Source organism: Dermochelys coriacea, chromosome 2 (assembly GCF_009764565.3).
Source record: "Dermochelys coriacea isolate rDerCor1 chromosome 2, rDerCor1.pri.v4, whole genome shotgun sequence".
Lineage (NCBI taxonomy): Eukaryota > Metazoa > Chordata > Testudines > Dermochelyidae > Dermochelys > Dermochelys coriacea.
The window spans coordinates 39,052,048-39,123,901 of record NC_050069.1 but is presented as its reverse complement, the minus strand read 5'-3'; the positions used below and the strand labels follow the sequence as shown (position 1 = coordinate 39,123,901).

The following is a 71,854-nucleotide window of genomic DNA, read 5'->3' as shown; positions in this document are numbered from 1 at the left end:
TTCAGCCAGGGCACCCATGTTTAGGCTTCTGGCTTTCAGCCATCACCTCTTGTCTGGAGACCTCTGTGTGTGTGTGTGTGTGTGTGTGTGTGTGTGTGTGTGTGTGTGTGTGTGTGTGTGTGTGTGTGTGTGTGTGTGTGTGTGTGTGTGTCTTTCTCTCTCTCTCTCTCTTCTGACCAGACTTCACAGTTCCCTGCCTACACTGTGATATTCCCAGGAGGGCAGATTATCAAGACAGGCCAGGTTCTCTGCTTTGTTTTCTCCTCGGAGGCTATAAACAGCGGAATTGCCCACAGTTATGAGTTACTACACAGCTTTTTTTTTTTTTTGGAAAGTAAATTTATTCTTAAGGGGAAAGCATTACAGAGAAAACATATTAGAAACAATAAAATAACCTATGCACAGGCTGAAAAGCTTGTCAGAGATCACCCCAACTCCAGCGGGGCTCTTGCAGGAGTCAGTCCTTCAAACTCCACCTAGGAATTTTTATGTGGTTACAAGGTCATAACTTCCTCAGCTCATAACACGGACACAGACACCACAGATCATCTGTTTCTTTATATTGCTTAGGCCTTTGATCTCCAACCCTTGGAACAGGTGATCAGCGGACGATGGTTCTCTCCTCAGAGCATAGCTGCAAAAGGCGGGGTTTTTGAATAACTGAGGACAAGGAATTTGCCTTCACCTTCCCCTAGATATTTCCCCAGGAAATCCACTCCCACGCATTGATCCAAAAGATCATTCTTGGCTGCCACATTGTTCAATATAGTCTTAATACAGTGGACTCCAAAGATACTTAAACTTAATTCAAGAAGGTTTTTTTCCAGGGTATTGCAGGAAATTGCCACAAGTCAGCTACTGGAGATGTGGATACGAGCCCAGTGGGAGCTGAACTGAGACCATCCAGCTCTTTTCATACAGGCCACCAAATGGTAAACATTCACAGTCACTACCAACCTGGATTGGACGTGAACCTGCAACCTAGGAGTAAAAGGCTCTCTCCTATCACCAATCCTCCAAATCCCTCCCATTCCCCTTAATGCATTTTTGCTTTCAGTCACATAACATTCCCATAGTAAAACAAAATGTAGGGGTGTGGGGCAGAGGACCCCCACACCAGCAGAGAAGGAGTTAAGGAGAGCATATGGGCCCAGTGGCCCTGCCCTGCTATATCTCCACAATGCCGAGCTGGAGATGGAACAAGAGGAGAGAGCCTGGTTCCGTTGAGGGGGTGATTAGCCAGGAAGGAGGATGGAGCTGTGCCTCTCTGCCTGAAGGGAGCTCCGGTTGCAGAGTTGCAGAGGGATGGGCTGCCTAGCCACCGTAGCCACTGAGAAGGAGCCGTTAAAGCCCAGAAGGGAGCAATGCACGAGTAAGAGACTATTTTGGAGACAAACCTGAAAGGAAGGACGGGGAGCCCCATTGGAAAGCTGGGGGACAGCCCAGTATTCAGTTGTGTTTTCTTTGCGTTTTGGAAGTTTTGAGGGCTGAGCCCCTCTGCCTCCCTCAGAGGGGGAAAAGAGTGAAGGGACAATTATCTGGTGGACCAGAGCCACACTACAGTGGGCCTTGGAGGTGGAACGCCTTCCCCACCCCAGGCAGGGATGCCTGGGAGGACCACAAAGACACTTACTACAGATTTGGTGGGTAACAACTTAGTCCCTGTGGAAAGGAGCCAGTCAATCCTTAAAATAAAGGGGGGAAAAAAGAGGAACCCTAAAGGAAATATTCTACTCCCCATCCCCCACCCCACTGTCAGATGGGTATGGATCAACTGCTGAAGTAGATGACCAAGCAGAATGCTCCACATCAACAACATCTCTTCTAGCAAATGGCCTAACAGTGGCAGCAGTTAATCTGTGATCTAGTGGCCCAAAAGCAGTAGCTGGTATAACAGGTGGTCACAGCACTATGACCACTTGCTATAGCAGGACCATCTGGCAGCGGCCCTAACCCCAACCCCATCAGGATTACAAAGATGAAACCCGACAAGAACCCCAAGGTCTTCCTCAAAACCTTCAAGCAGGTGGCCACAGCAGCCTGGTAGCCTCTCAAACAATGGGCACTGTTGCTGGCCCTGTACTTAAGCAGGACGGTGCACACAGCTTATCATGCTTTGGACTGGGTTATTGCCCGAAATGATGGTAGGTCAAAGCAGCCATGCTTGATGCTCTAGACATCTCCAAAGAGATGTTCCAGCAATGTTTTCAGGAGGAGCAGTATCCTCTGGGAGTGCAGCCTTGCCTGGTCACCCAAAAGCTACAACATTCATGTTGGAGATGTCAGACCTGAGACAAAGACAGGAGCCCAGAGATAACTTTACTTGAACAGTTAACCCAGATACTGCCCCTTGGTGGAAAGGACTGGTCCTATGGCATCAACCCAAGACAATGGCCAATGTCACTTGCCTCATGGAGAACTATCTAGTGGCCAAGATTGCCATGACGACACTCCATGAGGGGCCCACTGGGGCCAAAGGACCAGTGCAGGAAAATGAGAAAGCTGGTCATGGGGGCTCACATCTTGTGGGGCTCCACTCTTCTCCCCCCTCACCAGCACTCAGGAGGTCCCATGAGTCACAGGAACCATCAATAGCTTGGACCAAAGGTCTGGAGCCATTGACTCAGACCCCAGTTCAAGAAACCACCAACCTACCTGGTCTTAAGAAGGTAACAACCATGAAAACCAAGTGGGGAGCACCCATGCAATGGGACCTCCCAGGGACCCAGGGAAGCTCCCAAGACAATGGCAAAGCCTGAGATTTTTGCTTTTCATGTGGCTGTCCTGGGCATGGGTTTGAGTTCCTGTTAATGGAACGCAGCTTTGAGCAAATTGGGATGGTTGAACCCAAGCTCAAAGATCACAGCCTGCTAAGTTGACCACTCCTATGAAGGTGAGCGGAGCAGAAGTGGCGGGTCTTGTGGACTCAGGATGTGCCCAAACCCTGGTGCAGAATTTGGTGGTCCCAAATCCTGCATCACCTTGGAGCATCATCCTTCTACAATGTGTACACGGGGATGTGAAACCCTATCCTCATATCCAAGTTAATTAACTGTGGGGGGAGAATATTAAGTCCCTGATGGTCAACTTGGTCCCATCCCTTGCTGTCAAGGTTCCTTCCCCATTCTGAACTCTAGGGTACAGATGTGGGGACCTGCATGAAAATTACTTTTACCAGCTTAGGTTAAAACTTCCCTCAGGTACAAACTATTTTACCTTTTGCCCTTGGACTTCCACTGCAACCACCAAACATCCGCGTTTATTTTTTGAGAAAGTTGTTTGGAAACGTCTTTTCCCCCAAAATCCTCACCAAAACCTTGCACCACCCTGCCTGGGGAAGGCTTGATAAAAATCCTCACCAATTTGCATAGGTGACCACAGACCCAAACCCTTGGATCTTAAGAACAATGAAAAAAGCATTCAATTTCTTACCAGAAGAATTTTAATATAAGAAAAGTTAAAAAGAATCACCTCTGTAAAATCAGGATGGTAAATACCTTACAGGGTAATTAGATTCAAAACATAGAGTATCCCTCTAGGCAAAACCTTAAGTTACAAAAAGACACAAAAACAGGAATCTACATTCTATTCAGCACAGCCTATTTTCTCAGCCATTTAAAGAAATCATAATCTAACGCATATCTAGCTAGATTACTTACTAAGTTCTAAGACTCCATTCCTGTTCTGTCCCCGGCAAAAGCATCACACAGACAGAACAGACCCTTTGTTTTTCCCTCCCTCCAGCTTTGAAAGTATCTTGTCTCCTCATTGGTCATTGTAGTCCTGTGCCAGTGAGGTTATCCTAGCTTCTTAACCCTTTACAAGTGAAAGGGTTTTTCCTCTGGCCAGGAGGGATTTTAAAGGTGTTTACCCTTCCCTTTATTTTTATGACACGCCCCCCAAATCACAGCTAGGGTGAAACGCTGGCTGGAATTTCCTCCTGGAGCTCTTAGGAAATATCAGAGTTAATAAGACACATGCACCTCTAAATATACTACCAAGTATATAAAGACTAACAATATTTTCCACATCTCAAGGATGATTTTTACCAGTTGATTCTGGGAAACTTTCACGGGAGAGTGCATCAGCCACTTTGTTAGAAGCTCCTGAGACGTGTTGGATGTCAAAAGCAAAATCTTGGAGAGCTAAACTCCACCGAATAAGTTTTTTGTTATTTCCCGTGGTGGTATGAAGCCACCGTAGCGCAGCATGGTCGGTTTGCAGGTGGAAAGGCTGTCCCCAAACATATGGGCGTAGCTTTTCCAGAGCGTAGACAATGGCATAACATTCTTTTTTCACTGACTGACCAGTTGCTTTCCCTCTCAGACAGTTTTTTGCTGAGAAACACTACAGGGTGGAATTCTTGATCTGGTCCTTCCTGCATTAAAACTGCTCCCACACCACGCTTGGACACATCTGTGGTTACTAGGAATGATTTGTCAAGGTCTGGGGCCCTTAGTACAGGGTCAGACATACGCGTTGCTTTAAGTTGGTTAAAGGCCTTCTGACACTCTTCGGTCCACTGAATGGCATTTGGCTGTTTCTTTTTGGTTAGATCTGTCAGTGGGGCAGCAATTTGGCTGTATTGCGGTACAAATCGTCTGTAATAACCGGCCAAGCCTAAGAAGGATTAAACCTGTTTCTTTGACTTTTGGACAGGCCACTTTTGGATGGCATCCACTTTGGCTTCTAGGTGGTTGATAGTTCCTTGACCCACCTGGTGTCCAAGGTAAGTCACTCTGTTTACGCCTATTTGACACGTCTTAGCTTAACAGTTAGTTCTGCCTCCCTTATGCGCTCGAAGACTTTTTGTAGATGTTCCAGGTGTTCTGCCCAGGAATCCGAAAATATGGCCACATTGTGAAGGTAGGCGACTGCATATTCTCGTAATCCCGCTAGGAGACCATCTACAAGTCTTTGGAAGGTGGCAAGTGCATTCCGCAGCCCGAAAGGGAGTATGTTAAATTGATACAACCTGACATGTGTGGTGAAGGCTGACCTTTCCTTGGTGGATTCATCTAGCGGTACCTGCCAGTACCCCTTGGTTAAGTCCAAGGTAGAGATGAACTGGGCCCGTCCCAGTTTCTCTAATAGTTCATCTGTGCGTGGCATTGGATAGTTGTCTGGGCAAGTTACAGCATTTAGCTTACAGTAGTCCTCGCAAAAACGTATCTCCCCATCTGGTTTGGGAACTAGAACCACTGGAGATGCCCATGCACTGCCAGAAGGGCGGATTACACCCATTTGTAACATATCCTGGATCTCCCGTTCTTTAGCAGTTTTAGCTTGAGGAGACACCCGGTAAGGTTGGACTTTAATTAGGTGAGCATTACCTGTGTCAATGGAGTGGTATGCCCATTCAGTCAGTCCTGGGGTGGCTGAGAACGTCAGCACTTAGCTAGTGCACAGCTCCTGGATCTGCTGTCGCTGCATATGCCTGAGGATCATGAAGAGGTTCACCTCTTCCACGCCACCAGCACTTTTCCCTTCATAGTAGACACCTTCAGGCCACTCAGCATCATCTTCTCCCTGGGCTGTAAACTGAAAAACTTTTAATTCTCTGGAATAAAAGGGCTTTAGAGAATTAATATGGTATACCTTAGGCTTTCGGTTGGAGGTGGGGAATGCTATGAGATAATTAACAGCTCCCAGGCGTTCCTGGACCATGAATGGCCCTTCCCACGACGCTTCCATTTTATGGGCCTGGAGCGCCTTTAAGACTATGACCTGGTCCCCTACTTTGAAGGAACGCTCTCTGGCATGTTAATCATATCATACTTTTTGAGCATCCTGTAGGTTTTCTTTAGCAAGGGCTAGAGAGGTTCGGAGGGTGTTTTGTAGGTTGGTTACAAAGTCCAGAATGTTAGTTCCTGGAGAAGGTGTAAATCCCTCCCATTGCTGCTTCACCAACTGTAACGGCCCCTTAACCTCGCAGCCGTATACAAGTTCAAATGGTGAAAACCCTAAACTAGGATGTGGTACAGCTCTGTAGGCAAAGAGCAACTGCTGCAACACTAGGTCCCAATCATTGGAGTGCTCATTTATGAATTTACGTATCATGGCCCCTCAGGTTCCGTTAAACTTCTCCACCATGCCATTTGTTTGATGGTGGTAAGGAATGGCAACCAAGTGATTTACCCCATGAGCTTCCCAAAGACTTTCCATCGTTCCTTGCCAGGAAATTAGTTCCTGCATCTGTGAGGATGTCAGAGGGCCAACCTACCCTGGCAAAAATGTCTGCTAGTGCCTGGCACACACTTTTAGCCCTGGTGTTGCTAAGAGCTACTGCTTCCAGCCATCGGGTGGCAAAATCCATGAAAGTCAGTATGTACTGCTTTCCTCTGGGTGTCTTTTTCGAAAAGGACCCAGAATATCCACAGCTACTTGCTGAAAAGGAACTTCAATAATGGGGAGTGGTTGGAGAGGGGCTTTGACCTGGTCTTGGGGTTTTTCCACTCTTTGGCATACTTCACAAGACCGGACATAGGTAGATGCATCCTTGCCCATTCCCTTCCTGTGGAATGACCCCCCGAAACGGTCTTTGGTCCTGTTCACCCCAGCATGGCCACTAGGATGATCGTGGTCTAAGCTCAAGAGCTTGGCCCGGTACGTTGTTGGAACTACCAACTGTCTCTGAAGATGCCAGTCTTCCTGGTGTCCATCAGAAAGAGTTTCCTTGTATAAAAGTCCTCTTTCTACAACAAACCTGGATCGATTAGAAGAGCTGAAAGGCGGTGGGTTGCTTCATGCCGCTGTCCAAGCTCTCTGGAGGCTTTCGTCTGCTTCCTGTTTGGTCTGGAACTATTCCCTTGATGCTGGAGACATCAGTTCCTCATTGGATTGTGGACCTATGCTTTGTCCCTCTGGAAGCGATGTAGGGGATGGGGCTGTTTCCATTGACTGTGAACTGCTCTCCACTGGTGCACTCTGTTGGGGTTCAGGCTCCGGCTGAGCCTCTTGTGTAGGGATATTGGCTGCTGCCGGTTCAGGTTCGGTGGGGCCCTCTGGTGTTGGGGCTGCAAATACTGGGTTCAGTGCTGGCAATGGGTCTGGTGCTGGTTGTTCCGCTGGTTCTGGTTCTGGGACTGGCGCTGTCTGGGTCTCTGGGACTGGATCTACTACGCTGTTGCAGACATTGGCCTGGTGTCCAGGTCCATCACCTCTGACCGGGTCCTGGTAGAAGTTTCCGGAACAGAGCTGGGCGTGACGGCTTGTTTAGCCTGGCTGTGGGTGACCATGCCCACCCTCTTGGCTGACTTCACACGATTGGCCAAGTCTTCCTCCAACAGCATGGGAATGGGATAATCATCATAGACTGCAAAAGTCCACGCTCCTGACCAGCCCTTGTACTGAACAGGAAACTTGGCAGTAGGCAAATTGAAAGAGTTGGACTTGAAGGGTTGAATTGTCACTTGGATCTCTGCGTTGATTAAATTGGGGTCCACTAAGGAAGCATGGATAGCCGACACTTGTGCTCCAGTGTCAGTGACCTTCTTCCTGCTCACGCTCACAGTTTCCCTCTGCTCCAAGAGTATCTGGGAGGTATCTGGGCCTGAGGACCTCTGGGGTGATTCCAGTGCAATGAACTGTAATCTGTTGGGGTTCTTGTGGCAGTTGGCCTTTACATGCCCCGGCTCGTTACATTTAAAACATCGTTCAGCTGACAGGTCACTGGGGCGAGGTGGGTTGCTGGAGAACGGTGTGGCGGGACGATAAGGTAGCTGGAGGGTTCCTTGGGGTAGGTGGGGCCTTGGGCAGCCCCTGGTAGTAGGGTGTGGTCTGAGGTTGTCCCTTCTGGTATCCGCTCCAACTGCGACCAGTTTTTTTCTTCTCTGCCACCTCCACCCATTTAGCTCCAATCTCCCCCGCCTCAATTACAGTTTTGGGCTTCCCATCAAGGATGTATCTTTCTATTTCCTCAGGAACACCCTCTAAGAACTGTTCCATTTGCATTAGGAAGGGCAAATCTGCTGGAGATTTAAACACTTGCTCCTGATATCCAGGCATCCCAATGTTTCACAATGTGGTAGGCATGTCGGGTAAATGACACGTCTGGTTTCCACCTTAGGGGTATGAACCGCCAACGGGAATGCTCGGCGGTTAGCCCCATTCTGTCTCTCGCCTTGGTTTTAAACAGTTCATACTGATTCATGCGTTCCTTAGGCATTTCAGCTGCCATCTCAGCTAAAGGTCCACTGAGCTGCGGCCTCAGCTCTACCATGTATTGGTCTGTAGAGATGCTGTACCCAAGGCAGGCCCTTTCGAAGTTTTCTAAGAAGGCCTCGGTATTATTGCCTGCCTTGTAAATGGGGAACTTTCTGGGGTGGGAAGTGGTACCTGGAAAAGGATTGCTAGGGTTTATTGGTATATTCTGCTGAGCCTTTGCCTTCTCCATCTCCAGTGCATGCTTCCTCTCTTTTTCCTTCTCCTCCAGTTCTTTGGCCCTTGCCTCCATTCCCATCCGCATGAGTTCTATCTGTCTTTCATGTTCCTTTTGTTTTTCCTCAGCCTCAAATCTGGCTAACTCCAGCTTTTGTTGAACTGTGGAGTCTGTCATCCTAACCTCTCTGTTTTTAACTAACTTTACACCCGAAAGTTAGACAGAAAACCAAAACAAAAAAAAACCTTGGCTTGTATATGATACCTATATTCTCTGATAGTGATTGTCAACCTACAAAGAAATCCTTAAAAAAAACCCCTAACACCTTTGTCTCCAGGCAAATAGGCAGAAAACCCCTTTAGTTGCACTTAGGAGAAAAAAAAAAAACTTCAGGTCTGTGAAGACTGGTGAATTTCCCTGCAAGAGGTTAACTATCCTGCCTTTAGGTAGAGAAAACTCCAGCTCACAAAAGACAATTCCCTTTTGTCTCTGCTCTGGCCCCAAAGCAGAGAGAAAGACTCCAACTACTTCCAGTTGGAAACCTGCTTTCCAGCAGCCCAAAGGAAAAAAAAAATTCCCTTTTAAAATCTGTGTTTCTGGTTCAAAAAATCTCAAATTGATCTCAAAATGATTTCAAGTTCAACCCACCGCTCTGCCACCAAGTCAAGGTTCCTTCCCCATTCTGAACTCTAGGGTACAGATGTGGGACCTGCATGAAAACCTCCTAAGCTTGCTTTTACCAGCTTAGGTTAAAACTTCCCCAAGGTACAAACTATTTTACCTTTTGCCCTTGGACTTCCACTGCAACCACCGAACGCCCGCGTTTATTTTTTGAGAGAGTTGTTTGGAAACGTCTTTCCCCCCAAAATCTTGCACCCCCCTGCCTGGGGAAGGCTTGATAAAAATCCTCACCAATTTGCATAGGTGACCACAGACCCAAACCCTTGGATCTTAAGAACAATGAAAAAAGCATTCAATTTCTTACCAGAAGAATTTTAATATAAGAAAAGTTAAAAAGAATCACCTCTGTAAAATCAGGATGATAAATACCTTACAGAGTATATTAGATTCAAAACATAGAGAATCCCTCTAGGCAAAACCTTAAGTTACAAAAAGGCACAAAGACAGGAATATCCATTCTATTCAGCACATCCTATTTTCTCAGCCATTTAAAGAAATTATAATTTAACGCATATCTAGCTAGTTTACTTACTAAGTTCTAAGACTCCATTCCTGTTCTGTCCCCGGCAAAAGCATCACACAGACAGACACAGACCCTTTGTTTCTCCCTCCCTCCAGCTTTGAAAGTATCTTGTCTCCTCATTGGTCATTGTGGTCATGTGCTAGCGAGGTTATCTTAGCTTCTTAACCCTTTACAGGTGAAAGGGTTTTTCCTCTGGCCAGGAGGGATTTTAAAGGTGTTTACCCTTCCCTTTATTTTTATGACACTTGCCTATCCCTTTATTATTGGCCATGTCAGGGAATACATTGGGAATCTATTGAAGGAGTTCTCAGGACCTTTCCCAAACAATGAGGCTGACCTGCTGGAATCCCTGCCCTCAATTTGAACTGTATCAAACAACAGCATTCAATAATCTCTAGAATCCACCTGTCTTATGTTATTAGTTCCCACTGATGGTAAAAATGGGACAGGTGGTCCCCAAACAGAGAGACAACAGAATCTAACAAGACAGGTTTGAAGCTCTGTGTCCTTAAGTCAAATATGTGATCTTGGACGAGTAGCAGCAGAAGATGATATTGAAGATTTTCCAATTATTGTGAGGTTTAAATGACTTCTTCTTTTGCTGCTGTCGTCGTTAAGAGGAATGATGTTTTTGGTAATATTATTGGTATTATTTGGTAATAATAATTCCTTCTCTAATAGGAGTATGGTGCTGATGACAAAAAAGATGGGTATTGTCTCTGGTATCGGAAAAATAGAACGGAGGATGATCTTATTGTATTAAACGTCCCTAAAGATCTAGCTGTAGAGTGACATTCTTCATTTTCTCTAGCACATTGTCTGTATACTAAATGAACCATTTCCCTCAAAGGGAAGATCCTCAGTTCTCATCCTTATCTCCTGAGGAAGACCCACTGATCTCAGCCTAGCATGTCTTCTTAATACAATAGCTGAAGCTACTGCTCTAGTTGATACATCTGAAGACTCAAATGCTGCTCTCAACTGGTATTTAGCAACATTTTGCCCTTCCACTAGAAGAGCACGTTTATGCTCCTCCAGTAGAGCATTCAGGAACACTACAATTTACCCCCCTAAACAATATTGCTACCTAGCCACGACAGCTTTGTAATTTGCTATTTGCGTACCTAAAGAATCTGAAAAAAAAATATTTTTCTCCCAAACACATCCAGTCTTCTTCTTTCTTTAACAGAAGGAGTAGAGTGAGCTTGTATACCCTTTGACCTGTGTAGTGCAACCTGTACTACTAACAGATTAGACGAGGGATGAGTGTGGAACATAGCAAGACCTTCCTGAAGGAATTGGTACAATTTGTCAGTGTTTTTGGACATAGGCTGTACAGATGAGGTGCATTCCAGATTGTTTTAGGCAGTTAAGACAATCCTTCCACTAAAGGGAGCCTGACCCTCTGTCTAGGAGCTGCCCTCAAAATATTGAAAACAGGGTGAGAAGATTCTACAACAAAAACAGAGGGAATAATCAATGTTTTTATCATGAGATCCATGAGCTCATGAGATAATACTACATTCTCTGATGGCCACAAGGCTCGTGTGAATCCCACATTCTCCACCAGTCATTCCTCCAGAGTCTCGATCCCATTCTTGTACATCTGCTAATTCTTCCTCTTCTGACAGTACATCTCTTACCACTGGAGGAGATCTATCCTGACTTCGGGACATTGTCAGATCTATATCTTTCAGATCAGGCACTTGAATGTCCTCTTGGTACCACATCAGTGAATGTCCATACCCATACATAGGGACATCTTGATGCAGAACTGGAGATGGCAAAATGAGATCATTGTACCCAAGGAGGGACTTTCTATTAAGGCCAAAAGCCCATACTCTGCTGGGAATAAGGCACGGCAGCTGCACCTGCTCAGTCTCCTGGTGGCCTAACAAACACAAATGGGTCACATCAGTCAGGCTGCCTGAGGGATTGCCCTGCCTTATTGACTGAGGAAGCTAGCAGACCTGTTCTTAATCCCAGCTGCAGTAGTAGCTCACTGGCTGCTCAATGCACATGCCCACAGATTCTCTGTCTCTCTGTGTTTGCCTTGCTTCAGCTCCAGCCTAGACCCTTCTTGGCATCCAGACTTGTCCAAGTCCTGTCCCAGCATTGCTCCTGCCTTGAAATCACCCCTGCTCCTTCCTTTCCTGACTCCATGTAATCCAGTTCTGACCACCGGTTCCAATTCCTGACTCTGATTCTTATTCTGACCTTTCCCCCTCTCCCCTCACTACACCTGACTCCTGCTCCAACCACTAGGCCAAACCACTCAGGAGCCAGTCTCTTTACAGCTGGAAATATCTTTGTCCATATGGATCCAAAGGAAATGCATGTAATTGTTGTAATGGTCTTTTTTCCAGATGAAACCTCTAATCTGTACCCATTCTGCCATCTGAGCCCATTCTTAGTTTGGATGGAAATGAAGATATTCTTCTAGGCTGAATAAAGGAGAGTGGAGAAAAACTTTTTCTGGAGATCCAGAAGGAGGTTTAGGTAACCAAAGTAATGGAGAAATCCTGACATCTTCAACTCTACTTCTCTTCACAGGGGGAAGCATCCAGTTGAACCAGTGCCAAGAAAATGTCTGATTCCTGCTCAGTCGCAATACATGGGTTAATCTCTAATGGAATCGGAGAAGCATCTGATTTATATTCTGCACTATAACTATTTTTTGCAGTGCTGTGTCAGTACTGGTTATCAGATCCTTATATTTCCCTCAAACCATTGGTTCCTGAGTTTTAATTTTTGGAATTGGCTCAGCTGGATTCAATAGGACTGGATCCAAAGAAGCAAGTCTCCTGGTTCTACCATGAGAATCTGTACTCTCGGTTGATTCCTTGAAGATCCTCTGGTCAGGTGCTTTCTCTCATGGATTGTTTTTTTTTTCCAGAGGTTGCAACTGACAAGGATGGAGCATTTGTACTCCCCAGAACATCTGAATCCTTTTCTCATGGATTGGCTCTAGAAACAGAAGCTGCCATCATGGTGAAAGAGGCTTTTGTCTTTGGATCCTTCCTGCTTCTGGATCCTTTAGTGCTGAGTACTGAGGAGGAGACTTTAGTTTTCTTCCTTACTGGTTCACTCAGTGCCGAAGCCAGCCTCTGAGATGTGTTTGAACCTTGCACTCACTCGGTTCCAGATAGTTTTGCTGACAAGGACTTACAGTAAAATCACTTGAAGCACTGTCTGCCTCTCTTGTTTTGCTCACATTGTAAAGGTTGAGCAACTTGAGCATTTTGACAGTGAGTGTCCCTCACCCAAACATCCCAGGAACCTGGAACATGTGTCAGATGCTGGGAACACAGCCAGGCATGAAATGCACCTTTTAAATCTGGGCTTTTCAGTCTTCAGTTCCACCATCTTTGCAACAAAGAACTTATAAGTAACTCGATCAAACTCTAAAACTATGAATGAACTACCAAAATATTAACTAAGATCAAACTAGCTGTGGATCTGGGAATACCCCCAGAGTGGTTCCTAATCCATTCAGCTAGTTATGGCTGGAAGGAACGGTGATGGCTGGGACACCATGCCTGTTATACCCTCACCCTGGCACATCTGATGTTCACTGAAGGAAGGGGTGAAGGAGGTGCACGAGTGCTCCAACAGCTACTAGGTAGAGTTTTTTGACACCTTGCTCAGGTCACTGCAAATTGAGTTACCGTGTACTGCTCTGCCTCAGCAAAAGTGAGCTTTGCTGCTGCTAAGTTGTGTGTCACTGTCCCGACACACCAGCTTGTCTGCCTTGCCAGCAAACTCTACAGCGCAGGTTCTCAACCTTTTTCTTTCTGAGGACCCCCCAACATGCTAGAAAAACTCCATGGCCCACCTGTGCCACAACTGTTTTTCTACATATAAAAGCCAGAGCACACGTTAGTGGGTAGGAAGCAGGGCAATTGTCCAGTGTCCCATGCCACAGGGGGATCCGCACAGCTAAGTTGCTTAGGTTTTGGCTTCAGCCCTGGATGGCGGGGCTCAGGGCCTGGGCTTCAGCCCCATGTGGTGGGGCTTCAGCTTTCTGCCCTGGGCCCCAGGAAGTTTAATTATGGCCCTTCTTGGTGGCCCCCTGAAACCTGCTCACAGCCCCACAGGGGGCCCCAGACCCCTGGTTGAGAACCAATGCTCCACAGGACTCTGCCATCCAAACCTTGTCTTGCACATAACAATCAGTGAACCCCAGTTTCTGAGTTCACCAGAGATGTCTCCCTGCAGTGTCCAGTCCCTCCCACTGGACACTTAGGCCAGGTCTACACTACAGACCTCCATCGGTATAACTACGTTGCTCAGGGATGTGAAAAATCCATATCCCTGAGTGGCGTAGTTATACTGACCTAACCGCCTGTTTAGACAGTGCTATGACAATGGGAGAGTTTCTCCCATTGACATAGCTCCCGCCTCTCTGGGAAGGTGGATTAACTACACTGATGGAAGAAGCTCTCTCATCGGGGTAGTTGCATCTTCACTAAAACACTCCAGCAGTGCAGCTGCACCACTATAGTGCTGTACGTGAAAGCAAGCCCTTGCTGAAGTTATTAAGTTTGCTGCCTCCAAAGAGGCAGAGTACACAACAGCCTGTTAGGTAGCTGAAGACTCACACTTCAATCCAATATGACAGCACTGAGATGGTTTTGTAATAAAACAAGAATACATTTATTAACATAGAACATTGGATTAAGGGATTTCAAGTAAGAAATATGAAATGTTAAAACAAAACACACTTTCTAGTGACTAACACTTAACTTCCAGCAAGAAATCCTAAGCAGGTTTCTCACCTATAGTCAGTTCTGAGAGACTTCAACTCCTTGGTTGAAGGATCCATCTATAAAGTTGCCTGCAGTGACTCAAGAGCCTGAGTACCACCCTCAGGGCAGACTGTTAAGAACCAGGGCACAAATGCCAAACTGGTTGTGAGTTCTTCACTTAGATTTCACCAACCACCAAGTGTAAACTCATCAGGCACTATAGCAGATTAAATGTGGCCTCACAGACAGTCCCCTTGTGTTCTTCGATATATCTTGCCATCTAGGTGACAATACCTTTGTGATAGTCACTTACACCAAGAATCACAGCAATATTTAGGTTACTCCCTGTCCCAAAGGACTAGTCACTTACCCGTTTGATTGCACATTAGATCTTCAACAAGGACAATGACTGGAGCTAATCCTATAATAAACTATATACAGATTTATTAGTAGGAAATGAAACAAGAGTTATTTACAAGGCTAAAGCAGGTAAACATATACACAGAAATTAGTTATAATCTTATAGAGCTTGCTTATTCTGAAATGTATGTCCTTTAGGGCTAACCCTGGCTAAGTACTGGGGATCTCTTGTTTATGCCTAGTAAACCTTGCCCCCCAGACTCCAAGCAGCACAGAGATCCAGTTCCTTCTTATTAGGGGTTTTTATTCCACTCCTCTCTTTGTGCTCTGTGCTGCAAACTCAGCTGATGGGAGGAATCCACTTGCATGACTCATATTCATGTGGGGGAGGGCAGAACAACAAAGTATTTTGCCCTCTTTAATGTCCCACAATAGTCTGACTGGTGTGGATGGACCTTTCTTTTTGGGCAGGACACACCACCTTTTGTTGAAGATCAGCACTTCACAGTAGTTAATGTCTTTCTCCTGTCCGGTGATTTACAAAGTCACAGAGGCTCACAATACAACCATTCACATATTACCTTGCAGTATGGGATACAGAAATTATAACTGAGATTAATGCATACAACAGCACACAAGCATTCAATAAAGTCTAAACACTAACCACATTCATATAATTCTAATACCTATTTTAATAATATTAACACATAGGTGAGCCAGACTGCTTCCAGCTACGGATTTGTCAGTGTTCAGTTGAGACTGGGCATGCACTGATCCCTGGTCTGCTAGCATCACACCACCCTTCTCGGATTTCAAGAGCTCTGGCCTCTTGTGTCCCTCAAGTGATAGATACCAAAATTGTTTTCTATTTCTGCATAAGTCCATTGTCTGTTTCAAGAGCCAGGGAGGTTTTCTGCAAGTGCAGCTTCCATCTCCTGGCGTGATCACTAAGTGGTCATCTCCAACCCTTGCTAGTTTGATGGCTTTGTTTACCTTCTATGTAAATATACTTCAATTGGAGACACAGTCAAGTAGGTGAAACAACATTCCTTTGTCTAGGACAGGCTAGACTTATGCACTGCTTGTCAAACACACACCTTTTAAGAAGATATTTCCATCACACATCTATAATTGTTTATACTCCACCCATAAATGCATCACACAATAAAATTAATGACCAGCATGTTACCAGTTTGTATACGATATCTTACATGACACCTTTAGATACGGATTATGACAACAGTGAGGTGGGACAATGTGTGTGTCAGGCCTGATGTGGGTTATAGCATAGTGTGCCCTCAGCCAGTTGGCAGTGAGCAGCTCCCTGGGTCACAAATTCTACCATTCAGGCATCACCAGCTGGAGCAACCCAAGAATGGACATATGCAGAGGACACTCGAAGAAGAATATCTTATCACCGCTTTGTTATAATATTTTACAGAGCACTATAAAGAAGGTCTGATAAGACTTTATTTTTAAAAATTAGACAACAAAAGAACACAAGTCTAATTTATTTCTCTCTGCAGGCCACCTTTAAAGATCCCACACCACTCTTTGTAATGAAAAAGTGGAAATTGACCAGGAAACTTGCATTCTGCCTGATTAAAATCCCCATGAAGTTTCAAATAGATATATTCTTTTTTCATTTCATTTCATAGCCCCCATCATATAGTGTTGCTTAGGCACTTTTTAGCAGCTGCTAAACCCTAGAGGTGGATGCATTTCAATGGGGGATGAACCTATTTCCACTTTGATATAGTTTGTGAAGTACTTTTGGGCCCTTCAAGATAACAGGGGCTTGGATAAATATATTATTACAGTTATCCTAATTAAAGTTTTCAGAATGGTTGTTTTAGAAGGAGGATGATGTAATCTACTGTGTGCTTTGAGGTTTCACGCTGGCTGCCTAACTTCCCTATCATTCTCAGCATGTTTGCTTAATTCCTTCTTGTTATATTCTTGGTTGTAACCCTTCCCTTGCTCACCTCTTCTGCCATATCACCGAGTACGTGCTTCAGGTATTAATTGTCAAAGAATGCATCTTCCAGTACGCATAATTCTACACACTCATTCTTTAACCCTTAAAAATAAACTTTGTTTCCACATCATACACACTTAAATCATGTTGTAATCGCTTGACCCACTGCAAAATCTTCCATTCTGTCCAGAATGCAATTCCAAGTCTGTCAAGCTAGCACAGCAAAAAATTGATCTTACACAAAATTCTTTACACAAAAATAATACTTTTCTGGTTTGAAGTTCATTGGAGGCCATAGGTGCACCAAAACCTTTCACCCAGGGTAGCTCAGGACTCAAGTGCCAGCAATGCTAGAATTATAGACTTGCCACCAGGCAGTTAGATTACCCATTGCCAATATTAGCTGCTGTAGATAATACTCCCACCCTTTTGTCCTCCTATAATGAACATGGGGACCTCTGTCTTTCTCTCAAGTGTGTGATCCTCTCACCCTCTAGTGGCTGTAACCTAGAGGACATATAGCTCTAATATGGTTTTCTGTGAATTTTTTAGTGTGCTCAAATGCATCTCTCTTAAATAAAGTCACACAAACTATAACTAGAGTTGAATCCTTAGTGCTCAAGTGCTCACATTAGTACAAATGCACTTTACATTATCTTTTAGTGCTGGTGAAATTTCACCTCCAGACACCAAGGGGTTAAATTTTCTTTTCATTCAGAAACAGAGTAGGCCAACCACAGACTGTACAACTGAATTTTAACACATTTCAACAATTACAGCAGCACTCCTGGGTCTGAAACAGAGTTTCTATAAGTATCTTCCAAGTTTTAGTTCTTCTTCCCTTAGCTCTGCTGGTTGGTATGTGTGGGTTTGTGAAGATACCTGCACTCAGTTACCTTTGGACAGTACCATAATGAAAGCAGGGGAATTAAAAGAATCATCTGTGAAATATATTGAATCCGGAGTTTTCCGTTTTCCCCCTCCTTCCTCACCAATTATATTTGCATTTTACTATTGAAGAAAAGTCTGTTTCTCCCTCATAGTGAATGTCATTTTATAAACCTGCCTCTCCCAATGTGTGAAATCTGAAGTCATACACTGAGAAGGGTCCCAGCTGTTTGAAAAGCTGACTCAGCATCAGGTACACGAAGCAGAATACACTGAGAAACAGAAAATGAAAATGGCCAATAAAGGAAAAAAAAAGTAGAGAGTACAAGGTGAGATGACTTGGGGAGAAGGAAGGAATAGTAGAATGGGAAGGAAAGAGGCAGAGAGAAGCAGCAGAAGGGCAATGGGAGAAGGATATATAGTACAGCATAACTGCAATCTGGGCCAATGATGTGTCAAACCTTTAAGTGGAAGAAGTCTCATTTATGAAAAGGGGTTGCTGGAACTTTATGGGCACTACTACTTATCTACTTAGACAAGATTCTCCAGTTCTTGTTGGCAGTGGGAGCTGGAATTAAACATGCTAAGGCTAAATGGTTTAACATTAGTAGCAAGGCAGCTTAACTACCCAGTTCCAAAAGGTTAAAGTTCAATGAGTCTCAAAAAATAGTGACAGTTGAGTTTTGCTGTGAGGTTAGGCCGGGGGGGGGCAGTTTCTCCTTTTCTCTCTCAAGGGTATCTTCAATACAACCAGAAACCATGACTCCAGTTCAGAACATGTTTAAATAGTAAAACTGACATTCAGAGAACTTAACCAAGTAGAATTTGACACTAAACTATGACCAGTATCATTTCAATGTGATAATTATTTATGTTTAGATATTGCGCCCCCCTCCCCCTCAAGGATCCCAAAGCACTTGGCAAACTTGGAACCTGATTTTGCAACTTCTTGTATGCGAACAGCTGCAGTTTCACTGAAGTTATCCAAGGCTCACCAGTCTGCCTATGACCAGGAAGTTGCAGGACTGGGGCCCTGGTGTTGGAAGGGGTGGACTAATGACTCTCAGAGGTCTGTTCCAGTTTGGATTTCTGTGATTTTATGTAACCGATGCATGGATTCTACAGCATACCTCCCAATATTTAAAGTAGCTAAAGCAGGATGGATCCTGCCCCTGTGCAGGGATGGGGGGGGAAGTCTGGGGAGGAAGTTGCAGAGTGAACCTGCCCCATACTCTTCTTGCAGAGGCAGCTCCTATGGCTCCTGTCCCGTGGGGCTGGCTAAGAGTGGCTGCCTGCTCTAGGTGTTGCAACCTGGGGTCACAGTGCTGCTCAGGATTGGCCTGTCCACCTCTGCCCAGAATGGGAAGCCAAGCCCAGCCAGACCTACGTGACAGAGTTTTTTGTGAATCAAAGCAGGACAGTCATGTGAAACTCTTGGGAGATCTGCTATACTGAGACGCCTTATAAACAAATGCTTTCAATGTACAGAAATCACTTTGCCTACCACTGAAACGTAGCCCCTTCTGGAGCAAAATGATGCAGCTTTCAGAGAGCTGTGTAGGGTTACAGGACATGAAACAGATTAGAAGGGGGAAGAATGGAGCAGGGAAACAGTGGAAAAAGAGGAAAACCAAGATGAAAACAGAACGAGGCAGGAAGAATGAATGAATGTCTCTCCCACAAAAACATCATTTCCTCCCAGGAAGCATTGTGTAGATTGTTAGGGTGTTTCAGGCAGACATGACTCCACTTAGGCAGGAAATATGCAAAAGAAAAGGTGATCATAGACACAAAAGGGGCAATAGAAGGGTAGAGGCCTTCCCTGGTATTAAAACGCTTCTAGTGGGACTAGTTTTCAAGTATTTTTTTGGCAGGGCTGTAATGGACTCCTCCCTCGGACATGGGATTCAGAGTGTAGCATATTCAACTCTGCTCTTGGAATCTCTGCATCTCCCTCCCTTTCTTCTGTGACTCACAGAGAGCAATAGGGTCTGTGCCAGACTACAGCAGCTCTCCATCACTGTTCTAACAGAGGATTTCAGTATGGGCCCTCAGTGGCTGCCAGCTCCCACTCTCTCCAGGAAAGGCTACTTTCACCCACTACGGGACTGCAATAACTGTAGGGTTCCCTGACAAGCTTGGCTGCTTCTCTTGGGAATGTAATCTGTGAAAACCACGATTTGAGGACTTCAATAGCTCAGACATAGATTAGAGATTTGTTACAGGAGCGGGTGGGTGAGATTCTGTGGCCTGCGTTGTGCAGGAGGTCAGACTAGATGATCATAATAGACTTTAAGGTCAGAAGGGACCATGATCCTAAGTTGCCAGTTTCGCTCTAGTTTTAAATTAACTATGTAGGCACCTAATATAATGAGTCAAACTTACATCGTGTCTCATCAATTGTCAGAGGGACATTAGACCATGCAGCTGCTGTGACCATTCTGCTCAGTGCAGACCTTCATAGTCAACCACAGTGTTGTCACCTACAACCTAGACTACTATAGTGCTTTCTACTTTGGGCAAACTCTGAAGACCAACAGGCTTCAACTGATGAAAAATGTAGTGGTCTAACGAGTAGGGCAGATTGCTCTGTGCACATAACACTACCAGGTGCAATTCGAAGTATTGATGACAATGTAAAATGTTGGTGGAGTCTTGCTTACCTGACATAAGACCTCTTACTTTAGATCCCATTATAGCAAAAGCATCCTTCCCAGCTGGTGTGCTTTCAGCTCCGAGGACTGAAGTTTTCAGGACTGGAGACAGGGTTTCCAGGAGATTCTTCTGATTGCTTCTAGCAGGCTGAGTTTGGGGGCCTTCAAGTACAGTGCAAGGCATATCTGGTTTAGTTTAGATTTCTGATTTTGTTTTCCAGTGATGTAGCATTATGTAATTTGTGCTCCTAAAATACTTCAATAGCACTTAGTTGCTATGGTGATTGGCACTCAGCCTATTCACTGTATGGCTCATGACTGGTGGAGCACCTACTTAAGTTTTACTCATCAAAATCTGCAGTTGTACCTGAGACTTCTTACTACTTTGCATCTGAGCAGAGGGATAGAGGGAAAGGGTAGGGCAGATGAAGGGTATTTCCTCAATCTCACCTAGTAGAAGGCAAATTTGAAGCCTTTGAGCATTTGCTCAAACACTACTGCTCTACAGTTTCTACTACTGTTCAAAATATTTTACAGTTCCAGCAACTTCCATACAAGAATCTCAAAGTATTTTGCAAAATTTATGACACATTGACTGTAGTAGGTAAAAACCTCTTTTTAGAGGGACCAGATTGAAAATTGAATTGAAATTTGAAAATCTGGTAGTTTAAAGGCATAGGGCACTCACACCTCTCACTGGTATCAGTTAAAGCTGAGTGCTGAGCACTTCTGAAAAAATCAGGCCAACTAAGGTCACAGAAAAAAAAATCTGTAAGAAAGCTGGGAAGAGAGCACAGGTCTCCTGATTTCTAATCCTTTGCCACACTAGAAGAACACCTTCCCTACTATTCAGAGGTTGTTAACCTCTGTCATGTTAACCTGAAGGAAATTTGTCACAAGGGACTAAGAATTATTGCAAACAGGGAGATGTACCCAACCAAGAGGTGTCAGCTCTCAGAAGTCATTTTCTCTCACAGTATCACATCTTACTACTTGGGAGGAGCTGAAATCCAAGGCAAAAGGAGCTATGGGGAGATGCCATTGGCTAGTTTACAGATGAGCTTCTGATAAGCAGGTACTGAGAGCTGATGCAGAAAGGGACTTAACCAGATTCTTTTCCTAGAAGAGAGCATGTGCCTGTTGCCATTGTAGGAATCTTTCTCCAGCTCCCTACAGTCAGTCCCAAACTGTTGCTGATGACTGGCCAGTCCAGCCTGTACTATCTTCATTGCAATGATTCAACTTCATTTAAGCACCTTGTTCCATGATTAACTTTATAGTTTATTTAAATTGAGCTGTCCCATCTGTAGTTTAAGCCTATTAGTTGTACGGCACTTGCCATAAAATGTAGTTCACACACCTCTCTTTGTAGACAATTCTCCCCTTCCAGTGTCTTCTCCATGCCCAAATGTTTAAGGAGCTTTCTTCACCACATCCCTCTGCTTACACAACAGAACATTCAGCTGATGGGATTCTGGATGATGTAGATGCATGGGTTCCGCTTGTAATACAAGCACCCTTGCGAATTACTGTTCTAATTAGGCAATATGCAGTGCAAATAAAAAAATTAAATACCTAAATAAGAAAAGAGCCGTAGATTGGTGTTAGAATTTACTTGCACTAACAGGCAGGAGACTTATTCCATAGAAGCAATTACATTTTTAATCAAGTGCTGTGGAGAATTCTAGCATCAAGAGTTGGGGTGGGGATCAAGACTCCAGGATGAGCAATCTGTGCTAAAGATATTTAGAAAATGGTTTCACATCTAAAAACATTGGGTACAATTTCCTATGGATAATGACCTCTTTCATAAAGCTCTTTGAGATCTATTGATGAAAAGCATTATATAAAATCAAGAATTATATTTATACTGTATTCATAGATGATAAAATGGTCTCATTCTAACTTACTTGTAACTAGAACATTAAACAAAAAACTGCAGGACCTACTTGTTTAGCATCCTACTTACATTTAACAGGAGTCGTCAACTCTCCTTTGAAAGTTTGATGCAGGGTTAGATCAAAAAAACTTCAGCTGAAACTATTTCAAAGTCTAAATTATTTCAATTCGTAGAATGGGGGAGAAAAACAACCCATGCAACTCTGATGTTAAATTCTACTGCTTTCACACAGTGAAGCAGTGTCTTCATCAAAAGTGGTTTTCTGCTCAGAAATAGAGCCACCACATACTGCAGATACCTATCCTTGGTTCATTGGTAAGAAAGTGGCTTTGAAAGTCCTCTTAATGTATTAGCCACCTTCTGCCAGACAGCTCAGTTTACACTTGGATTTCAGGATAGAATTGGGCCCTTTATTTAGTCATGGCAGGAAGCTTAACCAATTACTGCCTTTTCCTTTAGACAGGTATTTGGTTTTTATACAGTTAGTCATAATGCTAGAGAAAAGAATGGAACTGTAAGAAGTTCTCTTGGCAGTGATCTTGGGTGATTTGTCAGCTTTTCCTTTTAATAAGGGAACTTGTTCACACTTACTTTCCCCTGCAATCTATTTGCTCTCATTTGCATTCTCCCACCTTTGAATTCATCATAGATTTGTATCATTTTGTTGTGAACCCTAATTAGAAAAAGTAGATTCTTAACACGTGAGCCTACTCATAACATTTATACATTTAACATGGAGATTATCCTCCCCACCCTCTTCCATCAGTTTTGTTTGTTATACTGTTTGTTGGGTGTGGGTCTCAGATGTTCCTAGAGATTTCTCAGGCCACTCTGAATTTGCTATTCAGTTGACTAGGATGTAAGACAGCAGAGTAATTTGTAAAAGGAGGGAAAGGGGAGGCTCTGTCATTTGATAAAATCCCGTGTATTCTAGAAAGTCAGCTGGGCTGGAAAGCAAACATCCAATCTAGCAACTCAGTTCACTTCATCCTTCAAGAGCTCACTGTTTCTACCACAGGGAGGCATCCATTATTTGGTGTAAAAAATGGTACAAAAAGTGGATGTAAATAGCAAGTTAAGCTGTGCTTCCAGATACAGTACTGTCGAGTTTTCTGTGTAGCGTAGTTTTCATCCCCATTTGATTTTAGTTTTTACCCAGCTTCATTCTAAAATATTTTCATTTATTCTACAAGCCACAGAATGTTAGAAATGAAATTAATGTTGTTTCTGCCCTCAGTGGAACAGCAAATGAGGATCAAAAAGTGCTCCGCCTGTCTCAATTATGTCAAGTTCAGACTGACATCCCTGAAGGTAATGAAGGTACTTGCCAGAGGTGTGCTGTCAATGCAGCTCTTACAGGGGGCCTATGCTAGGGGAAGGAAGAGAAATTAGACTCCAGATCCTTTCCCAGAATCAAATAGTAAAGTGCTGTGAGGATTCAGAGTAATTGTCAAGACTCTCCAAGGCTCCATTTAAGAGCAAGAACACAAAAGCAAATGGAGGGATTCAATGTGATGGTCAGATTCTGGATCTGCTCCAAAGATTAGTTCTGGTCATGCCCTGGTGCACATGGAATTTTTGTGTCTTGAAGTTAGTGTCCCCACTCCCCCAGGTCTTTTCTGTATTGGTTGCACTTTTGTAATATTCTCTTCTGTGGCTTTAAAAGCCTTTATGGGCGTACCATCTGGATGCTCACAAGCCTCCTGCAGCTCCAGCCCCTTCAAGCGTGTATTACATACTTTAGCAGGACAATTCAGTTTCAGCTTTCAAGATAGTTAAGACAAGCTCTTAATCTTGCTACTTCATTGCCTGTGGAAAGTGAACCAAAATCTGGATGCAGAGAATCATTTAATCAGGGGAAAACTGACATATGAATAGTCAAGATATTTCACCATGCCTCTTGTTTTAGTGACGTTTCTCTAGAATTCCTACTGATACTCTTAAAAAAAAAAATTCAGAGCAGGAAGACAGATTTACATGAAAGCTACAGAGAAGGTAGTTGAAAAGTCCATTCATAAAACTTTTATTCCACTTACATCAACTTAATACACATGTTCTTAACAGTTATGCTTGGATTGTTCATGAAAATTTCATAAGACATTAAACAAAGCTAGCCATCATCTCAAGTTATTTCCCTGTTAACTATTTTTACAGCACATGCATGTTAGGCAAGTATCAAAAAAATCACAAAAGCAAAAAAACCTAAAAAAGTTAAATACATGGGTTTTTGTTTTACTGCTGTGCTCAATATACAGTGTAGTTATGGATATCAAGCATTTCATTTTTACTGCATCTTTACTTGTACATTTGTTCTTAGGTTGCCTAAACCATTTAAATACAAATAAAATGTGTAGCAAAAATAATGAAAGCAACAGCAGGTAACTTTACAAATAATGGAATGTGAACCGTTTCTGCCTTTCTCTAGAGAAAGTTGACTGGGTGATCAAAACTGTCTTAAGGAACACTTTTCAGCTGCAATCAAAGATGTACACTTGATTGTATATTCCATAGGATTTCACATGCTTGACATGCAATACCCATGGGACATCTGTTCCCCCACAGCCATGGTATGCTTCAGCTTTGAAGTACTCACACTAACTACACCTGTGGCTGCAACTGATTATCCCTTTTTTCCATCATGACAGACCAACACGCAAGTAGTTTTCTTTGCTCAACATAGGAAGATGTTTAACCCTGGCCACCTTGTGGGAAGCCACAGTATACCAAAAGTACTATGCCAAACATGTAAAACTTGTATAAAAATTTCACAACCCTATATTGGCCACCTCAGATGAAAACAGATAAATTCCCCAAATGTTAACTGGCTCTATTCCCCTAATATTAAACATAAAACCACATGGGAAATATAGAAATCCAAATAGAAGTAACATAAACCTGTCATAAATCGTAAACAAAACCTATTTATGGGACAGCATGAGTGACAAATGGTCTACTGTGTAAATTTTAGAATGAGGCAGACAAAAGTTGGAAGGCTGGTTAATTCTCCCCTCCTTCTCCTGCTTCAGCTTCATCTCCTTGGGTATCTGATGTCCACAACTGTTTGAGAGAAAATGCAGTAAAGTGTTTGCATTTGCAAGAATGATGAAAACCCATCCCATTCAAGATTCTTGCTAAATATTATGAGTAGACGAGGTATCAGTAATATTTCTACTTTTCTTCAAGGGGGAAGCTCTTCCTACCTTGAATGGTATTATTGCTTAAAGGCTTTGTCACTGGGAGTTTGTTGCTCCTCTGGGAGTTTAACTATCAGCTGGTAAGCAAACCCTCAGCTGGTCTTTCGGTCATTGCTATCACAATATGATTTGGAGCATCCTTCTGCTTCAAAAAGGTGGCGCTCCAATTGGATCCCTTAGCTGCCAAGGCCCTCACAAGTAGAAAGACCTTAAAGGGTTTAATTCTTCACTGCCTTGCACACATCTTAAATCAACATTCACTCTTGTGCAAAGATAGTATAAAATACTATGAATTCAGAACAGTAGACATTTACACTCTTTGCATATATGCAAGTGGTGCAAGGCAGTGGAGAATCCTGTGCAAGTTCTGAAGCCTTGTTCCTGGCCTGAATGCAGTGCAGATGCCACATGGCGAATGCTCCTTGCTTAAACTTTAAGCAGCAGGAAAATACCTAAAAATTGACCAGAAAATAAATGACAGATGTGCTGAGACATGATATCTACCAGGAAACAATTTCAGAAAACACGCAGGCCAATCTAGATTCATGCTGTGGATAGTAGTCAGTTTGAGGAACAATGAATTAAAAGGTTTCAAAGTGGTAGCTGTGTTAGTCTGTATCAGCAAAAACAATGAGGAGTCCTTGTGGCACCTTAGAGATCAACAAATTTATTTGGGCATAAGCTCTTGAGGGCTAGAACCCACTTCTAGCCCACAAAAGCTTATGCCCAAATAAATTTGTTAGTCTCCAAGGTGCCAAGAGGACTCTGTTGTTTTTAACGAATTAAAAGTTGCTGTTCTGTGGCTCACTTGCAAATCTTCTGGATAACACTGATTCTAGAGAAGTTTCAAATAAAAAAACATGACCAAAAAAGGAAACAAGCTTGTTTATATTGGTCTTAGTACTAAGTTCAAGTATATCTACCTCACAAAATATTTGTTTGCATAAATATCAAGTAAGCCTGGAAAAAAAAAATCCTCTGGAACATGAGCAAGAACGAACCATTTGGTGGATGAAGAAAAGGGAGAAAAAGACCCCCAAAACACCTCGCTGCTGAGGCAACTGACACCTCACTGAATGATATTTAGCCATTTAGAACTACCCTAGGGTCCATGCCTTATGCATATGATCAGGCTGGACCCATTACACAAAGGTGAAGAGTAGCTCTAAAAACAAAACAAAAAACCCAACCAAAAAAAAAAATTCCAAAAGGATGTAAAGATTGCACTGTCAGTCAAAGCTTTCAATACCATTTTTAGGGGATATAACTAAAAATAAGTGAAAGTTAACCTACACTGCAGCTTGTTTTTAAAAATGCTAGATTCCTTACATAAGCCAGAAAGTGTAGTTATTCAATGATGTCGTGGATTTGCCAATTATGGGATCATATGAAAGTTGTCAACTGACCATGGGAGGCAAAAGTGTGAACAAAATTTCAGTTCAGGAATATAACAACTTGCTGCTAACAAACATGATTTACCTACATGTTAGGCATAAAATAGTAGCCACCAGTTAACTGCTCATATGCTTTAGTTAGAGTCAAGCAATGAACAAAATGCTTGATTCATGATGACGTAATAAAATTCCTTACTTAACAAGCAAGTTTTAATGGTACTTACTGTCAAGTTGTCTCTCAGTAATTGCATTATTAGCGTGCTGTCTTTGTATGACTCTTCACTTAACGTATCAAGTTCAGCAATGGCTTCATCAAAAGCCTAGAGGGTTTTTTTTAAAAAAAAAAAAAAAAATAAAAATACATTTTAAAAAAATGTTATTGCCCATATAATATAGGTTACATAAAACATTTAAGCTTTTGATTCTTTTTAAAAAACTTACAGTCTTTGCAAGGGAACAGGCTTTCTCCGGGGAATTCAGAATCTCATAGTAAAACACAGAGAAGTTTAGAGCCAGACCTAATCTGATTGGATGTGTTGGTTGCATTTCCTTTTTACTGATTTCAAAAGCTTCTTGATACGCCTGTTGTGACTGCTCCACTATCCCTTCAAGAAGAACATGCACATTTAGATGCATTTACACAGCTGTGTTCAAGACCTATGTTTTTATCATGCAACGAACATGAGTAATATGTTAGGGTTTAGTTTCCTCATTAATAAGGAGATCTTAGCTTTACAAATATTTTCACAGCATAGTACTGTTTTAAAAACAGTTTTGCAGAATTAGCCAGTTATCAAAGCAACATGTCCAAATTAGCTTTGGCCCACAATAAGCACAATAAGCCTTGATGGAGATAGCTGGTCAATATGTAAAGCTGAATTTGCCACCCAAGCATTGCAGCATTTTTATATCATTTAGTAAAGAATGAAGAGGCAAGGAACAAACAATTTACCATAAGTTTCAGAATTCTAGTATCTAAACTATATGTATAAAACTACAATTTCATCTGACAGTGTCTCTTTAATGCTGCAAAGGATTCCAAATCTACTTTTTATTACAGACAGGGTTGGCAGCATTGCAGATTAATGTTGCTCCCACATTTACCATTATAAGCCCATTTGCAATTGCTTACAAAACTTTGTGAAGCTATTTCTCCTACACAAATAACTGTCAGGTACAAATATGTAACTTGGGGATCTCTTCTCTTTGTTGAGGGAAGACACAGATAGTCTCTGGGTACTGTTTTGGTGCCACTGCACTGGCCCCATACACCATTCAGTTAGGGTTCAAAGCAAAGTCAGTTCTGAACAGTTTGCAAACAAAGCAGAAGAGACGTACCATGAACTGTTAGGGTACAAGTTTAGAATTAGAAAGACAAACCTTTTTTTGGTTAGACTTGCTACAATTTTACAGTATTTAAAAAAATAGACAAAGTAGGTGTTTGAACCCTCAAGGACTAAGAGACTAAGCTATAGGGGTACTGCTTACCCTTGCTAATCTGTCTACTAGGTTGTTACAAGTTTGCATCTATGTAGATACAGCAGACAGGTAAAATTAGTTTCTAAAACAATAAGCAATCCAATTAATTGGATGGCAATACAATTCTTAGATCTGGACACTTCAATTGGAGGTTAGGTCTGCCTCAGCTCAAGACAACAATTCTCATTCCAGTACATCATGAGCCTGGGTCATTAGCCCCTTCCCTTCCAAGGTGAGTTCCAGCCTCCCTGAGGGTCAACACCTAGTTTGTCAGCTATTTTAAAAAATATTGCAGAAGTGTAGCAAGTTTAGCAAAAAAACTAAATGTTAAGCCTTGTGGAGAAAGGGTAGGGTACTGACCCCCCACCCAAAGGCAAAAATATGAATGGAGATGGCTGGGGCAAAGGGAATTCATCTCTGTACTGAAACTAGGAATATACACATACACAAGCATAATGGTTGACTGCTTCAGGAGTGTTTCATGACCAACCACACGTTTGCTACAGTGGGGATCTGCAAAGCACATTTGTAAGGGAGAATCCCTGGTGACTCTTGTTTGAGAGCTTTTGACCTACCACATTTAGGCAATAAACTGGGAATTTCTATAACCACAGAGCTAAACCACCTTTTAATTTTATTTAACATTAATCATCTCCCAGAATCAGAGAAAGAGCACTGTTCCATTTAAAGCAAGCCCATTTTTTGACAAATTTAACAAGAAGCTGACATACTGTACCTTTCTTGTCATCCCCAGCAGCAACTTCAGCCAAGTAACGGTAGTAGTCTCCTTTCATTTTCAAATAGAAAACTTTACTTTCTGCTTGAGAAGCGTTAGGAATCAAGAACTTTTCCAACAGAGACTAAAATCAAAACAAAGAGTACTATGTTTTACGCAACCATACCTTTCAATAGTATTGTAGATCCACCAAATTAATTATATTGCAGGTTTTTCAAAGAGTCAAGAAAACTTGGTTCTGATAAGCTTTAGTCAGCCTAGTTTTTATCCACTTCTTTGCTGAATATGCCATTTGCGATCTACAGGAGGAATTGTTTTAGGTACAGAATGTTCAGCAGTACAAAACACCTAAATAACTGAAATGTAGGTTAATTGCCTATGAAACTCCACTTTACGAAAGAATAAGCATTATAAACTGGGAGATTTTTTTTCAGCTACGGTAGTATCTGCATTAGCGCTTACGTAGCAACAATGTGGAGTCTATCTCCCAGGCTACAAAGCAATTTTACATTTGTTTGAAGTCACTTATTAGAGAGTACCTAAAACCTATTTGTGTAACATGCCATACATAATTCTTGACTGTTTTTCTAGCATATTCTTCCTTAATTCTGATTTAAAATGGGTTAACTGGAGGAGGAATGAGTAACAGTACCTTGAAAAGGAACAATGTATTTATACTTCACATAAGACAGTGATTACAAAAAATTCTAGTTAATGTTTGGTTTTATAACCTCTCTACCTCAATCTGAATATAATTCCATTTTGTTAGTTGTAAATTATTCTAATAATGGAGTCTTAAACTGAGGACAGTATGCCTGCATATACTGCCTAATATTTTAACAGAAAGATAGAAACAATATTACAAACATTGGTTCTCAAATGTTGTTCCAGACATCACTACTAAAAGTTTAGAGTAAATCAGATTCTGATCAGTAGTGAAATAGAAGCACTATTTAAAAACACTACAGTACTTGGCTCAATGCAACTATTCACCTTGACACTTTTGTACCTAGTAATATTAGCTGTACGTTACACTGGGACATCATCATCCTGGGACATTATTATCCTAACAATATTCTATATCTTACATAATTTAACGGTGCATGTTTATAATTATGTTAATAAAACACTGTAGCATGTTTTTAGCTGAAGTGTAGCCACATAGCCAGTTTTATTGTGGTGGAAAAGCAAAGACTAGCCATCTCTAGTACTTGTCTTTTGACTTTTCAGGACATTTCAGATTTAGCATGGTAGTCAAGTTTCCTCCCCCAACTTGGGTGCTTAAAGTTAGGCACCTACATAAATGACAGTTTTCTTTTAAGAGTGGAGGCCACTTCTTTAGGTGTTTAACACCCACATTGAAAAAGTTGGGCATAGTATTCGTCTAAAGTTAAGTGAGATTTTAGAGGCAGTTACGCATGTTATAATTTAAGGATATCTGGGGTATGTAATGTTAAAAGTTTGATAAGAGACTATTCATTAACGATAACTTTTCTGCTACTTAAGTTCTACAAAAAAACCCCTAACATTTCAACTTTATCTCACACTGTTCTTAGATTATCCTTTCAAACTCATGATAGAATTGGGGGGTGTTCAAGACTCCAGAACTATGGAGAGTTTTGCAGCATGACTACATGACTGAACTAGGAGATTAGTTGGAGCAGAAGCAACATGCATGTTTCCTTCTTGGGGAAGGACATTATCCCCATATTCAGAACACACTTGTACTGAATTCTTATACTGGCACCTGTAGTACCAGATTTGGCAAACAGCATGTGAAGTAGCAGGAAAAACCAGGTGTCTCATTGAGTAAAGTGATATGGGAGGAGTGAACCAATTAAAGGATGTAGCAATACTCTTAAAAAGGGTCGCTGTTAATTTTCATGAGTCATGAAATTTAATACGACTTGAAGACCAACTCCACCCACATTCAAGATGTGAAACTACTTTAAGCCAAATGTCTCTCCATCCCCCTACAGATGGGGGTAGCCAGGATGTTGGGTGGGTGGAAGCAAGAGTCAGACCAGAAGGAATGTCTATTGTCTATACTCTATCAAGGTTAGAGAAAGCCCACTAGTGTAGTTTTAGTACTGCATACTTCTAGCATCTTTCATAAGATTAGCGATTCTCACAGCATCTTCTCAGCTCCTGTGAAGTAGGTATCAACTCCTACAGATGCGTAACGAGACACGAGATAACTGACTGGTGGGTTCTTGCTTCTGGCATGAATGGTCGCAGCAGGGCCAATCCTTGGGCAGAGATCTGACCCAAAAGCAAGTTAGTATCACAGCGAGGGAGAACACCCTAATCTTTGTTCTAACCAGGCACCCTTCAAAATTTTAGTCTTATGACCTGCTTTTCACAAGTGTCAAGAATTTGCAGCTTTCATTAAATTCAGAGGCGATTCCAGGTATTCCAAGAACTAAAAAGAAAAAAAGCCAGTCCACTCATTCTTAATTATAGCCCTGAAAAGAATGTTTACCAGATTAGTTAGTATACACATAACCCTTTGGTACAAGTCCCCCCACCCTCAGATAAGCCATATCTACACATTCTCAGTTACAAATGTCAAGAAATTGGAATTACCCCCAAAAGTTTTCTGCAGCATGATTCCAGCTATGCAGAAGTGTAACTAGTTTCTTTTAGGAAGTCTGGTAGTTAGCAATCAGTAGCATAACAACTCCCCACTACCACAGCTCCAGGTTAAATTCTAAATCTATAAAAATACCCATTGCTTAATAATTTTGTTTGCTTACTACCAAGTGAAGGGACGTATTTGCACTGGTGGTAGAAAGGATTACTAATTAGGAAAGCCTCTTGTACAGCTGAGACGTTAGCAGTGCAGCCAGCTGCTCGGAAAATGAAGGTGTAATAATTCGCTCAACACACCTTGAACATAGGAGTTATGCATTGCTCCCCAACCCCTGGCAGTTAATGGGGAGCACGTACTGAAGCAAGGTTTATCCCTTCCTTATCAGTCTCCTTTATTAAGGAGACAACCTAACCTTTCCAATTTCTCATATGACTGGGTTTTGTTTCTGCTGCATCTTTTAGATTATACGATCCTAACTACAAGCAAAGACTATTTAGATAAGATGCTTAAAAATACTGACTATTCCATTCTCTACATATCCACTGTCTGCAGCTTTTTGGGACCAGTGCCATGTATTAAGCGATCCACAGTTATAGCTGGGCCTTTCTGGAATGGTTACTGTTCACATACAACCCAAAAAATGTATTAGTTTGAGTTATTCCTTTCACCATGCATTAACTTGAATGTCTGTTAGTGTGCTCAGCACTGTACAACCCACAAGTCTATCAATGTTTAGTTTTGTCTACCTCTGTTTGCTGTGCAGCCACTAGCTTTGTAAATTGCTCGATTGTCTTCTCTAATCAGATTAGAGATGTATTATCTATGTTTCTATATACCACGGCAAAGTACATAATACACAAATTCAAGAAATGGCAGTTATTTACTGTAACTAAGTTCTTTGAAATGTGCGACTCCTATATGTATTTTACATGTGGGGTATGCGTGCACAACATGCACTAGAGTCTGAAGATTTTAGCAAGCAGTGTCCATTGGCCCACACATGTGCAATAGATCTCCTTGTGCTCCCGAGAGAAGGTACAAGAGACAGTGCAGGTCAATAGCTCCTCAGTTCCTCCTCTTACGGCAAATCCAATCCAGATCTGAAGCATAGGAGATGGAAGGCAGATAATGGAATACAGATAGGGACCACACATCTTGAACTCCCAGTCACAGTAAGTAACCGCTATTTCTTCTTAGAGCACAGGTCCCTATGTGCACTTCACATATAAGTGACTGACAAGCAGTACTCTGACTGGAGATGGGTGTGAGGAAGTGGTCAATAAAAACGCATGCAGTACTGCAAATCCCACTGCTACATCCACAGCAGAGGCCTGGACTTGAGCATAATGCCTACCAAATGTGCGCATGGAACTCCAGATAATTACTCTGCGTATGTCCTACATTGGGACTTCCTGTAGGGATTATACCATGGCAGCATGTGTTCTTGTGGAGTGGGCCATTATATTGCCATGGAGGTGAGCAAGTTTGTAGCATTTGATAATGTAGCCAGAAACCCTCTTAGAAATCCTCCAAGATGATATAGCTTGACCACAGGACACCTCTATTATCGCAATGAGTCTTAGAGACTGCCTGATAGGCTTGGTTCTTTTCAGATAAAAGACCAGTGCTTGCCTGACATCGAGGGAACGAAGTCTCTTCTCTTCAGACGAAGGGTGGGATTTTGGAAAAAGAACAGGCAACTGAATACACTGGTTAAGGTGGAATTCAGAAATGACCTAGGGTAGAAGCCATAGGGTGAAGGCAAAGGGATATGTTGTCCTTGGGAAATACCATGAAGAGCAGTCCGCCATGAGAGCTCCCAGATCATTGACCCTCCTGGCCAAAGCGATGGCCACTAGAAACTCCAGTTTCATGGATAGGTGGGCCATGGAACATGTTGCTACAAGTTCAAATGAAGGACCAGAACTTTGATAGCAGGAGGTTATGATTCCATAGTGGTTGGTGTTGGTTTAATGACTGATGTGAAGGCCTTGATGAGGTCCTTCATGAACTGTGTTGTAGTTGGGTAAATAAAGAGAGCACCCATCTACTGGGGGGAGGAAGGCACTAATGGCTGATTAAGAAACCAGGAGTTTTTTCTAGAGACAGGAAGTAATCTAAAACTATAGGGATGCTTGGCGAGACTGGGTGAGATTGATTCTGTTACATTCAGGCAAAGAAGTGTTTCCATTTAGCCAAACAGGTATTGATTCTTTTTTTATTCTGGGTAAGTATCACCTGACAGGGGACTAACTAGAGTGCTCTATTTCCAACACCAATCCAAACACGAGGCCGTGAGGTGAAGAGTCTGGATTGTGGGGTTGACTCAAGACAAGGGCAGGGTTAGAGAGTTCTGGAAAGGTTGGAGGACAGGCTGACTTTGACAGCTCTTGAAACCAAGTGTCCTGGGCAGTAGAATGCTCGGAGAGCGACATTGGCCTCTTCCACGGGTGCTTTGGAAGAGATGTTGTGAAGTAGGGGGATGGGATGAAAGGCATATCCAAGATTACTTTTCCTTGCCAGCAGGAGTGTCACCGTTGGAGTCATGGCTTATGGCTCCTCTGGAACAAAGAGTAAGATTTCTGTTCGTTTGAGACACACAGAGGTCTCCTAGCGGAGGGTGAATATGCCTGACAAAATGCAGTCACGGATTTCCAACTCGTGGTCCGCTGAGAAGTGCCTGCTGAGGTTTTCTGCTAAGGCCTCAATGTGAACTCTTGGGAGGTATGCCACCTGGATGGTGGTGTTGTGCCTGATGCACCAGTTCCAAAGCCTGACTGTCTCCAAACAAAGCAGGATTGATCTCGCACCTTCCTGATAGTTTGACACCATTTGAACATGAAGGAAGCGAATGAGTGGGAGGAAGGTCTTGCATGCAAGGTGGACTGCTCACAACTCCAGAATATTGACTGTCCAAGCAGTGGGCTGGGAATGGGTTGTGGTCACAGTGGTAGAGGGGGATGAAAAAGTGGGACTTCTACGTCTGCTGTCACTTGCGGGGAGGTTCGGCAGGACACTGGTAGTAGAGTGCACGAGGAAGAGGAGGTGGTCTTGGGTTATAGATTTGCCTTTGCTGCCTCTTCCTGGGGACTGGTGGATGGATCCCCAGGGAGTAAAGGGTAGACCGTGAGAGTCCTTTAACGAGTGGAGGGAGTTCTCTTTGTTAAAGGGAAAGTCTTGGATGGTATTTTGCACCTCCCTGGGGAAGCCTGAGGATTGCAACCATAAATCCCTCTGTATAACAATACCACTAGATAAACCTCCGAACACTATCTGCTACATTAACTGCATCCGGAAGGGCAGTTTTTGCCACCAGTCTGCCCGCCTCTAAAAGAGGAACTGGGCTCTTTCCTAAGAGGAAAGTTTGTCCAGAAAGGCTTCCAGTCTAGAATAGTTAAGGTCATACTTGACTAACAGGGCCCTGTAACTGGCAAAGCAGAATTGCAAGTCAGCAGTGAAAACCTTTCTGCCCAGGAGGTCATCTCTTGGAACCCTTGTCTGATGGAATGGGATCCTTAGGTATTGTGACCTATTTCATTCTGTAGCAGCCTGCACCAACAGAGAGTTGGGAAATTCAGCTCCCCCTTGCCAAAATAGCGCCTCTTAGGTGTGGGAGCACAGGACACTGGGGTATGCCAGACTAATCTCCCAAGTTCCAATATGGTTTCATTAACTGGAAGGGCTACCTTACTCGGGACCTGAGGCTGCAGAATGTCCAACAGTTGGTGGTGTGGGTCTTGGACTTCCTCCGGAGATAACTTGAGATTGTCAGCCACTATTTGTAACAAGCCCTGGTACTGCTTATGGTCTACTGGTGTCGAGGGGAAGAAGAAGAAACTGCCTCATCTGGAGAAGAGGTGGAGACTCCTGTTGGAACTTGTCAGTACCTGCAGTTCCAGTTTAACACCCTCCCTCCTCCTCATACACTGATGGAACTGGTTGGGAGAAGAGCTGAAAGACTCCTGGGTGGGTCCTGGACAGCTGGTATAGGGATCCCACAGCCCACAGTAAGGCCAAAAAGATGGACCAACCATTGGGGGTAGGGGGGCATGGAATGGGAAACCACTGGTCCCTAGGGTAATTGTGTACATAAGAGTAGTGACTTATCCTGGATCAACAGTCTGCGTGTGGCTCTCTGGGGATGAAGGAGGGACCAGCCCATCAGATTCATTCTGAATCTGGGGGAGGAGAGGGGGTGGAAAAATCACTCCTATTGGAATGGTGGGGCTGTCAGTACTAGGGCAATCCTGCCTGATGGTTCGGAGATGGTTCCTAGATACCAAAGTAGTATCTTCCAGTTTAGTAATGTCCTTCAGGAGGGCTGGGACAGACAAAAGGGGAGACTGCAGATAGGGGGAGTAAGATATCCTCCAGCGCCGTGTAGATCTCTGCACTCCAGTGTGCAGGGATCTCGGTGGTCAGCATTGACGATACAGGAACATCTTTAGTCGAGGTGTGTTTTTTGGGCAGATGAGTTGGTACTGCAGATTCTGGAGCCGCACTCATTGACAGGACCACGGGATGATGGTCCTTATGCTTTGTTACCTGCTTCATCTTCCAGTCTCAGGGGTTTTTTGCAGAATCAGTTCCTTAGGGTCTGCAAGTAGGGGGTCGCCCAAGCTTGGTGGGCTCAGGGAAGAAGCAATTCTCTTATGGATGGCCTTCAATGGGGTTTGTCTTTGTGCCCATGAGAGTGTCCCTTGCTCTCATGGAAATCCCTGGAGAAAGATGTCTTTATGCTTAGAAACTGAGGGCTCCACTCTTAAGCATGTCCTCGGAGGGGTGCTGCTCATTTGGTGAGGCCGATGTACCAAATCTCCCTGGCCAAATCGGGGAGAGACCTCATGGCCTTCTCCACTAAGTTTTCTAAGGTATAGCTCATGGACTTTGAGAGTTCTCAGTGGAAACAAGCAACAAGTGCTGCACTTTGTCAAAATATGCATCAGGCAGCATTGATGTTCGTCGCTGATGGAGAGGTATACACAGCAGGAGACAGTTTTTGAAGCCCAGGATTCTGGATTGCCTCCCCACGGTCAGGGACTATACCTGGTCTGGGAAAACAAGCTATACTAAAAACTAACTATACTATGCTAAAAGAATAACTACTTAAAATCTTATTTACAGGATATTCTGAAAGAAAGACTGGAGCAGGAGAGGACACTGGATTCACAGTCAGGCCATATGATGGTAAGAAGCAACTGAGCGGGCATTGACCCACACTGCCTCTTATGCCTTACTTAGGAGCGCAAGGAGATCTATTATGCATGTGGGACCAATGGACACTGCTTGTTAAAATCTTCAGACTTGGGCACATGGTATGTGTGGGTACCTCACGTGTGGAATATACATATGGACCAGCACTTAAAGAGGAAACTTGACACATTTCTATCCCTACCCAAGGGAATTTCAGTACTACCAAAAAAAAAAAAAATCTTTAAAACAGAATAAAAAAATCAAGATACAATATAGACAGCTTCAGCACAAGCTTCACTAATCTGCCAGTGAATCTCAGTCCTGATCTATTTCTAGGCTTATGATGAAACAGTCAAGAACACTTGTTATAGTTAACAGTGGCACACTGCCACTGCATCTTTTTTGCATATTAGCTTAGGCTAGATTGGAACTAGTGATCTTAGCCAACAAGGATATTTACTGTTCCACTCTGAGAAATGACCAAAGCAAGAGATTTATTTTTCCACTGTTCCAGCTGTTGAGAAACCACCAGCTAGTTAGAAAATCAAGAAAACCATTAAAACATCTGTACATTGTAAATTTACATGGTGATTTACAAATGTAGCAGATATGTTCTTTTGGGACTAGTCATTTAAAGCAATTTGTTCCTGTGGTCCAGCAAAATGAGGTTTATCCCAGAGATGCTTACTGTTTGTATTTTTTAAAATAAATAAAACAAACAAAACTTTTTGCAATGCAAGTGCTTTTCCTTCATGTTGGCAGTGTACATACTGGAGCTATGAAGTTGTGCTCCGGACTTCAACCGAAGACTGGAACGCAACCCATGGAGATTAAAATAGCCCTTTGCTGGCATCTGGGGCCTGAACTACCTTCGTAGAAAAATGTGTTCATTCACTTCTTTTGGTGAAACTAACCTGGCAGGAACAGGTTCCTTAATCCAACAGAAGATGTTAAACTAATGTCCTACTTTGGCCAGCTGCTTCTAGTTCTGAGTGTATACACTAATGAAATTGTTGATGAAGCTTTCAGTAAAAATGAATGTTGCCACCTGGGGATGCTGAATAATTAATTTTGTACCTTTGGAAGGTTTCTGCAATACAGCGTTCTATTTAAAGTATTTCCCTTCTGACAAACAAGGGCAGGCCATTAGGAGTAGGCTCACTTGTCCTAAAGATATCAGCTGCTCATTAACAGCAATATACCTAATTTAAGAGAAAGAATACGTAAGAACTCAGGGTGGATAAAAATCAAATGATATTGATAAAATGCTTTTTGAGGAAAAAAACTATTAAGATACATCATCACTCAAAGATATCTCAACATGGAATAGGGATTTAAATTCTAATTCTATAGTATGAGACAATATATTCATGTACTATTTAAGAAAAATTTTGTAAATTAGTTCCAATAGTTTATGGATTAGGGACCCAATCTTATGGGATTTCAGGGGCTTCTCTATAGATTTAGGTTAATCTACCAAATGGGACTTGTGCTCAGTCTAGAAGATACTATCAGAAATGCAGTTCTCAAAATGTGGATTTGTGTCTCCAGAGATAAAATGCTTGTTAAGGACAAAAAATGTTTTAAAATAAATAAATACATAATTAGAGGCGAGACATAACAGACCTCAATCCTATTGTCCCTCTGCAAATTTGTGTAGAGTCAATCCCTTACCTCTCTCTAAAAGTGCACTTTCAAAAAATTCAATGACTAGAAGGGTGTTGGGGGCGGAATAGATCTGGACAAGGAGAAAAAGTTTGGAAATAAATGTGAGAAGAGAGGGACAGGCAGGAGAAACAAAAGTGAAACTGTTTAAGCGGCATATTCCAGAAGTCTTGAGGTCTGAGTGTAGCCTTCACTGATTTGAGATCTACCATACCATTCTAACACTAAAAGGGAAATATAATGGTAGCAGGTCATAAAAGAGACCCAGTTTGGGAATATTTTAATGAAGTTCCTCTACCTGTGGGAAAGACAGGCATGCATGCAAAACACAAAAAGAGTGCAACAAAGAAATGCAAGGCCTGGTTGCCCAAATGAAACAACATCATAAGAAGTATTCCTTCTCAGGAGGAAGCTGCATTGAAAATGATGAAAGGAACATGTCTGAACATGCAGGATCTTCAGGTTAGTAAAATTTTATATTTCATACTTTTCTTAAGGACTGCCTGTCTTCCTTTTGGACTATTGTTGAATTCTCATGTTTGAGCAAAAAATATAGTTGTTACTCTATGGTACTATCATTTTAGATGCAGTTGTGATAAAAAATAAGCTGAAATAGGCAGATCTTCCTTTTACAATTTCACCTTTAGAAGGGTACTGAGTGTCAGTGAATGCAATGAGAATACTAAATGTGCAGTATGGTAATAATAATTAAATAACTGCTTTGACTTTTGTTTAGGAGAATCCATCCTCAACATACAGGATTCTGAAGACTATTCACCTTCGAGATCACCATCATTTTCTATAGTTTCAGAGTTATCTGCCAATGATAGTGTTTCAGTCACATCATGTATGTCACATAGCCACAGTACATCACCTGTAGCAAAAAGAAAAAAAAAAAAAATCTCCATCATCCAGAACAACTATAGATAAGTATGTGATAAGAACAAGCAGATTACAAAAAAAAAGAGGTAATTGATGAAAAATTGCCCGGTTTGTTTACACAACAAACTCGCCTTTCTGTATGATTGAGAACCCACACTTCATTAACACAGTTCAGTCATTAAGACCAGGATACAGTCCACCCAACAGAGCAGATGTTGCAGGCAAATCGCTGGATAAAGTATATGAAAGAGAAATTGAGCAGTATGCAAAAGGTCTAGAGGGTGAAATTGTTAACCTGAGTCTTGATGGGTGGAGCAATGTCCACAATGATCCTGTAGTATGTGCTTCTGTGACAACAGAAGGGAATGTCTTCCTGACAGAAACAATTGATACATCAGGAAATGAACATACAGCAGAATACTTACAAGAAGTAGCATAAAAGCTGTAACAAACTGGAAAAAATTCAAATGTCTAGCAGCTTGGTCATAGACAATGCAGCAAATGTATCCAAGATGAGAAGAAATTTAGAGTAGAGTCCCAAGCTAATAACAGACGGTTGCAGTGCTCATTTGACAAACCTCCTAGCCAAAGACTTTAGTGTTCCAGAAATAAAGGCTAATGTTGTTGAAATTGCTTGTTACAGAAGTGTTTTGCACTTTGCAGCAGCTGCTCTGAAAAAAATGGGAGGAACCAAGCTAACTCTCCCACAAGATATGCGATGCAACTCAGTAGTGGACTGTTTTGAGCACTATATCAAGAACTGGCCTAATCTGATGACAGTTTGTGAACAAAATCATGAAAAAATAGATGGTACTGTAACAGCAAAAGTTCTCAACATTGGGCCTAAGAGAAATGTTGAACACATGCTGAGTACCCTGAAGCCTATTTCTGTAGCCTTGAACAGAATGTAGGGAAATAGCTGTTTTATTGCTGACACTACTGAAATTTGGAAGGAACTGAATGAGATCTTAAAAAGAGAAATATGCAATGACAGAGTTTTAAATTACAAGCATTAAAAAAACCAAAAACAAATGGGACAAGCACAATCTCCAGCTCATTTTGTTGCAAATATTCTCAATACTCAGTACCAGAGTCAAGCCTTAACTGCTGAAGAAGAGGAGTTGGCTATGACATGGACATCCAGCAATCATCCCCCCATAATGCCAACTATAATAAACTTCAGAGCTAAGGGTCAACCATTCAAGAAATGTTTGTTTACTGATGATGTTTTAAAGAAAGTCACAGCAGTGAACTGGTGGAAGTCACTTAAGCACTTGGATTCAGAGACTTGTGAAGTGATCATCTCACTTTTAACAGCAGTAGCTTCTTCTGCCAGTGAAGAAATAATATTTTTGTCCTTTGGACTAATCCACCTCAAATTGAGAAATCATTTGGGACCTGAAAAAGCAGGAAAGCTAGTTTTTCTTTTCCAGATTATGAACAAACAGGAAAACGAAGGTGAAGATGACCAAGGTAGCTGCAGAAGCCAATATTTTAAAGTTTGGCATGTTGACCTGGCTGACAGTTGTTTTTTTTTTTTAAATATTTCATTTAACTATTTTAGTTAAAAATTTTTAACAAAAACAAACCTGATTTTTAAAAAAACTGAATGTTTAATTAAATTAAAAATTTATATGCTTGTTTTGTTAAAATAAATGTTTGCTGTTGAAGAAAAAAATCCAGAATACATAACATTGTTGTTTTAGTTAAATAAAACAATTAAAATGTATCTGGTGATGTTCTCCTCCTAATACAGCATGGCAAGAAAATCCTACACATATTAATGATTGACCTGTTGAATGGAGATCGTTCACCTCCCAATGACTTCATAAATATCTGCTTCAATTACCTTTGGTAAATGAAATAACCAAATAATTCATTTTCAGGTAGCTGTAAAACTAATCTGAAAAGTTTTCAAAATAAATCACTTAAAAAATGCATAGGGTGTACCTTCTAAAAATGAAACCTACATCTCCAACTTGTGAAGAATATGTATTAAGATTATAACCAACAAGAATGCACTTTTATGTAAAATCCATGATTAAATCGAGTTTTCCTGACTAGTGATTTAAATCAATTTGATTTAAATTAAGTCTGCCCTGTAAGAACTTATCCATACTTTATCAAAGGTTTCCTTCCTAGAACACTAAAGCCATTGATTACTGTTAAGATATCCAATGAAAGAAAAGCCTAGAAGCACTAATATAAAACTCAGACCTTATGTTGGAAAGACATCAAACTTTAGAAGGACCAAAAATTTGACGGCCTGCATTTGTAAATGTGTTGGACTGATAAAACAATTAAGCTAGTTTAAGAACTCAAATCAGTGTCATATCAGGTTTATAGCAAAACCAATGCCATTTTTTAACATTAATACCAAACTTGTTTATTTTACAATGTTATATTCAAAATTAATTTTACTAGGGAATGAAAGGGATTAAAAGTACTGGAGGATATTTTACTGATCAAGTCTTACCACACTTGTCTTTCTCAGTCCTAACCTTCTTTTATGCAACCTATTTCTGAAATGGACCTTCCTATCCCAGGACACTGGAGTCTCATCTTCTATTAAATCCCTCTTGAAAACCCATTTCTATGAGGCTTATGACAATTCCACACTTTTCCTTTATATAAAAAAGTGCTCTATTACCACCTTCTGAGTCTTATTTGATTCTGTATTATAAACTCCTGCAGGCAGGCAATCAGATCTGTGTCTTGTACAGCATCAAACATTGGTACTTAAATCTGGCTATGTTTTGTAGAAACTGCCAAGATTATTTCAGTATTATCTAAATTGCAGTAGCACGTAAGCCCAAATCAGGATCATGGCCCTGTTATGAGAGGTACTGTAACAGGAAGAGTGCCTGACCAAAAATGCTTTTAGCCTAAGAGGGGATACAAGTAAAACTACCACACTTGATGGTGGACCCTTGTCATTATGTTAATTCCATATGCAAGATATCATCTATTACAAAGAAGTTTTGTGTTTCTTTAAGAAGGAATAGTAGGGACTGGAGTAAGAAAGGAATATAAAGAGACAGAAAAAAGAGCAAGAAACATAACAGAGGAAAAAATAAGGATGGCCGGTTGATGGGTGATTAGTGGCTCTCCATTTGCCCTTCTACAGAGCAAATCAGTGACAGTCCATCAAATCTTTTATAAGATGTAGCACATTTTGGTCATTTAAATTTACTTGTCTAGTTTTGAGAGATTACAGTGCAGAGCTGTAAGATACTTCTGTAATTTACAGTGTTATTAAAAAAAAAGTATATTTTGCACATTCTTTCCCTTCATGTAGGCTGTGTACATCAATAATTGGCCATGCATAAGATCAAGTGCAACATTGTCCAAACTGCCCGAGATCTGGACTCCTTTGAAAGCAATAGGAACTAAGCATTCTACAATAGGCAAGGGTGCCACTAACTGCCTTAGTGTAAGTTATATTTTACAGCATTATGTATGTGATGTTTCAAATGAACTGCTTAAGAGGTTTTTCTCCCTACCAATGAAGTAGGGAAAGAACATATGTTAGACAATCTAAGTTGAGTTATTTTTCAGTGCACACACAGCACAAGGAGAAAAGATCTTGATCTAGTTTGTGTTCCAAATGGAATTTTATATTAAATCTAAACTTATGAGCATGCCAACAGTGCAGGACCATAGTTGTCTCAGTGATATTCCATTTTAGGACTGTACATCTACTTTTACAGGGTCTCATCTTGATCAGATTTTATGATAAACTTAGATATTTTCTTCTGCAATATACACTGGGATTTGTAGTTATGACTGTTTTCCATCCAGCAACTATTAAACGTCAGTTGTGTCTGGAGTACGAGAGCCATCACTTACAAAATACAAGTTTTCTGGCTTCTTTCCATATATTTGTCTTTCTCCCTCTGCAGCAGGAGAAAGAGAAAAGAATTCACACACTGAGTATAATTTGATAAATGCCAATCAATGGCAGCATTAAATGATTTTATTAATCAAGCTATCTCAAAAGTTGAAACTATTGCCAATAAAAAGGAACCTTTAAGATGTCAGTTTTCTCCTAGTTTGAGGATCACATGGATACTATGTACTTAGCATTCCCTTGCTACAGGCAACTTCTAGGGAGAAGCCTCTTCAGATGCTCTTGATTACAAGAGTTCTGTCAAGAGCTTTAGGCTACCCTGTCCTTTACTAGTAGAGGACTAGTAATTATAACAAGTTAGCCAAACACCTGTTTTACCAGGACTTACTCACAGAGTTGAGTTTCAGCAATGGAAAAAAACATGAATTAATATCGTTCAGTCCAGAGTAAGCCAGATACATAAACATGCGTGGCAAGTAAAGGGATCTAGTTCTGAGGCATACCCAAGATATGCTGTTCAAATAGAAATTTATCTGAGCTTAAGCAAAACTGGTTACTAGAAGCAGTGTGGCCTGGAGGAATGGATTATTAATAAGGCAACTTTATTACAATAGTTTCATCAACAATCCGTAGAAAGCTACAAGCAACAGCAGGGGGTCAGAGGGAAACAGACAGTTATAGTATTAGGCAACTGACCAAATATTTGTCATTTTTATTCTGGTACTGTCAGTTTCCTACTTGTTACTGGCAAGTTCATTTTTAAGTTCTTGCAAAAGTTAAAGAAAAGCTTTATTCAGATGCCATCATATAGTACTAAGCACTGTATGTAGTTCTTGCTAGTCATGCTAGACATTAAAGTCAGGTGGGAATTAACGAGGGAAAAACAAATGGCTATCAGAAAGATGTGTTCTCACTTCCAAATACTGACTGTTCCATGAAACTTGTACTGACTTTTTCCACGTTCCTGCTTGCACTTATAAGGGGATCTCTCACACCTAGTCACTATGGTGATTGGTGCAACAAATACATCTAGCTAGATCAAGGCCAGAACACACAATATTGATAGTTGTCCTTTCCTTTGTCCATAAGGCTTTATTGTTAAGAATGAACCACGTATCTTGACTGTGAGGAATCCTGACACTTTGCTACACTGTTAGTGAGCCAAAGTTTCATACCTTTGCAGAAGAATTAATAGAATCAATGTTGTCATTCTGATTTATATTACACCAAATTGATCAGGGTAGCTAGCAGTCCATTTCAAACTCCAAGTTATTGATGACTGACAGAGTTTCAGTTCCGCTTTGTAATATTGAAGCTGTTAGCAGCATGACTAGAAACCTTTTGTAAGAGAATTAAAGGAAAACTATCTTGTTATTTTAGCAAGTTCCTATACCTTTGTGATGGGGAAAAGAGTTCAGATAGGTGCAGCTACAACCAGGAAGTAATTCTCACAAATTAACGGTGTGAAGTCAGAAGACTCAATGAGTTTGCACCTGCCTCCTATTTAATAATTTGGCAACTGTACACTGAAGCCTAATGGAAAGACTGATCATAGACAGTTAAATCAAGAGGCGACCTCATTTAGAGCCTTAATGGAAAACTAAAAATTGAACTATAGCTAGTAATCTCTCTGAAATATACTGGTTACCTTCAATGCATCACTTGTAAATCCAAAAGACTAACAATTTAATTCATGAATTTAGAATTTCTAACACTCTTTAGCATATAATAGTCTAAACGAATGATTCTAAAACAGAAAAACAGATATATTACAACTGCTAATGACTAAGATTTTTCAAGAGAGCCTAAGGGGACTAAGCATTCAACTCCCACTGAATTTTAATAATTGGAGCACACAACTCTTTAGATGCCTTTGAAAATGCAAATAAAGTTCTTGATTCAAAAATTTTGGCTAAACTTCTTCTGCATAATCCAAAAAGTTTTGAATACAGGACAAAAAATATGAATTGACATGGAAACTAAATATCAAGTCTACATTTAGAAAAGATGCTAAATGCCCATAAAATTACATGCAGCGATAGTACTTCCATGGAAGTACTGAATATCTTTTTTGGCAAGTTTGTTAAAACCTTTCACAGTATAGTGAATTATATTGTATCACAAGAGTTAAGCAATGCAGCTGCTGAAAAAAACAACAATCCACTGAACTCAACCAACTGATTCATTATTACACCATTAGAGCCCACCAGCAACCCACCAGTCTATGTGCCAGAAAAATTACGGCGGTGTTCCCTAAAAATTAGTAGGCTGGAAGAAGTAGAACAGTATGTTACATGCCACTTTTAAAGTAAAAATATAGTCATGTATGTCGATCTGCAAAAGCATTCAAAGGTTACTCAAACCCTAGACAAGCCAAGTGGGGGATGTTAATTTTGCTAGTACTACTCATTAACAGCTGATCCAGAAATCTGATTAAGTACAGATGGAATGTGGTAAATATGACTAGGTGATAGCATATTAACCACTTACACCTATATATCTTTATCAATGGAATATGAAATAGTTTTAGAATGGTCAATTCCCAAAACTAAAGCAACAGACATCCCTGCTGCAGCACTTTGAGAACAAGCAGTCACTTGGGTCTGTTCTGATGCTACTTATGCTCCTTTACAGACGCATAAAATTTGGGGTTTTTATTATATGCACTTCAGAGAACTGTATACCAAAAAAAATACAGGTGGATGATTAAATTCTGCCCTCTTCCTTCAGTTCTCTGCTACCCAGCTTCAGTTTACAGTGAGTACTTATAGCAAGTGTAAGTAGATGCAATTCCATGAAGAAGTGCCACTGTAAACCTTTGACCCTGAAATTAGTATGAAGCAGTTGTTTTACAGACACAGTTTGAGGAAGAAGGCCTCATTACCTCATTCAAGGAGTCCATGGACAGACCACTTGTCCCTGGATTTTTTGGCTGAGCAAAACAAGGCCCTAAACTCAACTGCATTTTTCTGTCTAACAATAACTTGGGACATCGCATCGATCAATTCCAAAATTTCAGGGAGTATTCTAGGCACCAAAAGACAACTCTCTTGATTTTGATGTAAAAAGAAACACCACAGACTCTGGATTCAGAGAATAAGCAGGCTTCCTGGTACTGCCTACACATATCAGTGGCAGCAATTTAACTTGCTGTGTGGAGAAGATATTTCCGTCAGAGGCCAGACAAAGAGAGTCTTACAGGGTGGCTTTGTGGGAGACAACTCTAGCGAGTGGACAAAAGGGAGACATACAAGGAAACATAGGTGAGAATGGTGATGAGGGAAATCAGGGACCCAGAAGAGGAAAAGAGGTAGGGGGCATGGAAACAGTGACCTGCAGTCTGCGGAAGGATTGGGAAAAGGAAAATAGAGCCCGGGAAGGGAGGTGCAGGGGGGTAATGGAGGACACAGACTCAAGCATGGAAGAGCTGCAGGGACTCCCTGAAACAGAAAAGCAGGGAAGGTGGCACATAAGGAGCTTAAGAGGGCGATGGAGGAATGCAAGGAGCCCCTGGTATGTGCAATGTGCTAGGCCTATAGAATCTATGAATATATCTATCTATAGCTGTATCTTCCTCCTATATTTTCCACTGCATGCATCCGATGAAGTGGATTTTAGCCCACAAAAGCTTATGCTTAAATAAATTTGTTAGTCTCCAAGGTGCCACAAATACTCCTGTTCTTTTTGAGAATCTATGAAGTATGCGTTCCCCCAGTACTACTTTCCATTGTAAATTTATCAGCTATTGCTCATGTTTTAAGTGAGCACCTAGCAACTGGCATAGGCCAATGCTTGTCTGAAACCCTGCGCTTCCTTTATAGCTGTTAAGTGTTTTGGAAATACCAGTACCTGTATACATACTATGAAGTCCTTTAGAAAGTATTCCTTGACCCAATTTCCCACGCTTCCATATCAGAATAATTCCAGTTTAAATGAAAGACTGGTAATACCAGGGTCACAGCAGGTCAGCAGCAGAGCTGGGAACAGAACCCAGGTCTTCCAAATCCCAACCCACTGCCCCAAATAGATTGTGTTCATGCTATTTGTTTTAATCTACCACTTTTATATGTTCCCAGCAAATTACAAACGCAGCATCATAAAGCTCCAGCACAATCGTCGCCACATTCTGGTAATGTCACAAACACAGTAGACTAAAGGGCTTCCCCCCACCACTTTCCTAATCTGTCAATTTAACGATTAGGATATCTATTATTTCCACAGTGAATTGTGGTGCAATATTTCACACCTTGCAGTGTTACCTGAATGACCCTGCAAATACCGAGGGAGAGCAGCAGCTTAAAAGTCATTTATTTAATGACCAAGTAGAGTGGGAAAGAAAAGCGAATACATTCATTTAAATGGAGCTTGTTAGGGAAGTATAGGGAGCCTGAGTAGTTTTTGCATGGAACTTTGTAAAGGCCATGAACCGTGTATAACTGGAACTTTATTACCCACACTTAAGATCCAGTTGTCTATATAAAATCAGAGTCAATAACTATGCTCTCTCATTTCCCTCTGAAGTTATTTAGTTTGCTACATGGATAGTTGTAGGCTATTCTATAGAGTCCAACTACAAAAACTTACAATTAGAGTAAGTCTCTTTTCATTTTCACTCAGATAGTAGTATCATGCAGATCCCTATGTTGAATATGCAGCTAAAATATGCTGTTGTAGTTGATTCTCTCACCTAGTAACATGGGCTAAAATGAATGTGGACTGGATTTTATCCCGTTTGCCCATCTCAAGTCATCGAATTTGGTACAGAAACTTCTTGGTACATACTAGTTTAATTAACGAGTCTATATGGGACATCTTATCCGTCAAGAAAGAAGAGTGAGTTTAGCTATAAATGTTAATTCTTTACCCAAAATTTTAAACTTGATAATTAGTGCACCTTTGAAAGCATTTTTAATACTAGTCACATGGATACATAAGATAGTAATAGTCTAACTTTTTTAATTAAACCTAGCATTTAGAAGAGCAGTTTTCTTACAAAAAAGTCACTGCCCAGGGCATTGTTTCATCTGGATGGTGGCTTAGTCCAAACAGGTTTAGTTTTGATTAAGTATAACTGGACTGGCCACACCCAGAAGAGCAAGATTTTAGCTGGCTGAAGTCAGTTAAGTATGCTGAGTAGTTATTATCTAAACAGATAATTTATATTTCTGATCACCAAATACAGCAAACAATTTAAAGTCCCTTCTGAAATCTGAAGGATACTGACAGGCTTTTTTTTTTTTTTTTTTTTGGCTTTTTTTGGCTTTTTTTCCACACACAGATACCTTAGATTAAAACATGCTGAAATAGTTTAATATTTTAGTTTCCTGATTTATTTTTTAGCAGGAACAATGAAAACCTTGTTTCAGAATCTGTTTTTCGTGCTTGAGAAAAAAAAATCTTAGCAGAATTAAGAAATATTTTATGAAGCTGTTGGCCTTAAAGCTTTATGAATCTAGTTTACAAGGCTGAATTTTGTATTAAGTCTGCTCAAGCAGTGTCCTTTTCAAAAATGCTGTTCTCTCCCACCAATATGAAACCTACTGAAATAAAATTAGGAGTTAGCAGCTTTGGTTAGTAGTCCTTAATCGGATTGAAGCACACTTCACATTGAGAAAGTTGTTTTAATAGTGTTACATCTGCGTAAGGTAGGCAGTCTCAGTTCCATAGGCACTTTAAAGTTATCCTTATATTAATGTTAAGACACATTCTGCACGAGTACTTTTAGTGTGCCAATCTCCAAGGAAGACAGACCCTAAATAGAACTAGACACTCAAGATGATGCTGAAATTGCCATATTCTCTTCTCTTCGGAGAAGTTGTATTCCATACATTTCAGTTCATTCTAAGAGATGATCATATCTCATTTCATCTAGTGACTATCCACCAGTCAAGATTTAAGGTGAGTCAGTAACCTTAATAGAAGTTTAAAATAAGGGTTCAGCTAAAGCATGCATACCATTTTAATCAACACCTGCATGTATCTTAGCTGATTTTACAACATATACATGTATAACTTGAATCCTTATATCACAAAATTTCAGTGAAGTTCTTGATTTACTGTCGCTGTTCTCACTAGCAATAGGATTTCTACCTCAGCACACATGCAAAAGGAAGACACTCACTAGCAATGAGTTCATTGTATACCAGTATGTGTGTATTATTGTAAAGTTTGAAAAATGTAGGTAACTAGATACTTCGAAGAGTGTTTTTGGCACCTTAATTATCATAATTAGAAACTTAAACATTCATCCCTCACGTTAACAAATCTTATTCTATACTGCAAGCCATAAAAGTAGGCTAACTCTAGAGACCACCTTCTTTGTTATACCTTTTATCACTAAAAGCTGTAACTTGAAGAGGGCATCAGTAGCTTTGCTACTGCCTCCTTGTGCAGACAGTTTTCTGCATGGCTGAGTCATAACTAACATTACATCATCTTACCCAGGGAGGGGCACAATTTCCATAGTGAGAATTACAACCTCATACAAGCAGCACAGTATACTGAAGATTCCAGATACAAAAGTCATCTGGTTTATGTGAAAAAAAATATTTCTTTGAAAGAAACCAGGTTCAATGCCCCTTAATTAGTTCATTCATAGATAAGTATAGTGTCAATATTTTTGCTTATATACAAACACGTCTATAATCAAGAGATCAATGGAATATAAAGTCTATGTACAATAAAGAGTTTCAACAAGTTTACAAATATGTTAGAATTGATGCCCATGAGGACTTTCATAGAAGTTTTGGAACGATGTATTTAAGGAAGAGAAGTCACTCAGTTATCTAATTTTGTTTTTCAGAAGTGGTGTATGGGGGAAGATTTTGGATGCTTTGCAAAGAATGCCTCAGTTTTTAGCAAGGGACTGAAAAATAGTAGTTTAAAGAGGGCCAAAACTATTTACCCTGCAATATTAAGCAAACATAAATTAAATACAGTTTTATTATCTCTCACCAGCACATCATTGCAGATGTCTCTTAGCTCTGTCTCAATTTTCTCTCTGTATTCTCGGGCCATCTGCTGTTTTTTCTCAGCACCTTCCGTCTTTTGTTCAATACTCGAGACGACTCTCCAAGATGACCTACGGGCTCCTACGACATTTTTGTAAGCAACAGAGAGAAGATTCCTCTCCTCATTGGACAACTCAGCTCCTTGCTCAGTCACAGACTTCATGCAGCCTGCCATGTCATCATATCTCTCAGCCTGCTCAGCCAGTTTGGCCTTTTGCACCAGCTCATTTTTATCCATGCTGATTTTTCTGAAGAGGGAAAATAGGAAGGCATTATTTAAACAATATTCATCAAGGGCAAATTAGCCTCATATGTAGAATGAGTCTTTTTTAAAATTATATAAATATTCTAGCTTGTCAGTTATGCAACTAAGGCGCTCAATGCTTGGACATTTATAAGACCAGTGACTTAAAAGTCTTCACGCCATGACATTTCTACAAATTCAAACCTTTAGCACTTCTAATCTTTCATTTCAGAGATCACATCATATTTGGAAGGTTAAGGTGCACCATTTCTGTACTTTCCCAAGTATGTAGACCATTCAAGTGCCTCTTGCCACTGCTCAGAGTTCTCTTCAGACTATTTCCAAGCAGCATCAGTATGATTAAGTTTCATTCATATGGTCAGTTTCATTTTTCTGATGATTGGAGAACAAAGTGGAAGCAGCATCAGTTGCTGACCCTTAAACAGTTCAGAGGAAGACCAGTCCAAAAAATAAATGAAAAACAGAAATTAAAAAAACCCCAAACAACTCCAGTTGTGCAACTGAACTAGTTGCACAAAACTCCCAACTCCCTCAAGAAGTTGAGGCTCTAAAATGAAGAAAAATAACTGCAGCAGCCAGAAGGAGTTTTTAAACTTTCAGATACTTACTAGCCAGAAGTTGATATCACAGGTTGGGCCCCAATCATACACCCACATACGCTTGCAGACCTCCTAGAAACGGAGGGGCTCAGCTTCTCACCTGGGCATTGCTCTTCCACCTCACTGGCTTGATGGGCACATTGCCCAATTTGAGTAAAAACCCTCATTGAGATGCAAGTGTTAGCTAGGTGCATTGTAGACCTTTTGGTCTGCATCTTAACAAGCCCTTTCAATCATACTGATCTAACTTGATTAAAATATAGTCTTTTGCATGTCAGAATGGTTAGAGTCCACCACCCCCACACTCATTTCACCAGTCTTTGATTCATAATATTTGGTAATTATTTCAAGCCCTGCAATATTCACTAGCTATAAGATTCCTTGGTATCTTAACTGATGAGGCTAAAAAGTGTGTTTTTATATTACTTATTCCAATTGCCATCCCATTGCTCCCCAACAGTTTTATTTGTCTTACTTCACATAAGACTACTGGGAATTGAATTTCTTGTATTTAAACTCAATTTAAAAAAATGCAGATTTTTTCAGAGATCAGGTCATCTCAAGGGTTTCAGTAGCTGTTTCAACCAACACTGGTCGAGAACAGTTGCTCTATTTCTCTGTAATATTTTCCAGGGTGGATTAAGGCCTTGACCACACTGCAAACACTGTTAAGAAGCCATTTTACATAATGGTTGCCGCTACAGCAATGTTGCCACCCAGCATAGATTAGACAGGGCAGATATGGTTAAAACATTCTCTGAAAGCCAGCTGATCAAACTGTGATTACTGGCCAGCTAACGCTAGCAGACTGGCACGGCAGGATCCTGGACAGCACTGCTGCACTTTAACAGAAGAGAAGCTACTTTCACGAAGCACAGCGATGGTGAGAAAATGCCAGTCAATTCCTCCGTACACTAGATCGCGTCTTGACAGCATAAAATGGTGCTGCTGGAGCTCTCCGCAGCGCAGGGCAGCCGGCACGGCTGCACCGAGCGCGGGGCGGCTACACCATGAAATCCACACGGCGTGGGCGAGGCGGGACAACCGGGCAAGACTCCTCCCGCCGCCCCTCCCGCGCTGCGGCCGCCGCATCCGCCCGGTTCCGAGACAGGCAGCGCCTCGGCTGGGCTCTTTGTCATGGGGGATCCGTGCCAGAGCCCAGCCCACTGTGCGCGCTAACCCCGCTCACCTCAGCCCAGCGGCGGGGGAGGAGGCGGCCGCGCCCCCGCCCCGACACAGAGCGACAGTGGGGAAAGCCGCAGCCCGGCGCCGTCGCCACACGGGCGAGAGAGGGGGCGAGGACCCCGCCCCGCGGCGCCAGCGCAGTCACCGCCCTATCGGAGCTGCCGCGGCCTCTCGGGAGCCCGGGCAAAGCGCCCATTACACGCCCCACGGCCGGGGTCCCCAGCGACGCCCCGGCTCCCTCCGCACCGGGATCCGGGGCGGGGCCACCGCACCAAGGCGCTCCAGGAACCCCGCTCGGCCAGGCGGAGGCAGCGCTGCCGGCGGGAGACCGCACCCAACCAGCGAGCCGCCTGCGCCCCACACGCTACGCGCCCTGCTCCCGGCAGTCGACTCCGCGGCCGGCGGGGCCCCGCGCGCTCAGGTGGGGCGGGTCGCACCGGACCCGGAGGGACTGCGCCCCCTGCCCCGCTGCCGGCCGGGCCCGAACGAGCCACCGCCCGGCAGCCCCACCTGCCAGAGGAGCAGCCCCCGCTGACCCCCTGCCCCGGGTCACACGCTACTGCCCCCGCCTCCCCCAACGGCTCCATCTTCCCCCTCTCCAAGGCAGCAACCTGGCAGGGGGCACAGGGAGGGGCGGACCCGGCCTCACCTGTGCAGCGCAGGCCACGACCGCAGCGGCGGAATAGTTACCTGGGGGCCAGCTCCCCCGCGCCCTGCCCGCGGAGCCCGGCGCGGGGAGCCGCCCTGTTGCCTGCGGAAGGACGCGGGAGGGGGGGGCGCCGCTATCCCGCCGGCTCCTTCCCCCCTTGCGGACGCCCCGCAGGGCTGACTGCGCCGTGGGCCCCGTTACCTGTGTAGGGAGGAAGCGGCGGCGCGAGCGTCTCTGGGCGGGTAGCCGGCACGGACTGTAGCTCTCTAGCCCTGCTGCTCTCTCCGCTGCAGCCTCTCTCCCAGCGCCGCACACGGGGTCTCCGCCAATCACTGCCCGTGACGTCAAACGGGGCCATGGCAACCGCGAGGGAGCGAGCGCCTTCCCCGCCGCCCCACAGGGCGGGGGCCGCCCCAACCGCCGCTGGCGTCGGCGCGCGCAGCACCGCCGGGGACACGCCTAGCCCCGCCATAGCCCCTGCCGCGGGCGCGCGCCTTTGCCTCCAACTGCAGCGTGTGAGTGAGCAAGCGCCTGCGGGCTCCGCGCCGCTCCCCTGGCGGCCGGGCTGGGAGAGGCCGCGCACCGACTCTCCCTTCCCCCACACAGACCTGCCACCCTGCCGCCTTCCGTCGGGGAGGGGCGTCCCTCCTGCTGACCTGTGCGAGGTACCTTCCGTGGGGCCTGGGGGAGGCTGCCCCCATCCCCTACCTCGGCTCGCTAGGGCGGCGTCTCTCAGTTCAAATAGCCCCACATGTGGCTGGCTGAAGCCCCGGCTCCCATGTGGCGCACGACGTTTCAAAACAGCCTGACTAACCCTGCCGCCGCTCTTTAGAGCAGCGGGTTCCAAACTTTTTTTTTCTCGGCACCCAGTTGAAGAAAATTGTTGATGCCCGTGACCCAAGGGCGCTGAGGATGAGGGGTTTGGGGAGCGGGAGGGCTGGGGCAGTGGGGTGGGGGGTGAGGGCTGCAGGGTGGGGCTGGGAATGAGCGGTTCAGGGTGCGGGAGGGTGTCCGGGCTGGGGGTGCAGGCTCTGGGGTGGGGCTGGGGGTGCAGGAAGGGGTTCCGGGTTAAGGGGCTCGGGGCTGGGGCACAGGCTTGCCGCCGGCGGCTCCTGGCGAGCGGCGCAGCCAGGGTTCAGAGGCAGGCTTCCCGCCTGGCCTGGCGCCGCGGACCGCACTGCGCCCTGGAAGCAGCCAGCAGCAGGTCCGGTTCCTAGGCGGAGGTGCACAAGCGGCTTCGCATGACTCTCGCCCGCATGCACTGCCCCCCCGTTGCTGCTTGGGATGGGGCAGCGCGTGGAGCCCCGTGGCCCCCCTGCCTAGAAGCCAGACCTGCTGCTGGCCACTTCCAGGGTGCAGGGTGGTGTTGGAACAGATAGGCACTAGCCTGGGCAGCACCGCCGATGGGACTTTTAATGTCCCCAGTGGCAGTGCTGACCAGAGCGACTCAGTGCCTGACATGCCAAAAAACGCTGCTTTAGAGCACCTAGGAGAGTTGAGCTTGAAGCAGAAAGCTGGTTTTACCCTTCACTCTAGCAAAGCCGGTGCTCTGCTGTGATCCATCGATCTGAGTTTTATGCCATTGCCCGTCACTGGAGGATCTGTGTGCCTTAAACAGAAAATCAATAGGAATTGCAGAGACCCTAGTTTCAGAGTAGCAGCTGTGTTAGTCTGTATTCGCAAAAAGAAAAGAGTACTTCTGGCACCTTAGAGACTAACAAATTTATTTGAGCGTAAGCTTTCATGAGCTACAGTTCACTTCATTGTATGCAACTGCTAGAGTCCCTAGTGGCCTTCCTGGAGTCTCTGGCACTTCTCCCTTTTTGGGGTCAGATCTCTTCTAGGGATAGGGCCAGGGGTTTCAGGAGGGATGGGGGGAGGGTTGAGAAGGGTTTTGAGAATAAAAGGTGTGTTTGAATTGTGAGCATTACTTATGATGGAAAGGCTTCCTCTGACAGAAAATTGCAACATTATCTAAAAATGGTCAGACTGCATCCACCCAATCAATTGGTCTACAGCCAGATCACCAGAGAATGCTTTGTCCTCCACTTCGCACATTTGTCATTCTGGGTTATGAGGAAAGCTTAAAAGAATTGGGCATGTTTAACCTAGAGATATGTTCAAATATCTTCAAATATGTCAAAGGTTATAATACTTCTGAGGGAATTCTGCACCAAAAGAAATTTCTGTGCATAATATTTTAAAATTCTGCACATTTTATTTGTTGTCAATAAATAAACTTGGATGCTCCAGACTGGCAGTGGGGAGCATAGGCCACTGGCTGCATGGAGGTGGGAGATCACCCTGCAGCCCCTCTCTGTCCCCCCGGAACACAGACTCAGAGGTGAGACTGCACCAAACCCTGACACAGTGCAAGGGCAGAGCCTACCCCAGAAACGCCTGGGGCCCTGCCCCTCCACACCAGGTGTGGCCTGGCAGGCTCAGCCCAGCAGGATCCAAGTGGGGGAGTGGGGGATCCAGGTTTGGGGTGAAAGGGTTCTATGTGGGGCAATCTGAGTGCAGGTGGCTCAGTGGGGGATCTGGGTATGTGGGGGATCTGGATGCACAGGGTTCATTTGGGGTTTCCAGGTAGGGACAATGGGACTCTGCAGGGGGATCCAGGTGAAGATGGTTGGGGCTCAGAGGGAGAATTTGGTGAGGGGGGGATGGGGCTCAGCAGGGGGGTCTGGGTGCTTGGGGAATGGGACTGGGTGGGGTGGGGATCCGGGTGCATGGAGCTCATCAGGGTGGGTGTTGGAGTGCAGAGGGATCACTGGGAGGGTGGTCTGGATGAAGGGGTTGTGATGGGGTTCAGTGGGGAGGGTCTGATTGCAGGAGGTGAGGCTCAGCAGTGTTGGGGTTTGGATGCGGGAAGCTCAGTGTGCCTCTTTCTCTGTCCTGTTGATCCTTGCACTCCCTAGACAACTTCTAGGCATGTCCTCTCCTTCTCTTTCTCATATGGACTGCGGAAATGGCTGTAGACTTGTAAATATAATAAAATGACAGAAGTGAGGATGTTGTCTCTAGATTGTTTAGCTCTTCAAAAGTATACTCATACCAAGGAACATCATTTGTTCATTTTTAGGTGGTGACATTTCTGCAGTAGTTTTGACTTTTTCTGATCTGACACAGCCCCTTCTTTATCACGTGCCCTAAGAACTGTAGTCAGGTTTGTCAGAGGCTATTGTACATTTTGTTCTATTCTGACCACCCCAGCTGCCTTCAGACCTTGTTTTAAATTTACATGATACTTGTTCTTGGATTTCCCACAAATTAAACTTTAAACTTTCACTTCCCCTAGGACTTACAAAACCTCATTCTTTTTCCTTTGAAAGATTTCTGGAGCACTTGTGAGACCAAATGGGAGGTAACAAAAGTAAGGTGTTCTGAATGGTGGGGCAGAACTCACCAGAATTCACTAGTGACATGTGGTGAGGAAAAATTATTGCTCAAGATAAATTTGAAGAATGTACCTTTTCCTCTTTACTGCTTCATTGAACCTCTGTAGGACTGTGCAGATGCAGAGGTCTCTCTTTTTTTTTTTTTTTTTTTTTTTGCAATATACATCATAAAGGCATATCACTTTGTAGGTTCCATTACACCATTCTTCTTTATCATATCTAGTTCTTGTTTCAATTTTAGAAGCAATGGGATTATTATCCTTGCAGCTGTGATGATCCAAGGAGATATACATTGCTCACCTTTGTTTGTGCTGCCTCCCTGATTCATTTGCTTCAACAAGATATATTCCTACCACCATCTTTTATTATTACATTTCCTGCCTGCTTCCATTGGCTTGGAAAACCTTATCTATCCTGTGTTCTACTTTATCATGCCTGTTACATTTCTGTCCAGGGAACTTGGTATTCTTAAAAGACTTCTGTTAGGGGGTGTGATGGTGTATACCTGGCCTTCATGGCCCTCTGCTTGAGGCCCCACTGTCCTACTACTCCCCACCTGAGAAAAGGAGCAGTGAAGGTGGGTCCTCCAGGTTTTCCTAGAGAGGCTGCATGGAGCAGCCAATCAGAGCCCACAGGGCTCAGATAAAAGTTGCAGCAAGGCCTTAGTAAGTCAGTTCCTGGCTGGGACTGAAGGATCTTCTCTAGCCCTGAGTGGGAGCTAGTCTACTTCTGGCTGCATTTTGCTTAGCTGGATTTGTAGAGAGTTGTATCTATATCTTAAGACCTTAACACTGAGGTACAGGTGGAGCAGAAAGGAGCAGGTAGGAAGAATCCCAGGGAAGAAGCAGCAATGAACTGAAGTGAGTGGTACATGGCTGCTGATAATAGGGACCCTGTGTTGGAACCTAGGGTAGTGGGTGGGCCTGGGTTCCCCTGCTGTTCACAGAAAATGGTGTAAACCCCATTAAGGGGGCAGGACTGAGTTGGGAGCCTAAACAAAGGGCTGCATTTAAAGGGGCCCAGAGCTAGGATTGAAGACCCTACTAAAGGGGAATAAATTATTTATCAGAGTTTATAACACCTTGGAAGGGATTCATTTGGGCTTTGTGACTTGGCTGGAGGGCTGAGCCAGTAAAGAGCTGCCAAGTGAGTTTCACCACCTACAAGGGGTGCCAGGAGCAGGGAAAGAACTGCAGTACTGCATGCAGCAGCAGGAGGTGCTCAAAAAGTGTGTATCCCCTTCTATAGGGGGCTTCCTTTTCCCCCAAGAGAATTTTTTTTCTTTGCTGCTTTTTTGTACCATGCTTCTACAGTTTTTTCTTGCTGGATGACTTGTGTTTTCACTATCTCAGGCTGTCAGGCATACTTGTCAACATCCAGGAAGGAAAAACCAATAGATCATGAATTTGTAAAATTATAGAAACTTGCATACACTTAGATTTGCATAAAAGTGCATTAAAACAGAGCAGGTGGGAGGAAGAGGGTGTGGACAGAGTGACCCCAAAATATCCTTCTCTTTCCATCACAGAAGATTAGGGTTGGAAGAGATCTGAGAAGGTCATCTAGTCCAACCCCTTGCTCAAAGCAAGATCATCCCAGCCAGGGCTTTGTAAAGCCAGGCCTTAAAAACCTCTAAGGATGAAGATTCCACCACCTTCCCTCCACAACACATAACTATTTCTTCCGTAACATTATTATCCCTCCCTCCAACTGTAACCTTTTAGAAGGTGGATGGGGAAGCAGAGCAAGGCTATTCACCTCTGGAGGTGGCAGCAAGGCAGTTTTTTTCCAACCCCTCTCTCCCTTGGGGAAGGGGTGATACAGCAGGGAGAAGGCCTTGTTCTGGGGTTGACAGCACAAGAAGCCAGTGGGAGCAGCTGCTTGCCAGCTGGCTCTTAAAACAGGGGTCCCACCACATCAACTGGGAGATAAAAGCATTGCTTTCTCCCTGTGCTAAGGGAGTAAAGAATGCATTAGTCTATGGAGCAGTTTTGATTGACTGCCTTTCTCCAGGGGGAAGGAATATGAGGAATAGCTTATAGCAGCCAAATGGAGGGAATTTCCCCATAGGCTAGGGGATTTCCCAGCAGCCCCCCAGAAAGGTCCGCAAATTTCTGGTCTATGCGAGAATCCTATAGATTCAGCAGGTCTGTCATACTTTTGTAAAGCTTTTGTTACTGTTTCACATGACCCGTCTCATAAACAAACTAGGGAAATGCAACCTAGATGGAGTTACTTTAAGGTGGGTGCAAAACTGGTTGGAAAACCATTCCCAGAGAGTAGTTATCAGTGGATCACAATCATGCTGGAAGGGCATAATGAGTGGGTTCCCACAAGGATCAGTTCTGGGTCTGGTTCTGTTCAATATCTTCATCAGTGATTTAGATTATGGCATATAGAGCACACTTATAAAGTTTGTGGATGATACCAAGCTGGGTGAGGTTGCAAGTGCTTTGGAGGATAGGATTATAATTCAAAATGATCCGGACAAACTAGAGAAATGGTCTGGAGTAAATAGGATGAAATTCAATAAGAACAAATGCAAAATACTCCACTAAGGAAGGAACAATCAATTGCACACACACAAAATGGGAAATGATTGCCTAGGAAGGAGTACTGTGGAAAGGGATCTGGGAGTCATAGTGGACCACAAGCTAAACATGCGTCAACAGTGTTACACTATTGCAAAAAAAGCAAACATCCTTCTGGGATGTATTAGCAGGGGTGTTGTAAGCAAGACATGAGAAGTAATTCTTCCACCCTACTCTGCACTGATTAGGCCTCAACTGGAGTATTGTGTCCAGTTCTGGGTGCCACATTTCAAGAAAGATGTGCACAAACTGGAGGGAGTCCAGAGAAGAGCAACAAAAATGATTAAACATTTAGAAAACATGACCTATGAGACAAGATTGAAAAAATTGGGTTTGTTTTGTCTCGAAAAGAGAAGACTGAGCGGGGACATGTTAACAATTTTCAAGTATGTAAAAGGTTGTTATAAGGAGGAGGAAGAAAAATTGTTTTTCGTAACCTCTGAGGATAGGACAAGAAGCAATGGGCTTAAATTGCAGCAAGGGCGGTTTAGGTTGGGCATTAGGAAAAACTTTCTAACTGTCAGGGTGGCTAAGCACTAGAATAAATTGGCTAGGGAAGTTGTGGCGTCTCCATCATTGGAGATTTTTAAGAGCAGGTTAGACAAACACCTGTCAGGGATGGTCTAGATCAGAGGTGGGCAAACTACGGCCCATGGGACCCTCCTGCCCTGCCCCTGAGCTCCTGGCCGGGGAGGCTAGCCCCCAGCCCCTCCCCTGCTGTTCCCCCTCCCTCACAGCCTCAGCTCACTGCGCCACCGGCACAATGCTCTGAGCGGCGGAGCTGCAAGCTCTTGCTGGGCAGCGCAGCTGTGGCCTGACCCGGTGCTCTGTGCTGCATGGTGGCATAGCTGGCTCCAGCCGGGTGGTGTGGCTGCCTGTTCTGGTGCTCTGGTCAGTGCGTCTGTAGCGCCGCCAGCCACCGGTGCTCCAAGCAGCATGGTAAGGGGACAGGGGTGTGTGGATGGGGCAGCGGTCCAGGGGGGCATCAGGGAACAGGTGGGGTTAGATGGGGCAGGAGTCTCAGGGGGGCCGTCAGGGGGTGAGAAGCTGGGGGGGAGGTCAGATGGGGGTGGGGTCCAGGCCATGCCTGGCTGTCTGGGGAGGCACAGCCTCCCCTAACCAGCCCTCCATACAATTTCGGAAACACGATGCGGCCCTCGGGCCAAAAAGTTTGCCTGCACCGGTCTAGATAATACTTAGTCCCGCCACAAGTGCAGGGGACTGGACTCTTGAGGTCTCTTCTGGTTGCATGATTCTGTGCTTATGGCACTGCCTATTGTAGAGTTAAGTCAGACATTAACTGTAATTTTCTGACAGTTCCTTGTTTAAAATCCTAATTACTAGATGGTCTTTTATATGTTCTTTATTGAAATCAAAGTCACAAGGCTGTACTTGTACATTATAGTACCCTTACAAAGGCTTGCATGCATCCTTCAATAACAGCGTGCCTGCTTGTGTATTACATTCCTTTTTGGAACTGAACATTCATACTTTTTAAGAAGGTGTCATAGTTATTCCAATCTCCTTCCTCAGCAAAGGCTAATGATTTATAAACATTTTCAGCCTCATTCCTCATGATGTAGATTAACGAGCAGACCTGTATTTCATCACTCTCTGTGGCAAGCTTGGCTGTGTTTTGGAATCTACTGACATGTTCCTTCCTCTCAGGATATTTGGTCAGCTGATCAAACTAAAAAACTTCTGGGGCATTGAATTTTTGAATTTTCTCTTCCTTCTGTTTGTAGTGGTCCAAAACCAATCAACTGCAAACACCATGTCATATGACAATGGTTATAAAAAAAAAAGTCACAGAAAAAGCTCCTTCTTTACATTTTCCTTGTTCAGTGATAAATTAGGATAAGGTGAGGAGTATTACCCCTAAAGCTATACACATTCTTGGTCTCTCTGCTTCACTGAAAAGCTTCTGCCTAGGACCCCTTGTGGGGGTCCACAGAGTAAGATTTCCAAAGGGATCCGCACGTTCATTTGAAATTTTTTAGGGGTCTGCAAACAAAAAGTTGAAAACCACTGGCCTAGAACCTTTTCCAAACCCCTTTTTCCTGCTTGGCTTCCTCCTGAAGTCTTAAGTAAACAATACACATATCCTCCTCAGAAGATGCAAAGAACCAGTACAACCTGAAGTCCTGTTTAGGTAATCCTTGTAGTCATATCTTCAGATGACTTTGGATATGGAGTGATATATTAATGCAGATCTTGGTTGCAGATGTCCACATTGGGGATGCTTCAGACATTATCTGATAGAGGAGGTCAATTTATTTGAACAGAAGAACAGCCATACTGGGTCAGACCAAAGGTCAATCTAGCCGAGTATCCTGTCTTCCGACTGGCCAATGCCAGGTGCTCCAAAGGGCATGAACAGAACAGGTAATCATCAAGTGATCCATCCCCTGTTGCCCATTCCTAGCTTCTGGCAAACATAGGCTAGGGACAACATCCCTGCCCATCCTGTCTAATTGCCATTGATGGACCTATCCTCCATGAATTTATGTAGTTCTTTTTTGAATCCTGTTACAGTCTTAGCCTTCACAACATCCTCTGACAAAGAGTTCCACAGACTGACTGTGCGTTGTGTGAAAAAATACTTCCTTTTGTTTTAAGCCTGCTGCCTATTAATTTCATTTGGTGACCCCTAGTTCTTGTGTTATGAGAAGGAGTAAATAACACTTCCTTATTTACTTTCTCCACACCAGTCACAATTTTATAGACTTCTGTCATATCCCCCCTTAATCTGCTTTTTTCCAAGATGAAAAGTCCCAGACTTATTAATCTCCCCTCATATGGCAGACACTTCATACCCCTAATCATTTTTGTTGCTCTTTTCTTAACCTTTTCAATTCTTATATATATATAGATATATATAGATAGATATATAGATGGGGCGACCACATCTGCACGCCATATTCAAGAGTGGGTGTACCATGGATTTATATAGAGGCAATATGATATTTTCTGTCTTATTATCTATCCCTTTCTTAATGATTCCCAAGATTCTGTTTGCTTTTTTGACTGTCGCTGCACAGTGAGTAGATGTTTTCAGAGAACTATCCACAATGCCTCCAAGACCTCTTCCTTGAGTGGGAACAGCTAATTTAGACCCCATCATTTTATATTTTGTGATGGGGCAAGGCCAGATGGCTATAGAGAAGTAGTCTTATTGGGATCCGGAAAGTGGGCGGGCGAAGCCCGTCCACTGCTAAAGGATCCCCCCCAGCCTAAAAGGGGGATCCACAGGACCTAGATAGCCAAAAAAATTCCGGGAGACAACTAATGAAATAACAGGGACGGGAGTGCGGTCAAAAGGTCAAACGAAGGGAACCGGATGGAGACACCGAGCAGAGAACCCTGGACAGTGCCCACTGCTCCTCAAAGGCGTCAAGGGAGTCAGAGGACGCTGCCCAGAGGAACTCTGCCCGGATACGTGAACGGACCGAGGATCGGAAATAGGCCCCACAGTCACAGGAGACTCCATCGGCCAACCTCCTCACTCTGGTTTTGTAGATGGCCATTTTAGCTAGGGCCAGGAGGAGGTTGACCAGGAGATCCCGTGACTTTGTGGGGCCACGGATAGGGAGTGCATAAATGAGAAGGTGAGGGGAGAAGTGCAGCCAAAAATGTAATAAGATATTGGTGAGGAGCCGGAATAGGGGCTGCAGCCTGGCACACTCCAGGTAGACATGTGCCAGGTTATCCCTCACGCCGCAAAAGGGGCAGGTGTCTGGGATTGAGGTGAACAGCGCCAGGTACACGACCGTGCTCACGGCTCCGTGAAGGAGCCGCCAACTGACATCCCCGGCGGACCTTGGGACTAAGGTGGAATATAGGCTGGCCCACCGGGGCTCCTCACCCTCCAAAGGTGGCAGGAGGTCCTGCCATTTTGTATCGGGGCAGGACACGAGGGTGCGGGTGTGAAGGGGGTGGAGCACGAGCATGTAGAGATGTTTTCCTGGCACGGTTTGAAAGCAGACCGGCTGCATCTCGTGCAGCCGGCTTCTGGTGAAGGGATCGGTTGGGTCCACGGGGCAGGAGTCTAATTAAAAGGTCCGGCGGGCCTGGGGTAGCGGGTGGGCGGGGCGTGCCCTCGTGCTGGACCTGGTTGAGAGAAACCCGAGCAGCGGGCGGCAAGGCGGCCTTCACCTCCTGAAGTATGCGCCAGGAAGTACAAGGTCTGGAAAGCCCCACGCGCTGAGCGAACGTCAGGAGATCCAGCCAGTCTCCCCGGCCATAGTCCAGGAGGTCTCCGACTCTTGTGACCTCTGCCAGGACCAACCTCTGGCGCACCAAGCGGGACTCCGCCACCTGCACATGGAGCTGGGGGTTGTGTAGCAGGGGCTCTGTAAGGAGATCTGCCCCCTCGGTGGCCTCCACGGACCTGGTCATTGAAAAGAGTTTCCAGGTCCGGAGGAGGTCCTGGTAGAAGACCGGCAGCCCAGAGAGGTCTCATGGAAGACCTCTCTGATGGAGATAAAGGAGCTGCCAGTCGTATCTGAGCCCTCGGAAGCGGCACAGGAAGGTGTGCGCCAGTATGCTCCACGCCGGACTACCTGCACCATAAAGGAGCCTCTGCAGGGTCTGGAGGCGGAAGACATGGACCTGAGCGAGCAGACATTTTAGGCCCTGCCCTCCCTCCTTCAGAGGTAGATGAAGAACCCCTGCAGGGACCCAGTGCAGTCCTGACCAAAAGAACTCCAAAATCGGTGTCCGGAGGTGGGCTAGGAAAGCCGGGGCCGGGACCAGGGTGTTGAGCCGGTACCAGAGCATGGACAGGACTAGTTGATTAAGCACCAGCGTTCTCCCTCGAAGGGAGAGGCACCGGAGTAGTCCTGTCCATTTCCGGAGCCGCTCTATCACCCCGCCCTCTAAATTCTGCCAGTTCTCCGGCGGAGAGGGATGCGTGGCAGAAAAGTAAACGCCCAGATCGAGCAGCGGACCCGTGCTCCACCGGATGGCCTGAAGCGCGGGTGGGAGGGAGCTCGCCTGCCGCCAGTCCCCTACCACCAAGCCAGAGTTCTTGACCCAGTTGACCTGCGCGGAGGAGGCTGCCGTATAGATGGCCTGGCAAGCCTCCACCCACGCCAAGTCGCCCGGGTCCTGGACCACGAGGAGCATGTCATCAGCGTATGCCGACAGGACCAGCCGCAGCTCCGGCTCCCGCAGCACCAACCCTGTCAACCTCCTTCGGAGGAGACAGAGGAAGGGCTCGATCGCCAGAGCGTACAGCTGGCCCGAGAGGGGGCACCCCTGCCTTACTCCTCGCCCGAAGCTGACCGGTTCGATCAGGGTCCAGTTGAGCCTCATCAAACACTCTGCGGAGGCGTACAGCACCCGGAGAAAACTCACAAACCTGGGTCTGAAGCCAAACGCTTGTAGAGTGCTCAGGAGATACCCGTGATCCACCCTGTCGAACGCCTTCTCCTGATCTAAGGACAGGAGGGCGAACGACAGACTATCCCTACACCCAAGTTCCAATAGGTCCCGGACCAGATATAGGTTGTCGAAGATGCTGCGGCCCAGGAAGGTGTAGGTCTGGTCTGGGTGGACCACGTCCGCCAGCACGGTCCCTAGCCGCAGCGAGATGGCTTTTGCCACGATTTTGTAGTCCGTGCTGAGGAGCGAGACGGGACGCCAATTTCGTAAATCGCGGAGGTCCCCCTTCTTCGGCAATAAGGCGAGCACGGCTCGCCTGCACGAAAGAGGGAGGATCCCGCTCTGCAAAGACTCGGCCCAGACGGTGACTAGGTCTGGGCCCAGGACGTCCCAGAACACGCGGTAGAACTCCACGGTCAGCCCGTCTATGCCCGGAGATTTATTGGTGGGCATGCAACGGAGGGTTTCCGAGAACTCGGCCAGAGTGAGAGGCAGCTCTAGCCGGTCTCGGTCGCCCGTGCTGACCGTCGGGAGCTCCTCCCAAAGCACTCTGCAAGCGTTAGGATCGGTCGGATCTGGGGAGAAAAGGCTTGCGTAGAAGGCTCTCGCCCTCCCGCACATCTCCACCGGATCCGTGAGGGGAGTGCCATCTTCTGCCAGTAGGCAGATGATATGTTTCTTAGCCCCCCTCTTTTTCTCCAGGGCGTAGAAGAAGCGGGAGCCGCAATCCATCTCCCGAAGGAGACGGATGTGGGATCGAACAAAGGCACCCCGGGCCCGATGGTCCTCGAGGGTCCGGAGCTCCTCCCGCTTCTCCTGGCACGCTCCGCAGAGGGGTGGATCCTCAGGGCTGGCGGCCAGACACCTCTCCAGCTCTAAGACCTCCCGTTCCAACTGCTCTATCGCCGCATCCCTCCGTCGGCTGGCGCCCCGGGTGTAGTCACGGCAGAAGAGCCGGGCGCGCACCTTCCCTAGGTCCCACCACCGCCGCGCCGAGGGAAAGGCACGCCGTTGCCCTCGCCACGCCAGCCAGAACTCCCGGAAGGACGCCACAAAGCCCGCATCCTTCAGCAAGCTGTTGTTAAAATGCCAATAGGCCGGCCCCGGCCTCTCGGCGCAGAGGGAGGCTGTCACGGTGGCTATATGATGGTCAGAAAATGGAGCCGACCGGATGCTGGAGGAGTGGGCTCGTGAAAGATGAAAGCGTGATAAATAAATGCGGTCCAACCAGGAGTGGCGCGACCGATGGGCCTCTACCCGGACAAAGGTGAACGTGGAAGTGTCATCCGGGTGGTGGTCACGCCAGACGTCCACCAGGGAGTGGTGTTCGATATCTCCTGGAGGACGGCGACGGTGGCCAGGCTCTGCTCGGTCCCCGAGCGGTCCCGCTCCTCAAGGGTGATGTTAAAGTCCCCTCCCAGGACCAGGCACTCCTGAGGATCCAAGGTGCCGAGGAAGGCGGATGCCTGCTGATAGAATTGCAGCCACTCCGGGCTCGCTGCTGGGGCATAGATGTTGACGAGGTTGACTACCAGCCCCTCCATGCGGACCCGGAGGTGCAGCAGGTGACCCGGCACAGCCTCGGTGACCCCCAGCACCTCTGGCCGTAGGTCGGGGGAGAACAGGGTCGCCACTCCAGCCGTACGAACTGTGAGGTGGCTAAAGTAGACCCTGTTCTCCCAGTCCAGCCGCCAGCTGTCTTCGGCAGTCAGATCCGTATGGGTCTCCTGCAGGAAAACCACAGAGTACCTCCCCTCCCGAAGGAAGGAGAGCACCTGGGACCTGCGGAGACCCATCTTACAGCCACGGGTGTTCAATGTTGTGATGGTAAAGGGTGCCATGAGGAGGGCTGGGGGGGATCCTCGCCAGTAGGGACGCTCACGGCTCCCGGCGGGCCGCGTAGCAGTCCGTGACCCACCCCGTAGGTGAGTAAGGAGTTACGGAAGTGGTGGACCCGCTGGTAGGCCGCGGCGCCCTGCCTCCCGGTCCTTTTACCCTCCCCCCTGAGGGCCCTTGCGGCCCGGAGGATTTGATTAAAGTCCCCCCATCGCTGGAGGGCAAGGTGTATTTTGTTGCGGGAGCCACGGACGTCTTCTAGAAATTCCCACAACTCCTCTCCCAGCGCATGGGGGGCTGGGGTTATGGTCTGGTTACTCCCCGACGGGGCCCTTGGTACAGCCCCGTGGCCCACCGAGACGGGCAGACAGGGTGCGGACCCCCGACGGGGCTCCTGATGGGTTGACCTGAATGCTGGGGTGATAGGGGGCGGCGGAGGGAGGATAGCAGACCCTGGTAGGTCGGGATGGGTAAACACAAAGGCCGCTCCCTGGGCGTCATCTTTTGGCAAGGGGAAGGAGACAGCTCCAGGGGCGGCAATAACATCTCGGAATGTGGACGGGATAGGGACAGGGGCAAGGTTAGGGGTGAGTTTTTGGGTTGGGAGAGGGCTCTCAGTGATGCCAGGCGCAGGCTCTCTGGTGGATTTGGCAGCCACGGCATCAGGGGGTGGACTCTCTCCTGTAGGGCCCTCTCCCAGGAAGGAGGTCGAATGCTCCTCACCAACGAGGGGTGCCCCTGGTGGCTCAGGTCCCAGCCACGTGGCACTGGCCGTCGCTTCAACAGGTTTGGCGGCCCTCAGTGGGATGCCATCTACAGCCGGGTTGATGGAGGAGTCCAGGGGCCCCTCGGATGTGGGAGCGGAAGCAATGGTTAGCGGGAGGGAGCATGGGGAAAGGGGGGGTGGAGTGAAATCGCCTATATCGAGGCCTGCTGGCATAGGGTCGTCCTCCCCCTGGGTGACCGGGGTCAGACCCAGGGCCTCGATCTCCTCGTATATTGATGGGAGATCAGTTTCCGCCACCCCGGGATTCTCCCCGCTGCCACCTGACGCGACTGTTGCCTCGGGGCACACTGAGGTTTCAGATGGAGCCTCGGGGGCCTTGGAGGAGAGGGACTCCCGTGGAGGGGAGATACTGCCTCCCAGTGCTGCCACGTCTTCCCCAGCCGGCACCGGTGGATGGAACACACCCTTAGGTAAAGCGGAAGGCTCGGCATCAGTGCCCCCGTTCCTGGTCTTCCAGGGGGCCTCCGCATCAGATGGGAGGAGCGGAGCTCGAGCCTTCCGCTTGGCCCGCTTCCCCTGGACTAGGGCCCAGCCCTCCATAGCATCATCTGGGGGCTGGCTAGTAGGGTTTGTGTCAGGGGGAGAAGCTATGGCTCAGGGACTCGAGGGAGTAACGGTGGAGCAGCACAAGGGAGGGAAGATTCCTCTTGGGGCGGGCCCTCTCCCATGCCCGGCTGTGTCCCTGCCGCACCCTCCTCCACAGGCCCCGCCAGCTTGCAAGCAGCGGGGGCGGGGCTCTCCCGCTCTTCTGGTTATAGTTGGGGAGGTGCCCCTTGGTCCCGAGCGGGACCGAGTGGGAAGGAGGAGGGATGGTTTTGGGCGCCGGGCAGCCAGGGGTGCCGGCGATGATGGGGCTGGTGCCCTGCTGGGACCCGGGGGTCCCGGATGCCCCTCCTTCCGGGGCCAGGGGGCAGTCCCTCCGGACGTGCCCCATCACCCAGCAGAGGTAGCACCGGGCCTCCCCCGTGGAATAATGCACCCGGTAATGGGTCCCCTGGTAGGGGACTAGGAAGGACCCCTCCAGTGCCTCTCCGTCGTGCGCCGCCGGCGGCAGTTGAAGCTGCACTTGCCGGCGGAACGAGAGGACGTGACGGAGGGCGGGGTCTTTGCAGCCCAACGGGAGAGGGCTGATGACAGAGATGGGCTTTCCCAAGGTAGAAAGGGCGGGTAACAGGGCGGCATTGGGGAGAAAGGGAGGGACGAAGGTCAGGGCCAGGCAGACGCCCAGGTCCTCTAGCGGCTCTAAGGGGACGAACACGCCCCCCCACCGCCAGGCCCTTCTCCACCGCCTCCTGGGCGGCGGCCTCCGATGCTAAGAAGAAGACTACCTTGCCATACATTTTGGAGGCCGCCACAATGGCCATGGGCCCCACCATCCTCGCCAACGCCCGCACATAGGTCTCCACGTGGGGCGAGGTGGGCACCAGGAGGCAACGGACGCCGTGCTTCCTGGTCATGGTGGGAAAGGAGGTGGTGGGCTGGAGAAATGATGTAGCGGCAGGCGGGGGGGCTGCCGCTACCTGGGCGTATGCTCTGGGGGCTGGGGGAGGGACACCTGCAGAGCTGGTGGAGGGAACAGCGGGGAGGGGCGCCCCAGCTGGAGATGGGGCCGGGGCATTGGGGGCAGCTCCTGCCATGGAGGGCCTGGTCTTCTTAGCGGGGCCCTTCCCCTTCTTTTTCCCCTGGCCCTTCCCGCCGGCTGGGGGGGCTCCCCCCAAATCTGAGGGGGTGATAGACGTGGCAGCAGTGGAGGTCACCCCGGTGCCCGTCGCTGCTGGTGCCCCAGCGGGGGCGATGGCAGATGGTTTGGCAGCGGAGGTAGAAGCTTGGGGGGGTGACAGAGGGGCAGGCGGGGGAGGGGGAGCTCAGGCTAATGGAGAGGTCTCTCCCGTCTCATCCCCCGCCATCATGAGCAAGGAGGAAAGGGGGGACACCAAAAGGAGGAGGGGAGAGGGGAAGCAGGTCGACCACTCCTCCCCGCTAGGCTGCAGGCACGGGAGGAGGGCGCCAAAAGGGGTGGGCTGGACGGGGGGTAATCAGGGGTTAGGGGTCAGTCACCGACACAAGGTGGAATTCCGGCTCCTCTTGGTGCACTAGGGGAGGGGGGGATATAACATTGCGGGTGCAGTGAAGAGGGTTGCAACTAAAATGGGGAATTGCACAAGCGCATGGGAGGGGTCATGGGCACACGGAGCGAGGGGCTAAGCGATCTGGGGGTAGAATAGGGAAACCAAGGGGCTAGCTTCAGAGGCTGGGGCGGGGCAAACAAACAAAGGCTGCAGAAGGAAATGGGCGGGGCAGGCAAACAAACTGAAGCTAGTAAGGGGGGCTGGGGCAAAAGAGGCAAAGCAAGTGGCAAATGGGGCAGATAGTAAAGGGCAAAGCTGGGGGTAAGCAGTCTGGGGGGGGCACATGTGCCCATGTGCACTTGCACAAGTCTTTTTTAGCTGGCTGCTGCTTCTGGCCCAAAGGGTTGAAATAGGGCGTGGCAAGCCAAGCAAGCAGCTGAGTCCAGAGGCAGGAGCTGAGGCAGATGGTATACAGCCAGTTGGGGGGTGGAGGGGGCAGCGGTGGTGGTAATAGTGGTAGGGGTTGGGGGGACACACAGATGGATCGGGGGGCAGCTCCACGCCACACCCCCTGTGTCCCTACAAACACAGTCAAAACCCCCACCACAAGAGCACAGTTTGAAAATTACTCAGTCTTAGGGCCCCCTCCACGGTGGTCTGCAAAGTCTCTAGGTGCTGCCCCACTGGCAGATGATCCTCTTCTTCTCCTCCTCGGGCTTCAGCAGCTCCAGGCAGCGGCCTCTGCAGCAGCAGCAGCTCCAGGAACTCCAGGTGGTAGTCCAGGCAGGCAGAATGGACCCCTCTCAGGTGGTGGTGGTGGTATCCACAACAGCAGTGGCTGGGGTCCCTCACTCCTCCTCTCTGGGGAGTGGGCTAGCAGCCCCCCTGGGGCTGCAGTTGGAGCAGTAGCAGCACCCAAGAGTGGGGGGTCCAGCAACCAGGTAGCAGAGAACGGGGTGGGGGGTGTCTGGCCCAGCCAGGGGAGCAGCTGGAGCAGCAGGGAGAGCTTAGGGCCTAGTAGCAGCAGGAGTAGCAGCTTCCCACCTCCCTTCAAGCTAGAAGGCTATGGGAGAGCAGTGGGAGGGAGAGAGAGAGTCGCTCCAGGCTAAACAAATCCCTGGTACCAGGATAAGTGTAATGGCAGCTGCTCCAGGTCAATTAAGACACCTGGGGCCAATTAAGAACTTTCCAGAAGGCAGGGAGAATGCTATGTTGATTGCGACACTTGAAGCCATTCGGGGCTAGCTGAAGCTAGTTAAAAGCCTCCCAGCCAGTCAGGTGGGCGTGCATGTTAGGACCTATGGGAAGAAGTTGCGTGGTTGGAGAGGCTGAGTAGTACACACCATATCAGGTACAAGGAAGGAGACCCTGAGGTAAGGGTGAAGTGGAGCTTGAGGAAGTGAGGGCTGCTGTGGGGGAAGTAGCCCAGGGAATTGTACATGTCATGTTTCTAAAAGCTGATACTGATACTAATAGCTGATACTATTAGAATCCCTGGGCTGGAGCCTGGAATAGAGGGTGGGCCTGGGTTCCCCCTCCCCCACACCTTTGCCCCCTGTTTAATCACTGAGACTGGGAGACAACAGTCTCATGCAAGGAAGGATAACTTCTCCTCACCTCCCTTGCTGGCTTATGATGAAAATGGCTCAATAGACTGTGACCCTTGTCTCTAGAGAAAGAAGGGTTATGTGGAGGGTCACAGTGAGCCTCTGAGGCTAGCGAAATCCGCCAGGAAATGTGGGACCCATGGAGGTAAGGACAGAGCTTTGTCACAATGTGTATTTGGGATTGCGTTTTCCAATGTGCATTACTTTGATTTATCAACATTGACATTCATCTGCCATTTTGTTGCCCAGTCACCTAGTTTGGAGAGATCCTTTTGTAGCTCTTCACAATCTGCCTGGGACTTAACTATCTTGAATAGTTTTGTATCATCTGCAAATTTTGCCACCTCACTGTTTTACCCTTTTCCCAGATCATTTATGAATATGTTGAATAAGACTGGACTCATTACAGACTCCATGGGACACTACTATTTACCTCTCTCCATTCTGAAAACTGACCATTTATTCCTACCCTTTGTTTCCTATCTTTTAATCAGTCACCAGTCCATGAGAGGAAATATCTTACAAATGTTTCTTTGCAAACGATAGAAAGTGATAAAGAAAAATGATAGAATTTTAACATACCATTCGCAAACAAAAACGAGGAGTCCGGTGGCACCTTAAAGACTAACAGATTTATTTGGGCATAAGCTTTTGTGGGTAAAAAACCCCACTTCTTCAGATATTTGGAAACAAATATCATAGAACTCATAAATTGTAACCTTAACATGCAGTTATTTTCTCAAAAGAAATGATGTAAAACAGCTTCTTACTCAGCTTATCTAGTTGCCTGAGTGACAAAAGTAGGTGTATACTGCTTTTTACTCCTGTTAGAACTGCAGAGCTAACACAGCTGAGAGAGAAAGCTGGATTCTGTTCTTTCTTGTCTTGTGTGTGAAAAGTTCCAATTGGTTACACCTTTGCAAACCCACTGCTTTCAGTGGGTTTGCAAAGGTGTCACTAAGGGCTTAATTTGATCTGTAGAACCTTTGTTAGTGGTGATAAATATGTGAAATGAACAGAACCTCGCTTGAATCTGAGTCCAGATTGAGTCTGAAGGGCTGCAGGCAAATTTGCAGACTCTGATGAGAAGGAAGAGGAGTCTATAAGTCTCTAATGGGTGTCATATGTGCACTATGTAAATCATGGATTGCTCTATTATGGCCTCCATTAGTGCGGTGTCTGAGCACCTGCTATATTAAGTTGGGAATTATGCAGCCTGGTGGGTTCTTGGATCCAGTGGAGCTTGGTTTGAAAACCAGGCAGCTTGATGTTGTTTGGGGGTTGTTAACATTCTTGGGAGAGAATCAGTTTATTCCTGTGTTTGGAGTTGGTGTGACAACATTAAATGCAAGCTGAGATGCAAAATGGAAGA

The 71,854-nt window shown here is 45.2% G+C and overlaps 1 protein-coding gene across 4 annotated transcripts; it reads right to left on the bottom strand.

Annotated features, from left to right (window-relative positions):
- Positions 1-24,119: 24,119 nt before the first annotated feature.
- Positions 24,120-53,157, bottom strand: YWHAZ (tyrosine 3-monooxygenase/tryptophan 5-monooxygenase activation protein zeta). Of its 4 annotated transcripts, none has more exons than XM_038389263.2 (6): positions 53,008-53,157; positions 50,053-50,356; positions 28,916-29,039; positions 27,142-27,305; positions 26,925-27,020; positions 24,120-25,169 (listed from the first exon to the last, which is right to left on the bottom strand). In XM_038389263.2, exons 2-6 carry the CDS (start codon positions 50,344-50,346, stop codon positions 25,110-25,112), a joined length of 738 nt encoding a protein of 245 aa, XP_038245191.1. In that variant the 5' UTR covers positions 50,347-50,356; positions 53,008-53,157; the 3' UTR covers positions 24,120-25,109. The 4 variants fall into 4 exon arrangements, with proteins under 4 accessions (XP_038245191.1, XP_038245194.1, XP_038245192.1 ...); XM_038389266.2 differs by lacking the exon at positions 53,008-53,157 and adding an exon at positions 52,807-52,980; XM_038389264.2 differs by lacking the exon at positions 53,008-53,157 and adding an exon at positions 52,162-52,289.
- Between the last annotated feature and the right edge of the window lie 18,697 nt (positions 53,158-71,854).

What these genes read in the sequence shown, in the direction of transcription:
- YWHAZ (XM_043507503.1), bottom strand. Translation starts at nt 52,064, where the DNA reads ATGCGGCGGCCGCAGCGCGGGAGGGGCGGCGGGAGGAGTCTTGCCCGG. An exon ending in CTGCTAGCGTTAGCTGGCCA is followed by an intron (nt 50,357 to 51,759) that starts GTAATCACAGTT and finishes TTCCCTCTTCAG; the next exon opens with AAAAATCAGCATGGATAAAA. An exon ending in TACTGAGAGACAACTTGACA is followed by an intron (nt 25,170 to 26,924) that starts GTAAGTACCATT and finishes TCTCTCAAACAG; the next exon opens with TTGTGGACATCAGATACCCA.